This window comes from Harpia harpyja, chromosome 20 (genome assembly GCF_026419915.1).
Source record: "Harpia harpyja isolate bHarHar1 chromosome 20, bHarHar1 primary haplotype, whole genome shotgun sequence".
Classification (NCBI taxonomy): domain Eukaryota; kingdom Metazoa; phylum Chordata; class Aves; order Accipitriformes; family Accipitridae; genus Harpia; species Harpia harpyja.
This window is the reverse complement of record NC_068959.1, coordinates 23,337,450-23,406,784: the sequence shown is the minus strand read 5'-3', so window position 1 is coordinate 23,406,784 and position 69,335 is coordinate 23,337,450.

Sequence of the window (69,335 nt, the reverse complement as noted above, 5' to 3'; positions counted from 1 at the left end):
CCCTGAAAGCTCTTGCTGCTCTTCACGGTGCCTTGGCGCCCTATCTACAGGCACAACAGCAGTGGGGATCTGTGCTTTCCCAGAGACGCAAGACCTCATGGCGCTCGGCCGCGGCTGAGCCTCTTGCCAAAAAGGCAAACGTCCGGCTCCTTCTCCCACAAGGAAGGGCCCAGCCCTGAAAGCTCTTGCTGCTCTTCATGGTGCCTTTGCGCCCTACCTACAGGCACAACAGCAGTGGGGATCTGTGCTTTCCCAGAGACGCAAGATCTCATGGCGCTCGGCCGCAGCAGAGCCTCTTGCCGAAAAGGCAAACGTCCGGCTCCTTCTCCCACAAGGAAGGGCCCAGCCCTGAAAGCTCTTGCTGCTCTTCACGGTGCCTTGGCGCCCTATCTACAGGCACAACAGCAGTGGGGATCTGTGCTTTCCCAGAGACTCAAGAGCTCATGGCGCTCGGCCGCGGCAAAGCCTCTTGCCGAAAAGGCAAACGTCCGGCTCCTTCTCCCACAAGGAAGGGCCCAGCCCTGAAAGCTCTTGCTGCTCTTCACGGTGCCTTGGCGCCCTACCTACAGGCACAACAGCACTGGGGATCTGTGCTTTCCCAGAGACGCAACGTCTCATGGCGCTCGGCCGCGGCAGAGCCTCTTGCCGAAAAGGCAAACGTCCGGCTCCTTCTCCCACAAGGAAGGGCCCAGCCCTGAAAGCTCTTGCTGCTCTTCACGGTGCCTTGGCGCCCTATCTACAGGCACAACAGCAGTGGGGATCTGTGCTTTCCCAGAGACGCAACATCTCATGGCGCTCGGCCGCGGCAGAGCCTCTTGCCGAAAAGGCAAACGTCCGGCTCCTTCTCCCACAAGGAAGGGCCCAGCCCTGAAAGCTCTTGCTGCTCTTCACGGTGCCTTGGCGCCCTATCTACAGGCACAACAGCAGTGGGGATCTGTGCTTTCCCAGAGACGCAAGAGCTCATGGCGCTCGGCCACGGCAGAGCCTCTTGCCGAAAAGGCAAACGTCCGGCTCCTTCTCCCACAAGGAAGGGCCCAGCCCTGAAAGCTCTTGCTGCTCTTCACGGTGCCTTGGCGCCCTATCTACAGGCACAACAGCAGTCGGGATCTGTGCTTTCCCAGAGACGCAAGATCTCATGGTGCTCGGCCGCGGCAGAGCCTCTTGCCGAAAAGGCAAACGTCCGTCTCCTTCTCCCACAAGGAAGGGCCCAGCCCTGAAAGCTCTTGCTGCTCTTCACGGTGCCTTGGTGCCCTATCTACAGGCACAACAGCACTGGGGATCTGTGCTTTCCCAGAGACGCAAGATCTCATGGCGCTCGGCCGCGACTGAGCCTCTTGCCGAAAAGGCAAACGTCCGGCTCCTTCTCCCACAAGGAAGGGCCCAGCCCTGAAAGCTCTTGCTGCTCTTCACGGTGCCTTTGTGCCCTATCTACAGGCACAACAGCAGTGGGGATCTGTGCTTTCCCAGAGACGCAACATCTCATGGCGCTCGGCCGCGGCAAAGCCTCTTGCCGAAAAGGCAAACGTCCGGCTCCTTCTCCCACAAGGAAGGGCCCAGCCCTGAAAGCTCTTGCTGCTCCTCACGGTGCCTTGGCGCCCTACCTACAGGCACAACAGCAGTGGGGATCTGTGCTTTCCCAGAGACGCAAGATCTCATGGCGCTCGGCCGCGGCAGAGCCTCTTGCCGAAAAGGCAAACATCCGGCTCCTTCTCCCACAAGGAAGGGCCCAGCCCTGAAAGCTGTTGCTGCTCTTCACGGTGCCTTGGCGCCCTATCTACAGGCACAAAAGTACTGGGGATCTGTGCTTTCCCAGAGACGCAACATCTCATGGCGCTTGGCCGCGGCAGAGCCTCTTGCCGAAAAGGCAAACGTCCGGCTCCTTCTCCCACAAGGAAGGGCCCAGCCCTGAAAGCGCTTGCTGCTCTTCACGGTGCCTTGGTGCATTATCTACAGGCTCAACAGCACTGGGGATCTGTGCTTTCCCAGAGACGGAACATCTCATGGCGCTCGGCCGCGGCAGAGCCTCTTGCCGAAAAGGAAAACGTCCGGCTCCTTCTCCCACAAGGAAGGGCCCAGCCCTGAAAGCTGTTGCTGCTCTTCACGGTGCCTTGGCACCCTATCTAAAGGCACAACAGCACTTGGTATCTGTGCTTTCCCAGAGACGCAACATCTCATGGCGCTCGGCCGCGGCAGAGACTCTTGCCGAAAAGGCAAACGTCCGGCTCCTTCTCCCACAAGGAAGGGCCCAGCCCTGAAAGCTCTCGCTGCTCTTCACGGTGCCTTGGTGCCCTATCTACAGGCACAACAGCACTGGGGATCTGTGCTTTCCCAGAGACGCAACATCTCATGGCGCTCGGCCGCGGCTGAGCCTCTTGCCGAAAATGCAAACGTCCGGCTCCTTCTCCCACAAAGAAGGGCCCAGACCTGAAAGCTCTTGCTGCTCTTCACGGTGCCTTTGTGCCCTATCTACAGGCACAACAGCACTGGGGATCTGTGCTTTCCCAGAGACGCAAGATCTCATGGCGCTCGGCCGCGGCAAAGCCTCTTGCCGAAAAGGCAAACGTCCGGCTCCTTCTCCCACAAGGAAGGGCCCAGCCCTCAAAGCTCTTGCTGCTCTTCACGGTGCCTTGGCGCCCTATCTACAGGCACAACAGCAGTGGGGATCTGTGCTTTCCCAGAGACGCAACATCTCATGGCGCTCGGCCGCGGAAGAGCCTCTTGCCGAAAAGGCAAACGTCCGGCTCCTTCTCCCACAAGGAAGGGCCCAGCCCTGAAAGCTCTTGCTGCTCTTCACGGTGCCTTGGCGCCCTATCTACAGGCATAACAGCACTGGGGATCTGTGCTTTCCCAGAGACGCAACGTCTCATGGCGCTCGGCCGCGGCAGAGCCTCTTGCCGAAAAGGCAAACGTCCGGCTCCTTCTCCCACAAGGAAGGGCCCTGCCCTGAAAGCTCTTGCTGCTCTTCACGGTGCCTTGGCGCCCTATCTACAGGCACAACAGCAGTGGGGATCTGTGCTTTCCCAGAGACGCAAGATCTCATGGCGCTCGGCCGCGGCTGAGCCTCTTGCCGAAAAGGCAAACGTCCGGCTCCTTCTCCCACAAGGAAGGGCCCAGCCCTGAAAGCTCTTGCTGCTCTTCACGGTGCCTTGGCGCCCTATCTACAGGCACAACAGCACTGGGGATCTGTGCTTTCCCAGAGACGCAACATCTCATGGCGCTCGCCCGCAAAAGAGCCTCTTGCCGAAAAGGCAAACGTCCGGCTCCTTCTCCCACAAGGAAGGGCCCTGCCCGGAAAGCTCTTGCTGCTCTTCATGGTGCCTTGGCGCCCTACCTACAGGCACAACAGCAGTGGGGATCTGTGCTTTCCCAGAGACGCAACATCTCATGGCGCTCGGCCGCGGCAGAGCCTCTTGCCGAAAAGGCAAACGTCCGGCTCCTTCTCCCACAAGGAAGGGCCCAGCCCTGAAAGCTCTTGCTGCTCTTCACGCTGCCTTTGCGCCCTACCTACAGGCACAACAGCAGTGGGGATCTGTGCTTTCCCAGAGACGCAAGATCTCATGGCGCTCGGCCGCGGCAGAGCCTCTTGCCGAAAAGGCAAACGTCCGGCTCCTTCTCCCACAAGGAAGGGCCCAGCCCTGAAAGCTCTTGCTGCTCTTCACGGTGCCTTGGCGCCGTATCTACAGGCATAACAGCAGTGGGGATCTGTGCTTTCCCAGAGACGTAACATCTCATGGCGCTCGGCCGCGGCAAAGCCTCTTGCCGAAAAGGCAAACGTCCGGCTCCTTCTCCCACAAGGAAGGGCCCAGCCCTGAAAGCTCTTGCTGCTCTTCACGGTGCCTTGGCGCCCTACCTACAGGCACAACAGCACTGGGGATCTGTGCTTTCCCAGAGACGCAACGTCTCATGGCGCTCGGCCGCGGCAGAGCCTCTTGCCGAAAAGGCAAACGTCCGGCTCCTTCTCCCACAAGGAAGGGCCCAGCCCTGAAAGCTCTTGCTGCTCTTCACGGTGCCTTGGCGCCCTATCTACAGGCACAACAGCACTGGGGATCTGTGCTTTCCCAGAGACGCAACATCTCATGGCGCTCGGCCGCGGCAGAGCCTCTTGCCGAAAAGGCAAACGTCCGGCTCCTTCTCCCACAAGGAAGGGCCCAGCCCTGAAAGCTCTTGCTGCTCTTCACGGTGCCTTGGCGCCCTATCTACAGGCACAACAGCAGTGGGGATCTGTGCTTTCCCAGAGACGCAAGAGCTCATGGCGCTCGGCCACGGCAGAGCCTCTTGCCGAAAAGGCAAACGTCCGGCTCCTTCTCCCACAAGGAAGGGCCCAGCCCTGAAAGCTCTTGCTGCTCTTCACGGTGCCTTGGCGCCCTATCTACAGGCACAACAGCAGTCGGGATCTGTGCTTTCCCATTGACGCAATATCTCATGGCGCTCGGCCGCGGCAGAGCCTCTTGCCGAAAAGGCAAACGTCCGTCTCCTTCTCCCACAAGGAAGGGCCCAGCCCTGAAAGCTCTTGCTGCTCTTCACGGTGCCTTGGTGCCCTATCTACAGGCACAACAGCACTGGGGATCTGTGCTTTCCCAGAGACGCAAGATCTCATGGCGCTCGGCCGCGGCTGAGCCTCTTGCCGAAAAGGCAAACGTCCGGCTCCTTCTCCCACAAGGAAGGGCCCAGCCCTGAAAGCTCTTGCTGCTCTTCACGGTGCCTTGGCGCCCTATGTACAGGCACAACAGCAGTGGGGATCTGTGCTTTCCCAGAGACGCAAGATCTCATGGCGCTCGGCCGCGGCAGAGCCTCTTGCCGAAAAGGCAAACGTCCGGCTCCTTCTCCCACAAGGAAGGGCCCAGCCCTGAAAGCTGTTGCTGCTCTTCACGGTGCCTTGGCGCCCTATCTACAGGCACAACAGTACTGGGGATCTGTGCTTTCCCAGAGACGCAACATCTCATGGCGCTCGGCCGCGGCAGAGCCTCTTGCCGAAAAGGCAAACGTCCGGCTCCTTCTCCCACAAGGAAGGGCCCAGCCCTGAAAGCGCTTGCTGCTCTTCACGGTGCCTTGGTGCATAATCTACAGGCTCAACAGCACTGGGCATCTGTGCTTTCCCAGAGACGCAACATCTCATGGCGCTCGGCCGCGGCAGAGCCTCTTGCCGAAAAGGAAAACGTCCGGCTCCTTCTCCCACAAGGAAGGGCCCAGCCCTGAAAGCTGTTGCTGCTCTTCACGGTGCCTTGGCACCCTATCTAAAGGCACAACAGCACTTGGTATCTGTGCTTTCCCAGAGACGCAACATCTCATGGCGCTCGGCCGCGGCAGAGACTCTTGCCGAAAAGGCAAACGTCCGGCTCCTTCTCCCACAAGGAAGGGCCCAGCCCTGAAAGCTCTTGCTGCTCTTCATGGTGCCTTGGCGCCCTATCTACAGGCACAACAGCACTGGGGATCTGTGCTTTCCCAGAGACGCAACGTCTCATGGCGCTCGGCCGCGGCAGAGCCTCTTGCCGAAAAGGCAAACGTCCGGCTCCTTCTCCCACAAGGAAGGCCCCAGCCCTGAAAGCTCTTGCTGCTCTTCACGGTGCCTTGGTGCCCTATCTACAGGCACAACAGCACTGGGGATCTGTGCTTTCCCAGAGACGCAACATCTCATTGTGCTCGGCCGCGGCTGAGCCTCTTCCCGAAAATGCAAACGTCCGGCTCCTTCTCCCACAAAGAAGGGCCCAGACCTGAAAGCTCTTGCTGCTCTTCACGGTGCCTTGGTGCATTATCTACAGGCTCAACAGCACTGGGGATCTGTGCTTTCCCAGAGACGGAACATCTCATGGCGCTCGGCCGCGGCAGAGCCTCTTGCCGAAAAGGAAAACGTCCGGCTCCTTCTCCCACAAGGAAGGGCCCAGCCCTGAAAGCTGTTGCTGCTCTTCACGGTGCCTTGGCACCCTATCTAAAGGCACAACAGCACTTGGTATCTGTGCTTTCCCAGAGACGCAACATCTCATGGCGCTCGGCCGCGGCAGAGACTCTTGCCGAAAAGGCAAACGTCCGGCTCCTTCTCCCACAAGGAAGGGCCCAGCCCTGAAAGCTCTCGCTGCTCTTCACGGTGCCTTGGTGCCCTATCTACAGGCACAACAGCACTGGGGATCTGTGCTTTCCCAGAGACGCAACATCTCATGGTGCTCGGCCGCGGCTGAGCCTCTTGCCGAAAATGCAAACGTCCGGCTCCTTCTCCCACAAAGAAGGGCCCAGACCTGAAAGCTCTTGCTGCTCTTCACGGTGCCTTTGTGCCCTATCTACAGGCACAACAGCACTGGGGATCTGTGCTTTCCCAGAGACGCAAGATCTCATGGCGCTCGGCCGCGGCAAAGCCTCTTGCCGAAAAGGCAAACGTCCGGCTCCTTCTCCCACAAGGAAGGGCCCAGCCCTGAAAGCTCTTGCTGCTCTTCACGGTGTCTTGGCGCCCTATCTACAGGCACAACAGCAGTGGGGATCTGTGCTTTCCCAGAGACGCAACATCTCATGGCGCTCGGCCGCGGAAGAGCCTCTTGCCGAAAAGGCAAACGTCCGGCTCCTTCTCCCACAAGGAAGGGCCCAGCCCTGAAAGCTCTTGCTGCTCTTCACGGTGCCTTGGCGCCCTATCTACAGGCATAACAGCACTGGGGATCTGTGCTTTCCCAGAGACGCAACGTCTCATGGCGCTCGGCCGCGGCAGAGCCTCTTGCCGAAAAGGCAAACGTCCGGCTCCTTCTCCCACAAGGAAGGGCCCTGCCCTGAAAGCTCTTGCTGCTCTTCACGGTGCCTTGGCGCCCTATCTACAGGCACAACAGCAGTGGGGATCTGTGCTTTCCCAGAGACGCAAGATCTCATGGCGCTCGGCCGCGGCTGAGCCTCTTGCCGAAAAGGCAAACGTCCGGCTCCTTCTCCCACAAGGAAGGGCCCAGCCCTGAAAGCTCTTGCTGCTCTTCACGGTGCCTTGGCGCCCTATCTACAGGCACAACAGCACTGGGGATCTGTGCTTTCCCAGAGACGCAAGATCTCATGGCGCTCGCCCGCAAAAGAGCCTCTTGCCGAAAAGGCAAACGTCCGGCTCCTTCTCCCACAAGGAAGGGCCCAGCCCGGAAAGCTCTTGCTGCTCTTCATGGTGCCTTGGCGCACTACCTACAGGCACAACAGCAGTGGGGATCTGTGCTTTCCCAGAGACGCAACATCTCATGGCGCTCGGCCGCGGCAGAGCCTCTTGCCGAAAAGGCAAACGTCCGGCTCCTTCTCCCACAAGGAAGGGCCCAGCCCTGAAAGCTCTTGCTGCTCTTCACGCTGCCTTTGCGCCCTACCTACAGGCACAACAGCAGTGGGGATCTGTGCTTTCCCAGAGACGCAAGATCTCATGGCGCTCGGCCGCGGCAGAGCCTCTTGCCGAAAAGGCAAACGTCCGGCTCCTTCTCCCACAAGGAAGGGCCCAGCCCTGAAAGCTCTTGCTGCTCTTCACGGTGCCTTGGCGCCCTATCTACAGGCATAACAGCAGTGGGGATCTGTGCTTTCCCAGAGACGTAACATCTCATGGCGCTCGGCCGCGGCAAAGCCTCTTGCCGAAAAGGCAAACGTCCGGCTCCTTCTCCCACAAGGAAGGGCCCAGCCCTGAAAGCTCTTGCTGCTCTTCACGGTGCCTTGGCGCCCTACCTACAGGCACAACAGCACTGGGGATCTGTGCTTTCCCAGAGACGCAACGTCTCATGGCGCTCGGCCGCGGCAGAGCCTCTTGCCGAAAAGGCAAACGTCCGGCTCCTTCTCCCACAAGGAAGGGCCCAGCCCTGAAAGCTCTTGCTGCTCTTCACGGTGCCTTGGCGCCCTATCTACAGGCACAACAGCAGTGGGGATCTGTGCTTTCCCAGAGACGCAACATCTCATGGCGCTCGGCCGCGGCAGAGCCTCTTGCCGAAAAGGCAAACGTCCGGCTCCTTCTCCCACAAGGAAGGGCCCAGCCCTGAAAGCTCTTGCTGCTCTTCACGGTGCCTTGGCGCCCTATCTACAGGCACAACAGCAGTGGGGATCTGTGCTTTCCCAGAGACGCAAGAGCTCATGGCGCTCGGCCACGGCAGAGCCTCTTGCCGAAAAGGCAAACGTCCGGCTCCTTCTCCCACAAGGAAGGGCCCAGCCCTGAAAGCTCTTGCTGCTCTTCACGGTGCCTTGGCGCCCTATCTACAGGCACAACAGCAGTCGGGATCTGTGCTTTCCCATTGACGCAATATCTCATGGCGCTCGGCCGCGGCAGAGCCTCTTGCCGAAAAGGCAAACGTCCGGCTCCTTCTCCCACAAGGAAGGGCCCAGCCCTGAAAGCTCTTGCTGCTCTTCACGGTGCCTTGGTGCCCTATCTACAGGCACAACAGCACTGGGGATCTGTGCTTTCCCAGAGACGCAAGATCTCATGGCGCTCGGCCGCGGCTGAGCCTCTTGCCGAAAAGGCAAACGTCCGGCTCCTTCTCCCACAAGGAAGGGCCCAGCCCTGAAAGCTCTTGCTGCTCTTCACGGTGCCTTGGCGCCCTATGTACAGGCACAACAGCAGTGGGGATCTGTGCTTTCCCAGAGACGCAAGATCTCATGGCGCTCGGCCGCGGCAGAGCCTCTTGCCGAAAAGGCAAACGTCCGGCTCCTTCTCCCACAAGGAAGGGCCCAGCCCTGAAAGCTGTTGCTGCTCTTCACGGTGCCTTGGCGCCCTATCTACAGGCACAACAGTACTGGGGATCTGTGCTTTCCCAGAGACGCAACATCTCATGGCGCTCGGCCGCGGCAGAGCCTCTTGCCGAAAAGGCAAACGTCCGGCTCCTTCTCCCACAAGGAAGGGCCCAGCCCTGAAAGCGCTTGCTGCTCTTCACGGTGCCTTGGTGCATTATCTACAGGCTCAACAGCACTGGGGATCTGTGCTTTCCCAGAGACGCAACATCTCATGGCGCTCGGCCACGGCAAAGCCTCTTGCCGAAAAGGAAAACGTCCGGCTCCTTCTCCCACAAGGAAGGGCCCAGCCCTGAAAGCTGTTGCTGCTCTTCACGGTGCCTTGGCACCCTATCTAAAGGCACAACAGCACTTGGTATCTGTGCTTTCCCAGAGACGCAACATCTCATGGCGCTCGGCCGCGGCAGAGACTCTTGCCGAAAAGGCAAACGTCCGGCTCCTTCTCCCACAAGGAAGGGCCCAGCCCTGAAAGCTCTCGCTGCTCTTCACGGTGCCTTGGTGCCCTATCTACAGGCACAACAGCACTGGGGATCTGTGCTTTCCCAGAGACGCAACATCTCATGGCGCTAGAACGCGGCAGAGCCTCTTGCCGAAAATGCAAACGTCCGGCTCCTTCTCCCACAAAGAAGGGCCCAGACCTGAAAGCTCTTGCTGCTCTTCACGGTGCCTTTGTGCCCTATCTACAGGCACAACAGCAGTGGGGATCTGTGCTTTCCCAGAGACGCAACATCTCATGGCGCTCGGCCGCGGCAAAGCCTCTTGCCGAAAAGGCAAACGTCCGGCTCCTTCTCCCACAAGGAAGGGCCCAGCCCTGAAAGCTCTTGCTGCTCTTCACGGTGCCTTGGCGCCCTACCTACAGGCACAACAGCACTGGGGATCTGTGCTTTCCCAGAGACGCAACGTCTCATGGCGCTCGGCCGCGGCAGAGCCTCTTGCGGAAAAGGTAAACGTCCGGCTCCTTCTCCCACAAGGAAGGGCCCAGCCCTGAAAGCTCTTGCTGCTCTTCACGGTGCCTTGGCGCCCTATCTACAGGCACAACAGCACTGGGGATCTGTTCTTTCCCAGAGACGCAACATCTCATGGCGCTGGGCCGCGGCAGAGCCTCTTGCCGAAAAGGCAAACGTCCGGCTCCTTCTCCCACAAGGAAGGGCCCAGCCCTGAAAGCTCTTGCTGCTCTTCACAGTGCCTTGGCGCCCTATCTACAGGCACAACAGCAGTGGGGATCTGTGCTTTCCCAGAGACGCAACATCTCATGGCGCTCGGCCGCGGCAAAGCCTCTTGCCGAAAAGGCAAACGTCCGGCTCCTTCTCCCACAAGGAAGGGCCCAGCCCTGAAAGCTCTTGCTGCTCTTCACGGTGCCTTGGCGCCCTATCTACAGGCACAACAGCAGTGGGGATCTGTGCTTTCCCAGAGACGCAACATCTCATGGCGCTCGCCCGCAAAAGAGCCTCTTGCCGAAAAGGCAAACGTCCGGCTCCTTCTCCCACAAGGAAGGGCCCAGCCCTGAAAGCTCTTGCTGCTCTTCACGGTGCCTTGGCGCCCTATCTACAGGCACAACAGCAGTGGGGATCTGTGCTTTCCCAGAGACGCAACATCTCATGGCGCTCGGCCGCGGCAGAGCCTCTTGCCGAAAAGGCAAACGTCCGGCTCCTTCTCCCACAAGGAAGGGCCCAGCCCTGAAAGCTCTTGCTGCTCTTCACGGTGCCTTGGCGCCCTACCTACAGGCACAACAGCACTGGGGATCTGTGCTTTCCCAGAGACGCAAGATCTCATGGTGCTCGGCCGCGGCTGAGCCTCTTGCCGAAAAGGCAAACGTCCGGCTCCTTCTCCCACAAAGAAGGGCTCAGCCCTGAAAGCTCTTGCTGCTCTTCATGGTGCCTTTGTGCCCTATCTACAGGCACAACAGCAGTGGGGATCTGTGCTTTCCCAGAGACGCAAGATCTCATGGTGCTCGGCAGCGGCAGAGCTTTTGCGCAAAAGGCAAACGTCCGGCTCCTTCTCCCACAAGGAAGGGCCCTGCCCTGAAAGCTCTTGCTTCTCTTCATGGTGCCTTGGCGCCCTACCTACAGGCACAACAGCACTGGGGATCGGTGCTTTCCCAGAGACGCAACATCTCATGGCGCTCGGCCGCGGCAGAGCCTCTTGCCGAAAAGGCAAACGTCCGGCTCCTTCTCCCACAAGGAAGGGCCCAGCCCTGAAAGCTCTTGCTGCTCTTCACGGTGCCTTGGCACCCTACCTACAGGCACAACAGCACTGGGGATCTGTGCTTTCCCAGAGACGCAACGTCTCATGGCGCTCGGCCGCGGCAGAGCCTCTTGCCGAAAAGGTAAACGTCCGGCTCCTTCTCCCACAAGGAAGGGCCCAGCCCTGAAAGCTCTTGCTGCTCTTCACGGTGCCTTGGCGCCCTATCTACAGGCACAACAGCACTGGGGATCTGTTCTTTCCCAGAGACGCAACATCTCATGGCGCTGGGCCGCGGCAGAGCCTCTTGCCGAAAAGGCAAACGTCCGGCTCCTTCTCCCACAAGGAAGGGCCCAGCCCTGAAAGCTGTTGCTGCTCTTCACGGTGCCTTGGCGCCCTATCTACAGGCACAACAGCAGTGGGGATCTGTGCTTTCCCAGAGACGCAACATCTCATGGCGCTCGCCCGCAAAAGATCCTCTTGCCGAAAAGGCAAACGTCCGGCTCCTTCTCCCACAAGGAAGGGCCCAGCCCTGAAAGCTCTTGCTGCTCTTCACGGTGCCTTGGCGCCCTATCTACAGGCACAACAGCACTGGGGATCTGTGCTTTCCCATTGACGCAAGATCTCATGGCGCTCGGCCGTGGCAGAGCCTCTTGCCGAAAAGGCAAACGTCCGGCTCCTTCTCCCACAAAGAAGGGCCCAGCCCTGAAAGCTCTTGCTGCTCTTCATGGTGCCTTTGTGCCCTATCTACAGGCACAACAGCAGTGGGGATCTGTGCTTTCCCAGAGACGCAACATCTCATGGCGCTCGGCCACGGCAAAGCCTCTTGCCGAAAAGGCAAACGTCCGGCTCCTTCTCCCACAAGGAAGGGCCCAGCCCTGAAAGCTGTTGCTGCTCTTCACGGTGCCTTTGCGCCCTACCTACAGGCACAACAGCACTGGGGATCTGTGCTTTCCCAGAGACGCAAGATCTCATGGCGCTCGGCAGCGGCAGAGCCTCTTGCCGAAAAGGCAAACGTCCGGCTCCTACTCCCACATGGAAGGGCCCAGCCCTGAAAGCTCTTGCTGCTCTTCACGGTGCCTTGGCGCCCTATCTACAGGCACAACAGCACTGGGGATCTGTGCTTTCCCAGAGACGCAACATCTCATGGCGCTCGGCCGCGGCAGAGCCTCTTGCCGAAAAGGCAAACGTCCGGCTCCTTCTCCCACAAGGAAGGGCCCAGCCCTGAAAGCTCTTGCTGCTCTTCACGGTGCCTTGGCGCCCTACCTACAGGCACAACAGCACTGGGGATCTGTGCTTTCCCAGAGACGCAAGATCTCATGGTGCTCGGCGGCGGCTGAGCCTCTTGCCGAAAAGGCAAACGTCCGGCTCCTTCTCCCACAAAGAAGGGCCCAGCCCTGAAAGCTCTTGCTGCTCTTCATGGTGCCTTTGTGCCCTATCTACAGGCACAACAGCACTGGGGATCTGTGCTTTCCCAGATACGCAAGATCTCATGGTGCTCGGCGGCGGCAGAGCCTTTGCGCAAAAGGCAAACGTCCAGCTCCTTCTCCCACAAGGAAGGGCCCTGCCCTGAAAGCTCTTGCTGCTCTTCATGGTGCCTTGGCGCCCTACCTACAGGCACAACAGCACTGGGGATCGGTGCTTTCCCAGAGACGCAACATCTCATGGCGCTCGGCCGCGGCAGAGCCTCTTGCCGAAAAGGCAAACGTCCGGCTCCTTCTCCCACAAGGAAGGGCCCAGCCCTGAAAGCTGTTGCTGCTCTTCACGGTGCCTTTGCGCCCTACCTACAGGCACAACAGCACTGGGGATCTGTGCTTTCCCAGAGACGCAAGATCTCATGGCGCTCGGCAGCGGCAGAGCCTCTTGCCGAAAAGGCAAACGTCCGGCTCCTACTCCCACATGGAAGGGCCCAGCCCTGAAAGCTCTTGCTGCTCTTCACGGTGCCTTGGCGCCCTATCTACAGGCACAACAGCACTGGGGATCTGTGCTTTCCCAGATACGCAACATCACATGGCGCTCGGCCGCGGCAGAGCCTCTTGCCGAAAAGGCAAACGTCCGGCTCCTTCTCCCACAAGGAAGGGCCCAGCCCTGAAAGCTCTTGCTGCTCTTCACGGTGCCTTGGCGCCCTACCTACAGGCACAACAGCAGTGGGGATCTGTGCTTTCCCAGAGACGCAAGATCTCATGGCGCTCGGCCGCGGCAGAGCCTCTTGCCGAAAAGGCAAACGTCCGGCTCCTTCTCCCACAAGGAAGGGCCCAGCCCTGAAAGCTCTTGCTGCTCTTCACGGTGCCTTGGCGCCCTATCTACAGGCACAACAGCACTGGGGATCTGTGCTTTCCCAGAGTCGCAACATCTCATGGCGCTCGGCCGCGGCAAAGCCTCTTGCCGAAAAGGCAAACGTCCGGCTCCTTCTCCCACAAGGAAGGGCCCAGCCCTGAAAGCTCTTGCTGCTCTTCACGGTGCCTTGGCGCCCTATCTACAGGCACAACAGCACTGGGGATCTGTGCTTTCCCAGAGACGCAACGTCTCATGGCGCTCGGCCGCGGCAGAGCCTCTTGCTGAAAAGGTAAACGTCCGGCTCCTTCTCCCACAAGGAAGGGCCCAGCCCTGAAAGCTCTTGCTGCTCTTCACTGTGCCTTGGCGCCCTACCTACAGGCACAACAGCACTGGGGATCTGTGCTTTCCCAGAGACGCAACGTCTCATGGCGCTCGGCCGCGGCAAAGCCTCTTGCCGAAAAGGCAAACGTCCGGCTCCTTCTCCCACAAGGAAGGGCCCAGCCCTGAAAGCTCTTGCTGCTCTTCACGGTGCCTTGGCGCCCTATCTACAGGCACAACAGCACTGGGGATCTGTGCTTTCCCAGAGACGCAAGATCTCATGGCGCTCCGCAGCGGCATAGCCTCTTGCCCAAAAGGCAAACGTCCGGCTCATTCTCCCACAAAAAAGGGCCCTGCCCTGAAAGCTCTTGCTGCTCTTCACGGTGCCTTGGCGCCCTATCTACAGGCACAACAGCAGTGGGGATCTGTGCTTTCCCAGAGACGCAACGTCTCATCGCGCTCGGCCGCGGCAGAGCCTCTTGCCGAAAAGGCAAACGTCCGGCTCCTTCTCCCACAAGGAAGGGCCCAGCCCTGAAAGCTCTTGCTGCTCTTCACGGTGCCTTGGCGCCCTACCTACAGGCACAACAGCAGTGGGGATCTGTGCTTTCCCAGAGACGCAACATCTCATGGTGCTCGGCCGCGGCTGAGCCTCTTGCCGAAAAGGCAAACGTCCGGCTCCTTCTCCCACAAAGAAGGGCCCAGCCCTGAAAGCTCTTGCTGCTCTTCATGGTGCCTTTGTGCCCTATCTACAGGCACAACAGCAGTGGGGATCTGTGCTTTCCCAGAGACGCAAGATCTCATGGTGCTCGGCAGCGGCAGAGCCTTTGCGCAAAAGGCAAACGTCCGGCTCCTTCTCCCACAAGGAAGGGCCCAGCCCTGAAAGCTCTTGCTGCTCTTCACGGTGCCTTGGCGCCCTATCTACAGGCACAACAGCAGTGGGGATCTGTGCTTTCCCAGAGACGCAACGTCTCATGGCGCTCGGCCGCGGCAGAGCCTCTTGCCGAAAAGGTAAACGTCCGGCTCCTTCTCCCACAAGGAAGGGCCCAGCCCTGAAAGCTCTTGCTGCTCTTCACTGTGCCTTGGCGCCCTACCTACAGGCACAACAGCACTGGGGATCTGTGCTTTCCCAGAGACGCAACGTCTCATGGCGCTCGGCCTCGGCAGAGCCTCTTGCCGAAAAGGCAAACGTCCGGCTCCTTCTCCCACAAGGAAGGGCCCAGCCCTGAAAGCTCTTGCTGCTCTTCACGGTGCCTTGGCGCCCTATCTACAGGCACAACAGCAGTGGGGATCTGTGCTTTCCCAGAGACGCAACGTCTCATGGCGCTCGGCCGCGGCAGAGCCTCTTGCCGAAAAGGTAAACGTCCGGCTCCTTCTCCCACAAGGAAGGGCCCAGCCCTGAAAGCTCTTGCTGCTCTTCACTGTGCCTTGGCGCCCTACCTACAGGCACAACAGCACTGGGGATCTGTGCTTTCCCAGAGACGCAACGTCTCATGGCGCTCGGCCGCGGCAAAGCCTCTTGCCGAAAAGGCAAACGTCCGGCTCCTTCTCCCACAAGGAAGGGCCCAGCCCTGAAAGCTCTTGCTGCTCTTCATGGTGCCTTGGTGCCCTATCTACAGGCACAACAGCACTGGGGATCTGTGCTTTCCCAGAGACGCAAGATCTCATGGCGCTCCGCAGCGGCATAGCCTCTTGCCCAAAAGGCAAACGTCCGGCTCATTCTCCCACAAAAAAGGGCCCTGCCCTGAAAGCTCTTGCTGCTCTTCACGGTGCCTTGGCGCCCTATCTACAGGCACAACAGCAGTGGGGATCTGTGCTTTCCCAGAGACGCAACGTCTCATCGCGCTCGGCCGCGGCAGAGCCTCTTGCCGAAAAGGCAAACGTCCGGCTCCTTCTCCCACAAGGAAGGGCCCAGCCCTGAAAGCTCTTGCTGCTCTTCACGGTGCCTTGGCGCCCTACCTACAGGCACAACAGCAGTGGGGATCTGTGCTTTCCCAGAGACGCAACATCTCATGGTGCTCGGCCGCGGCTGAGCCTCTTGCCGAAAAGGCAAACGTCCGGCTCCTTCTCCCACAAGGAAGGGCCCAGCCCTGAAAGCTCTTGCTGCTCTTCACGGTGCCTTGGCGCCCTATCTACAGGCACAACAGCACTGGGGATCTGTGCTTTCCCAGAGACGCAAGATCTCATGGTGCTCTGCAGCGGCAGAGCCTTTGCGCAAAAGGCAAACGTCCGGCTCCTTCTCCCACAAGGAAGGGCCCAGCCCTGAAAGCTCTTGCTGCTCTTCACGGTGCCTTTGTGCCCTATCTACAGGCACAACAGCAGTGGGGATCTGTGCTTTCCCAGAGACGCAAGATCTCATGGCGCTCGGCCGCGGCAAAGCCTCTTGCCGAAAAGGCAAATGTCCGGCTCCTTCTCCCACAAGGAAGGGCCCAGCCCTGAAAGCTCTTGCTGCTCTTCACGGTGCCTTGGCGCCCTATGTACAGGCACAACAGCACTGGGGATCTGTGCTTTCCCAGAGACGCAAGATCTCATGGCGCTCGGCCGCGGCAGAGCCTCTTGCCGAAAAGGCAAACGTCCGGCTCCTTCTCCCACAAGGAAGGGCCCAGCCCTGAAAGCTCTTGCTGCTCTTCACGGTGCCTTGGTGCATTATCTACAGGCTCAACAGCACTGGGGATCTGTGCTTTCCCAGAGACGCAACATCTCATGGCGCTCGGCCGCGGCAGAGCCTCTTGCCGAAATGGCAAACGTCCGGCTCCTTCTCCCACAAGGAAGGGCCCAGGCCTGAAAGCTCTTGCTGCTCTTCACGGTGCCTTGGCACCCTACCTACAGGCACAACAGCACTGGGGATCTGTGCTTTCCCAGAGACGCAAGAGCTCATGGCGCTCGGCCGCGGCAGAGCCTCTTGCCGAAAAGGCAAACGTCCGGCTCCTTCTCCCACAAGGAAGGGCCCAGCCCTGAAAGCTCTTGCTGCTCTTCATGGTGCCTTGGCGCCCTACCTACAGGCACAACAGCAGTGGGGATATGTGCTTTCCAAGAGACGCAACGTCTCATGGCGCTCGGCCGCGGCAGAGCCTCTTGCCCAAAAGGCAAACGTCCGGCTCCTTCTCCCACAAGGAAGGGCCCAGCCCTGAAAGCTCTTGCTGCTCTTCACGGTGCCTTGGCGCCCTACCTACAGGCACAACAGCACTGGGGATCTGTGCTTTCCCAGAGACGCAACATCTCATGGTGCTCGGCCGCGGCAGAGCCTCTTGCCGAAAAGGTAAACGTCCGGCTCATTCTCCCACAAGGATGGGCCCAGCCCTGAAAGCTCTTGCTGCTCTTCACGGTGCCTTGGCGCCCTACCTACAGGCACAACAGCACTGGGGATCTGTGCTTTCCCAGAGACGCAACGTCTCATGGCGCTCGGCCGCGGCAGAGCCTCTTGCCGAAAAGGCAAACGTCCGGCTCCTTCTCCCACAAGGAAGGGCCCAGCCCTGAAAGCTCTTGCTGCTCTTCACGGTGCCTTGGCGCCCTATCTACAGGCACAACAGCAGTGGGGATCTGTGCTTTCCCAGAGACGCAAGATCTCATGGCGCTCGGCCGCGGCAGAGCCTCTTGCCGAAAAGGCAAACGTCCGGCTCCTTCTCCCACAAGGAAGGGCCCAGCCCTGAAAGCTCTTGCTGCTCTTCACGGTGTCTTGGCGCCCTATCTACAGGCACAACAGCACTGGGGATCTGTGCTTTCCCAGAGACGCAACGTCTCATGGCGCTCGGCCGCGGCAGAGCCTCTTGCCGAAAAGGCAAACGTCCGGCTCCTTCTCCCACAAGGAAGGGCCCAGCCCTGAAAGCTCTTGCTGCTCTTCACGGTGCCTTGGCGCCCTATCTACAGGCACAACAGCAGTGGGGATCTGTGCTTTCCCAGAGACGCAACATCTCATGGCGCTCGGCCGCGGCAGAGCCTCTTGCCGAAAAGGCAAACGTCCGGCTCCTTCTCCCACAAGGAAGGGCCCTGCCCTGAAAGCTCTTGCTGCTCTTCACGGTGCCTTGGCGCCCTATCTACAGGCACAACAGCAGTGGGGATCTGTGCTTTCCCAGAGACGCAACATCTCATGGCGCTCGGCCGCGGCAGAGCCTCTTGCCGAAAAGGCAAACGTCCGGCTCCTTCTCCCACAAGGAAGGGCCCAGCCCTGAAAGCTCTTGCTGCTCTTCACGGTGCCTTGGCGCCCTATCTACAGGCACAACAGCAGTGGGGATCTGTGCTTTCCCAGAGACGCAAGATCTCATGGCGCTCGGCCGCGACAGAGCCTCTTGCCGAAAAGGCAAACGTCCGGCTCCTTCTCCCACAAGGAAGGGCCCAGCCCTGAAAGCTCTTGCTGCTCTTCACGGTGCCTTGGCGCCCTATCTACAGGCACAACAGCACTGGGGATCTGTGCTTTCCCAGAGACGGAACATCTCATGGCGCTCGGCCGCGGCAGAGCCTCTTGCCGAAAAGGCAAACGTCCGGCTCCTTCTCCCACAAGGAAGGGCCCAGCCCTGAAAGCTCTTGCTGCTCTTCACGGTGCCTTGGCGCCCTATCTACAGGCACAACAGCACTGGGGATCTGTGCTTTCCCAGAGACGCAACATCTCATGGCGCTCGGCAGCGGCAGAGCCTCTTGCCGAAAAGGCAAACGTCCGGCTCCTTCTCCCACAAGGAAGGGCCCAGCCCTGAAAGCTCTTGCTGCTCTTCACGGTGCCTTGGCGCCCTATCTACAGGCACAACAGCAGTGGGGATCTGTGCTTTCCCATTAACGCAAGATCTCATGGCGCTCGGCCGCGGCAGAGCCTCTTGCCGAAAAGGCAAACGTCCGGCTCCTTCTCCCACAAGGAAGGGCCCAGCCCTGAAAGCTCTTGCTGCTCTTCACGGTGCCTTGGCGCCCTATCTACAGGCACAACAGCACTGGGGATCTGTGCTTTCCCAGAGACGCAACATCTCATGGCGCTCGGCCGCGGCAGAGCCTCTTGCCGAAAAGGCAAACGTCCGGCTCCTTCTCCCACAAGGAAGGGCCCAGCCCTGAAAGCTCTTGCTGCTCTTCACGGTGCCTTGGTGCATTATCTACAGGCTCAACAGCACTGGGGATCTGTGCTTTCCCAGAGACGCAACATCTCATGGCGCTCGGCCGCGGCAGAGCCTCTTGCCGAAAAGGCAAACGTCCGGCTCCTTCTCCCACAAGGAAGGGCCCTGCCCTGAAAGCTCTTGCTGCTCTTCACGGTGCCTTGGCGCCCTATCTAAAGGCACAACAGCACTGGGGATCTGTGCTTTCCCAGAGACGCAACGTCTCATGGCGCTCGGCCGCGGCAGAGCCTCTTGCCGAAAAGGCAAACGTCCGGCTCCTTCTCCCACAAGGAAGGGCCCAGCCCTGAAAGCTCTTGCTGCTCTTCACGGTGCCTTGGCGCCCTATCTACAGGCACAACAGCAGTGGGGATCTGTGCTTTCCCAGAGACGCAAGATCTCATGGCGCTCGGCCGCGGCAGAGCCTCTTGCCGAAAAGGCAAACGTCCGGCTCCTTCTCCCACAAGGAAGGGCCCAGCCCTGAAAGCTCTTGCTGCTCTTCACGGTGCCTTTGCGCCCTACCTACAGGCACAACAGCACTGGGGATCTGTGCTTTCCCAGAGACGCAACATCTCATGGCGCTCGGCCGCGGCAGAGCCTCTTGCCGAAAAGGCAAACGTCCGGCTCCTTCTCCCACAAGGAAGGGCCCAGCCCTGAAAGCTCTTGCTGCTCTTCACGGTGCCTTGGGGCCCTATCTAAAAACACAACAGCAGTGGGGATCTGTGCTTTCCCAGAGACGCAACATCTCATGGCGCTCGGCCGCGGCAGAGCCTCTTGCCGAAAAGGCAAACGTCCGGCTCCTTCTCCCACAAGGAAGGGCCCAGCCCTGAAAGCTCTTGCTGCTCTTCACGGTGCCTTGGGGCCCTATCTACAGGCACAACAGCAGTGGGGATCTGTGCTTTCCCAGAGACGCAACATCTCATGGCGCTCGGCCGCGGCAGAGCCTCTTGCCGAAAAGGCAAACGTCCGGCTCCTTCTCCCACAAGGAAGGGCCCAGCCCTGAAAGCTCTTGCGGCTCTTCATGGTGCCTTGGCGCCCTATCTACAGGCACAACAGCACTGGGGATCTGTGCTTTCCCAGAGACGCAAGAGCTCATGGCGCTCGGCCGCGGCAAAGCCTCTTGCCCAAAAGGCAAACGTCCGGCTCCTTCTCCCACAAGGAAGGGCCCAGCCCTGAAAGCTCTTGCTGCTCTTCACGGTGCCTTGGCGCCCTACCTACAGGCACAACAGCACTGGGGATCTGTGCTTTCCCAGAGACGCAACATCTCATGGCGCTCGGCCACGGTAAAGCCTCTTGCCGAAAAGGCAAACGTCCGGCTCCTTCTCCCACAAGGAAGGGCCCAGCCCTGAAAGCTCTTGCTGCTCTTCACGGTGCCTTGGCGCCCTATCTACAGGCACAACAGCACTGGGGATCTGTGCTTTCCCAGAGACGCAACGTCTCATGGCGCTCGGCCGCGGCAGAGCCTCTTGCCCAAAAGGCAAATGTCCGGCTCCTTCTCCCACAAGGAAGGGCCCAGCCCTGAAAGCTCTTGCTGCTCTTCACGGTGCCTTGGCGCCCTATCTACAGGCACAACAGCACTGGGGATCTGTGCTTTCCCAGAGACGCAAGATCTCATGGTGCTCGGCCGCGGCAGAGCCTCTTCCCGAAAAGGCAAACGTCCGGCTCCTTCTCCCACAAGGAAGGGCCCTGCCCTGAAAGCTCTTGCTGCTCTTCATGGTGCCTTGGCGCCCTACCTACAGGCACAACAGCACTGGGGATCTGTGCTTTCCCAGAGACGCAACATCTCATGGCGCTCGGCCGCGGCAAAGCCTCTTGCCGAAAAGGCAAACGTCCGGCTCCTTCTCCCACAAGGAAGGGCCCAGCCCTGAAAGCTCTTGCTGCTCTTCATGGTGCCTTGGCGCCCTACCTACAGGCACAACAGCACTGGGGATCTGTGCTTTCCCAGAGACGCAACATCTCATGGCGCTCGGCCGCGGCAGAGCCTCTTGCCGAAAAGGCAAATGTCCGGCTCCTTCTCCCACAAGGAAGGGCCCAGCCCTGAAAGCTCTTGCTGCTCTTCACGGTGCCTTGGCGCCCTACCTACAGGCACAACAGCCCTGGGGATCTGTGCTTTCCCAGAGACGCAACATCTCATGGCGCTCGGCCGCGGCAAAGCCTCTTGCCGAAAAGGCAAACGTCCGGCTCCTTCTCCCACAAGGAAGGGCCCAGCCCTGAAAGCTCTTTCTGCTCTTCACGGTGCCTTGGCGCCCTATCTACAGGCACAACAGCACTAGGGATCTGTGCTTTCCCAGAGACGCAACGTCTCATGGCGCTCAGCCGCGGCAGAGCCTCTTGCCGAAAAGGCAAACGTCCGGCTCCTTCTCCCACAAGGAAGGGCCCAGCCCTGAAAGCTCTTGCTGCTCTTCACGGTGCCTTGGCGCCCTATCTACAGGCACAACAGCACTGGGGATCTGTGCTTTCCCAGAGACGCAACATCTCATGGCGCTCGGCCGCGGCAGAGCCTCTTGCCGAAAAGGCAAACGTCCGGCTCCTTCTCCCACAAGGAAGGGCCCAGCCCTGAAAGCTCTTGCTGCTCTTCACGGTGCCTTGGCGCCCTATCTACAGGCACAACAGCAGTGGGGATCTGTGCTTTCCCAGAGACGCAACATCTCATGGCGCTCGGCTGCGGCAGAGCCTCTTGCCGAAAAGGCAAACGTCCGGCTCCTTCTCCCAAAAGGAAGGGCCCAGCCCTGAAAGCTCTTGCTGCTCTTCACGGTGCCTTGGCGCCCTATCTACAGGCACAACAGCACTGGGGATCTGTGCTTTCCCAGAGACGGAACATCTCATGGCGCTCGGCCGCGGCAGAGCCTCTTGCCGAAAAGGCAAACGTCCGGCTCCTTCTCCCACAAGGAAGGGCCCAGCCCTGAAAGCTCTTGCTGCTCTTCACGGTGCCTTGGCGCCCTATCTACAGGCACAACAGCACTGGGGATCTGTGCTTTCCCAGAGACGCAAGATCTCATGGCGCTCGGCCGCGGCAGAGCCTCTTGCCGAAAAGGCAAACGTCCGGCTCCTTCTCCCACAAGGAAGGGCCCAGCCCTGAAAGCTCTTGCTGCTCTTCACGGTGCCTTGGCGCCCTACCTACAGGCACAACAGCACTGGGGATCTGTGCTTTCCCAGAGACGCAAGATCTCATGGCGCTCGGCCGCGGCAAAGCCTCTTGCCGAAAAGGCAAACGTCCGGCTCCTTCTCCCACAAGGAAGGGCCCAGCCCTGAAAGCTCTTGCTGCTCTTCACGGTGCCTTGGCGCCCTATCTACAGGCACAACAGCACTGGGGATCTGTGCTTTCCCAGAGACGCAACATCTCATGGCGCTAGGCCGCGGCAAAGCCTCTTGCCGAAAAGGCAAACGTCCGGCTCCTTCTCCCACAAGGAAGGGCCCAGCCCTGAAAGCTCTTGCTGCTCTTCACGGTGCCTTGGCGCCCTATCTACAGGCACAACAGCACTGGGGATCTGTGCTTTCCCAGAGACACAAGATCTCATGGTGCTCGGCAGCGGCAGAGCCTCTTGCCGAAAAGGCAAACGTCCGGCTCCTTCTCCCACAAGGAAGGGCCCAGCCCTGAAAGCTGTTGCTGCTCTTCACGGTGCCTTGGCGCCCTACCTACAGGCACAACAGCACTGGGGATCTGTGCTTTCCCACAGACGCAACATCTCATGGCGCTCGGCCGCGGCAAAGCCTCTTGCCGAAAAGGCAAATGTCCGGCTCCTTCTCCCACAAGGAAGGGCCCAGCCCTGAAAGCTCTTGCTGCTCTTCACGGTGCCTTGGCGCCCTATCTACAGGGACAACAGCAGTGGGGATCTGTGCTTTCCCAGAGACGCAACATCTCATGGCGCTCAGCCGCGGCAAAGCCTCTTGCCGAAAAGGCAAACGTCCGGCTCCTTCTCCCACAAGGAAGGGCCCAGCCCTGAAAGCTCTTGCTGCTCTTCAGGGTGCCTTGGCGCCCTATCTACAGGCACAACAGCAGTGGGGATCTGTGCTTTCCCAGAGACGCAACATCTCATGGCGCTCGGCTGCGGCAGAGCCTCTTGCCGAAAAGGCAAACGTCCGGCTCCTTCTCCCACAAGGAAGGGCCCAGCCCTGAAAGCTCTTGCTGCTCTTCACGGTGCCTTGGCGCCCTATCTACAGGCACAACAGCACTGGGGATCTGTGCTTTCCCAGAGACGCAAGATGTATTGGTGCTCGGCCGCGGCAGAGCCTCTTGCCGAAAAGGCAAACGTCCGGCTCCTTCTCCCACAAGGAAGGGCCCAGCCCTGAAAGCTCTTGCTGCTCTTCACGGTGCCTTGGCGCCCTATCTACAGGCACAACAGCACTGGGGATCTGTGCTTTCCCAGAGACGCAAGATCTCATGGCGCTCGGCCGCGGCAGAGCCTCTTGCCGAAAAGGCAAACGTCCGGCTCCTTCTCCCACAAGGAAGGGCCCAGCCCTGAAAGCTCTTGCTGCTCTTCACGGTGCCTTGGCGCCCTACCTACAGGCACAACAGCACTGGGGATCTGTGCTTTCCCAGAGACGCAAGATCTCATGGCGCTCGGCCGCGGCAAAGCCTCTTGCCGAAAAGGCAAACGTCCGGCTCCTTCTCCCACAAGGAAGGGCCCAGCCCTGAAAGCTCTTGCTGCTCTTCACGGTGCCTTGGCGCCCTATCTACAGGCACAACAGCAGTGGGGATCTGTGCTTTCCAAGAGACGCAACATCTCATGGCGCTCGGCCGCGGCAGAGCCTCTTGCCGAAAAGGCAAACGTCCGGCTCCTTCTCCCACAAGGAAGGGCCCAGCCCTGAAAGCTCTTGCTGCTCTTCACGGTGCCTTGGCGCCCTATCTACAGGCACAACAGCACTGGGGATCTGTGCTTTCCCAGAGACGGAACATCTCATGGTGCTCGGCCGCGGCAGAGCCTCTTGCCGAAAAGGCAAACGTCCGGCTCCTTCTCCCACAAGGAAGGGCCCAGCCCTGAAATCTCTTGCTGCTCTTCACGGTGCCTTGGCGCCCTATCTACAGGCACAACAGCACTGGGGATCTGTGCTTTCCCAGAGACACAAGATCTCATGGTGCTCGGCAGCGGCAGAGCCTCTTGCCCAAAAGGCAAACGTCCGGCTCCTTCTCCCACAAGGAAGGGCCCTGCCCTGAAAGCTCTTGCTGCTCTTCATGGGGCCTTGGCGCCCTACCTACAGGCACAACAGCACTGGGGATCTGTGCTTTCCCAGAGACGCAAGATCTCATGGCGCTCGGCCGCGGCAGAGCCTCTTGCCGAAAAGGCAAACGTCCGGCTCCTTCTCCCACAAGGAAGGGCCCAGCCCTGAAAGCTCTTGCTGCTCTTCACGGTGCCTTTGCGCCCTACCTACAGGCACAACAGCACTGGGGATCTGTGCTTTCCCAGAGACGCAACATCTCATGGCTCTCGGCCGCGGCAAAGCCTCTTGCCGAAAAGGCAAATGTCCGGCTCCTTCTCCCACAAGGAAGGGCCCAGCCCTGAAAGCTCTTGCTGCTCTTCACGGTGCCTTGGCGCCCTACTTACAGGCACAACAGCACTGGGGATCTGTGCTTTCCCAGAGACGCAACATCTCATGGCGCTCAGCCGCGGCAAAGCCTCTTGCCGAAAAGGCAAACGTCCGGCTCCTTCTCCCACAAGGAAGGGCCCAGCCCTGAAAGCTCTTGCTGCTCTTCACGGTGCCTTGGCGCCCTATCTACAGGCACAACAGCACTGGGGATCTGTGCTTTCCCAGAGACGCAAGATCTCATGGCGCTCGGCCGCGGCAGAGCCTCTTGCCGAAAAGGCAAACGTCCGGCTCCTTCTCCCACAAGGAAGGGCCCTGCCCTGAAAGCTCTTGCTGCTCTTCACGGTGCCTTGGCGCCCTATCTACAGGCACAACAGCACTGGGGATCTGTGCTTTCCCAGAGACGCAAGATGTATTGGTGCTCGGAAGCGGCAGAGCCTCTTGCCGAAAAGGCAAACGTCCGGCTCCTTCTCCCACAAGGAAGGGCCCAGCCCTGAAAGCTCTTGCTGCTCTTCACGGTGCCTTGGCACCCTATCTACAGGCACAACAGCAGTGGGGATCTGTGCTTTCCCAGAGACGCAACATCTCATGGCGCTCGGCCGCGGCAGAGCCTCTTGCCCAAAAGGCAAACGTCCGGCTCCTTCTCCCACAAGGAAGGGCCCAGCCCTGAAAGCTCTTGCTGCTCTTCACGGTGCCTTGGCGCCTTATCTACAGGCACAACAGCAGTGGGGATCTGTGCTTTCCCAGAGACGCAACATGTCTTGGCGCTCGGCCGCGGCAGAGCCTCTTGCCGAAAAGGCAAACGTCCGGCTCCTTCTCCCACAAGGAAGGGCCCAGCCCTGAAAGCTCTTGCTGCTCTTCACGGTGCCTTGGGGCCCTATCTACAGGCACAACAGCAGTGGGGATCTGTGCTTTCCCAGAGACGCAACATCTCATGGCGCTCGGCTGCGGCAGAGCCTCTTGCCGAAAAGGCAAACGTCCGGCTCCTTCTCCCAAAAGGAAGGGCCCAGCCCTGAAAGCTCTTGCTGCTCTTCACGGTGCCTTGGCGCCCTATCTACAGGCACAACAGCACTGGGGATCTGTGCTTTCCCAGAGACGGAACATCTCATGGCGCTCGGCCGCGGCAGAGCCTCTTGCCGAAAAGGCAAACGTCCGGCTCCTTCTCCCACAAGGAAGGGCCCAGCCCTGAAAGCTCTTGCTGCTCTTCACGGTGCCTTGGCGCCCTATCTACAGGCACAACAGCACTGGGGATCTGTGCTTTCCCAGAGACGCAAGATCTCATGGCGCTCGGCCGCGGCAGAGCCTCTTGCCGAAAAGGCAAACGTCCGGCTCCTTCTCCCACAAGGAAGGGCCCAGCCCTGAAAGCTCTTGCTGCTGTTCACGGTGCCTTGGCGCCCTACCTACAGGCACAACAGCACTGGGGATCTGTGCTTTCCCAGAGACGCAAGATCTCATGGCGCTCGGCCGCGGCAAAGCCTCTTGCCGAAAAGGCAAACGTCCGGCTCCTTCTCCCACAAGGAAGGGCCCAGCCCTGAAAGCTCTTGCTGCTCTTCACGGTGCCTTGGCGCCCTATCTACAGGCACAACAGCACTGGGGATCTGTGCTTTCCCAGAGACGCAACATCTCATGGCGCTAGGCCGCGGCAAAGCCTCTTGCCGAAAAGGCAAACGTCCGGCTCCTTCTCCCACAAGGAAGGGCCCAGCCCTGAAAGCTCTTGCTGCTCTTCACGGTGCCTTGGCGCCCTATCTACAGGCACAACAGCACTGGGGATCTGTGCTTTCCCAGAGACACAAGATCTCATGGTGCTCGGCAGCGGCAGAGCCTCTTGCCGAAAAGGCAAACGTCCGGCTCCTTCTCCCACAAGGAAGGGCCCAGCCCTGAAAGCTCTTGCTGCTCTTCATGGGGCCTTGGCGCCCTACCTACAGGCACAACAGCACTGGGGATCTGTGCTTTCCCAGAGACGCAACATCTCATGGCGCTCGGCCGCGGCAGAGCCTCTTGCCGAAAAGGCAAACGTCCGGCTCCTTCTCCCACAAGGAAGGGCCCAGCCCTGAAAGCTCTTGCTGCTCTTCACGGTGCCTTGGCGCCCTACCTACAGGCACAACAGCACTGGGGATCTGTGCTTTCCCAGAGACGCAACATCTCATGGCGCTCGGCCGCGGCAAAGCCTCTTGCCGAAAAGGCAAACGTCCGGCTCCTTCTCCCACAAGGAAGGGCCCAGCCCTGAAAGCTCTTGCTGCTCTTCACGGTGCCTTGGCGCCCTATCTACAGGGACAACAGCAGTGGGGATCTGTGCTTTCCCAGAGATGCAACATCTCATGGCGCTCAGCCGCGGCAAAGCCTCTTGCCGAAAAGGCAAACGTCCGGCTCCTTCTCCCACAAGGAAGGGCCCAGCCCTGAAAGCTCTTGCTGCTCTTCAGGGTGCCTTGGCGCCCTATCTACAGGCACAACAGCACTGGGGATCTGTGCTTTCCCAGAGACGCAACATCTCATGGCGCTCGGCTGCGGCAGAGCCTCTTGCCGAAAAGGCAAACGTCCGGCTCCTTCTCCCACAAGGAAGGGCCCAGCCCTGAAAGCTCTTGCTGCTCTTCACGGTGCCTTGGCGCCCTATCTACAGGCACAACAGCACTGGGGATCTGTGCTTTCCCAGAGACGCAAGATGTATTGGTGCTCGGCCGCGGCAGAGCCTCTTGCCGAAAAGGCAAACGTCCGGCTCCTTCTCCCACAAGGAAGGGCCCAGCCCTGAAAGCTCTTGCTGCTCTTCACGGTGCCTTGGCGCCCTATCTACAGGCACAACAGCACTGGGGATCTGTGCTTTCCCAGAGACGCAAGATCTCATGGCGCTCGGCCGCGGCAGAGCCTCTTGCCGAAAAGGCAAACGTCCGGCTCCTTCTCCCACAAGGAAGGGCCCAGCCCTGAAAGCTCTTGCTGCTCTTCACGGTGCCTTGGCGCCCTACCTACAGGCACAACAGCACTGGGGATCTGTGCTTTCCCAGAGACGCAAGATCTCATGGCGCTCGGCCGCGGCAAAGCCTCTTGCCGAAAAGGCAAACGTCCGGCTCCTTCTCCCACAAGGAAGGGCCCAGCCCTGAAAGCTCTTGCTGCTCTTCACGGTGCCTTGGCGCCCTATCTACAGGCACAACAGCAGTGGGGATCTGTGCTTTCCAAGAGACGCAACATCTCATGGCGCTAGGCCGCGGCAAAGCCTCTTTCTGAAAAGGCAAACGTCCGGCTCCTTCTCCCACAAGGAAGGGCCCAGCCCTGAAAGCTCTTGCTGCTCTTCACGGTGCCTTGGCGCCCTATCTACAGGCACAACAGCACTGGGGATCTGTGCTTTCCCAGAGACGGAACATCTCATGGTGCTCGGCCGCGGCAGAGCCTCTTGCCGAAAAGGCAAACGTCCGGCTCCTTCTCCCACAAGGAAGGGCCCAGCCCTGAAATCTCTTGCTGCTCTTCACGGTGCCTTGGCGCCCTATCTACAGGCACAACAGCACTGGGGATCTGTGCTTTCCCAGAGACACAAGATCTCATGGTGCTCGGCAGCGGCAGAGCCTCTTGCCCAAAAGGCAAACGTCCGGCTCCTTCTCCCACAAGGAAGGGCCCTGCCCTGAAAGCTCTTGCTGCTCTTCATGGGGCCTTGGCGCCCTACCTACAGGCACAACAGCACTGGGGATCTGTGCTTTCCCAGAGACGCAAGATCTCATGGCGCTCGGCCGCGGCAGAGCCTCTTGCCGAAAAGGCAAACGTCCGGCTCCTTCTCCCACAAGGAAGGGCCCAGCCCTGAAAGCTCTTGCTGCTCTTCACGGTGCCTTTGCGCCCTACCTACAGGCACAACAGCACTGGGGATCTGTGCTTTCCCAGAGACGCAACATCTCATGGCTCTCGGCCGCGGCAAAGCCTCTTGCCGAAAAGGCAAATGTCTGGCTCCTTCTCCCACAAGGAAGGGCCCAGCCCTGAAAGCTCTTGCTGCTCTTCACGGTGCCTTGGCGCCCTATCTACAGGGACAACAGCAGTGGGGATCTGTGCTTTCCCAGAGACGCAACATCTCATGGCGCTCAGCCGCGGCAAAGCCTCTTGCCGAAAAGGCAAACGTCTGGCTCCTTCTCCCACAAGGAAGGGCCCAGCCCTGAAAGCTCTTGCTGCTCTTCACGGTGCCTTGGCGCCCTATCTACAGGCACAACAGCACTGGGGATCTGTGCTTTCCCAGAGACGCAAGATCTCATGGCGCTCGGCCGCGGCAGAGCCTCTTGCCGAAAAGGCAAACGTCCGGCTCCTTCTCCCACAAGGAAGGGCCCTGCCCTGAAAGCTCTTGCTGCTCTTCACGGTGCCTTGGCGCCCTATCTACAGGCACAACAGCACTGGGGATCTGTGCTTTCCCAGAGACGCAAGATGTATTGGTGCTCGGAAGCGGCAGAGCCTCTTGCCGAAAAGGCAAACGTCCGGCTCCTTCTCCCACAAGGAAGGGCCCAGCCCTGAAAGCTCTTGCTGCTCTTCACGGTGCCTTGGCACCCTATCTACAGGCACAACAGCAGTGGGGATCTGTGCTTTCCCAGAGACGCAACATCTCATGGCGCTCGGCCGCGGCAGAGCCTCTTGCCCAAAAGGCAAACGTCCGGCTCCTTCTCCCACAAGGAAGGGCCCAGCCCTGAAAGCTCTTGCTGCTCTTCACGGTGCCTTGGCGCCCTATCTACAGGCACAACAGCAGTGGGGATCTGTGCTTTCCCAGAGACGCAACATGTCTTGGCGCTCGGCCGCGGCAGAGCCTCTTGCCGAAAAGGCAAACGTCCGGCTCCTTCTCCCACAAGGAAGGGCCCAGCCCTGAAAGCTCTTGCTGCTCTTCACGGTGCCTTGGGGCCCTATCTACAGGCACAACAGCAGTGGGGATCTGTGCTTTCCCAGAGACGCAACATCTCATGGCGCTCGGCCGCGGCAGAGCCTCTTGCCGAAAAGGCAAACGTCCGGCTCCTTCTCCCACAAGGAAGGGCCCAGCCCTGAAAGCTCTTGCTGCTCTTCACGGTGCCTTGGCGCCCTATCTACAGGCACAACAGCACTGGGGATCTGTGCTTTCCCAGAGACGCAACATCTCATGGCGCTCGGCCGCGGTAAAGCCTCTTGCCGAAAAGGCAAACGTCCGGCTCCTTCTCCCACAAGGAAGGGCCCAGCCCTGAAAGCTCTTGCTGCTCTTCACGGTGCCTTGGCGCCCTATCTACAGGCACAACAGCACTGGGGATCTGTGCTTTCCCAGAGACGCAACGTCTCATGGCGCTCGGCCGCGGCAGAGCTTCTTGCCGAAAAGGCAAACGTCCGGCTCCTTCTCCCACAAGGAAGGGCCCAGCCCTGAAAGCTCTTGCTGCTCTTCACGGTGCCTTGGCGCCCTATCTACAGGCACAACAGCACTGGGGATCTGTGCTTTCCCAGAGACGCAACATCTCATGGTGCTCGGCCGCGGCAGAGCCTCTTCCCGAAAAGGCAAACGTCCGGCTCCTTCTCCCACAAGTAAGGGCCCTGCCCTGAAAGCTCTTGCTGCTCTTCATGGTGCCTTGGCGCCCTACCTACAGGCACAACAGCAGTGGGGATCTGTGCTTTCCCAGAGACGCAACATCTCATGGCGCTCGGCCGCGGCACAGCCTCTTGCCGAAAAGGCAAACGTCCGGCTCCTTCTCCCACAAGGAAGGGCCCAGCCCTGAAAGCTCTTGCTGCTCTTCATGGTGCCTTGGCGCCCTACCTACAGGCACAACAGCACTGGGGATCTGTGCTCTCCCAGAGACGCAAGATCTCATGGCGCTCGGCCGCGGCAGAGCCTCTTCCCGAAAAGGCAAACGTCCGGCTCCTTCTCCCACAAGGAAGGGCCCAGCCCTGAAAGCTCTTGCTGCTCTTCACGGTGCCTTGGCGCCCTATCTACAGGCACAACAGCACTGGGGATCTGTGCTTTCCCAGAGACGCAACATCTCATGGTGCTCGGCCGCGGCAGAGCCTCTTCCCGAAAAGGCAAACGTCCGGCTCCTTCTCCCACAAGTAAGGGCCCTGCCCTGAAAGCTCTTGCTGCTCTTCATGGTGCCTTGGCGCCCTACCTACAGGCACAACAGCAGTGGGGATCTGTGCTTTCCCAGAGACGCAACATCTCATGGCGCTCGGCCGCGGCACAGCCTCTTGCCGAAAAGGCAAACGTCCGGCTCCTTCTCCCACAAGGAAGGGCCCAGCCCTGAAAGCTCTTGCTGCTCTTCACGGTGCCTTGGCGCCCTATCTACAGGCACAACAGCACTGGGGATCTGTGCTTTCCCAGAGACGCAAGATGTATTGGTGCTCGGCCGCGGCAGAGCCTCTTGCCGAAAAGGCAAACGTCCGGCTCCTTCTCCCACAAGGAAGGGCCCAGCCCTGAAAGCTCTTGCTGCTCTTCACGGTGCCTTGGCGCCCTATCTACAGGCACAACAGCAGTGGGGATCTGTGCTTTCCCAGAGACGCAAGATCTCATGGCGCTCGGCCGCGGCAGAGCCTCTTGCCGAAAAGGCAAACGTCCGGCTCCTTCTCCCACAAGGAAGGGCCCAGCCCTGAAAGCTCTTGCTGCTCTTCACGGTGCCTTGGCGCCCTACCTACAGGCACAACAGCACTGGGGATCTGTGCTTTCCCAGAGACGCAAGATCTCATGGCGCTCGGCCGCGGCAAAGCCTCTTGCCGAAAAGGCAAACGTCCGGCTCCTTCTCCCACAAGGAAGGGCCCAGCCCTGAAAGCTCTTGCTGCTCTTCACGGTGCCTTGGCGCCCTATCTACAGGCACAACAGCAGTGGGGATCTCTGCTTTCCAAGAGACGCAACATCTCATGGCGCTAGGCCGCGGCAAAGCCTCTTGCTGAAAAGGCAAACGTCCGGCTCCTTCTCCCACAAGGAAGGGCCCAGCCCTGAAAGCTCTTGCTGCTCTTCACGGTGCCTTGGCGCCCTATCTACAGGCACAACAGCACTGGGGATCTGTGCTTTCCCAGAGACGGAACATCTCATGGCGCTCGGCCGCGGCAGAGCCTCTTGCCGAAAAGGCAAACGTCCGGCTCCTTCTCCCACAAGGAAGGGCCCAGCCCTGAAATCTCTTGCTGCTCTTCACGGTGCCTTGGCGCCCTATCTACAGGCACAACAGCACTGGGGATCTGTGCTTTCCCAGAGACACAAGATCTCATGGTGCTCGGCAGCGGCAGAGCCTCTTGCCCAAAAGGCAAACGTCCGGCTCCTTCTCCCACAAGGAAGGGCCCTGCCCTGAAAGCTCTTGCTGCTCTTCATGGGGCCTTGGCGCCCTACCTACAGGCACAACAGCACTGGGGATCTGTGCTTTCCCAGAGACGCAAGATCTCATGGCGCTCGGCCGCGGCAGAGCCTCTTGCCGAAAAGGCAAACGTCCGGCTCCTTCTCCCACAAGGAAGGGCCCAGCCCTGAAAGCTCTTGCTGCTCTTCACGGTGCCTTTGCGCCCTACCTACAGGCACAACAGCACTGGGGATCTGTGCTTTCCCAGAGACGCAACATCTCATGGCTCTCGGCCGCGGCAAAGCCTCTTGCCGAAAAGGCAAATGTCTGGCTCCTTCTCCCACAAGGAAGGGCCCAGCCCTGAAAGCTCTTGCTGCTCTTCACGGTGCCTTGGCGCCCTATCTACAGGGACAACAGCAGTGGGGATCTGTGCTTTCCCAGAGACGCAACATCTCATGGCGCTCAGCCGCGGCAAAGCCTCTTGCCGAAAAGGCAAACGTCCGGCTCCTTCTCCCACAAGGAAGGGTTCAGCCCTGAAAGCTCTTGCTGCTCTTCACGGTGCCTTGGCGCCCTATCTACAGGCACAACAGCACTGGGGATCTGTGCTTTCCCAGAGACGCAAGATCTCATGGCGCTCGGCCGCGGCAGAGCCTCTTGCCGAAAAGGCAAACGTCCGGCTCCTTCTCCCACAAGGAAGGGCCCTGCCCTGAAAGCTCTTGCTGCTCTTCACGGTGCCTTGGCGCCCTATCTACAGGCACAACAGCACTGGGGATCTGTGCTTTCCCAGAGACGCAAGATGTATTGGTGCTCGGAAGCGGCAGAGCCTCTTGCCGAAAAGGCAAACGTCCGGCTCCTTCTCCCACAAGGAAGGGCCCAGCCCTGAAAGCTCTTGCTGCTCTTCACGGTGCCTTGGCACCCTATCTACAGGCACAACAGCAGTGGGGATCTGTGCTTTCCCAGAGACGCAACATCTCATGGCGCTCGGCCGCGGCAGAGCCTCTTGCCCAAAAGGCAAACGTCCGGCTCCTTCTCCCACAAGGAAGGGCCCAGCCCTGAAAGCTCTTGCTGCTCTTCACGGTGCCTTGGCGCCTTATCTACAGGCACAACAGCAGTGGGGATCTGTGCTTTCCCAGAGACGCAACATGTCTTGGCGCTCGGCCGCGGCAGAGCCTCTTGCCGAAAAGGCAAACGTCCGGCTCCTTCTCCCACAAGGAAGGGCCCAGCCCTGAAAGCTCTTGCTGCTCTTCACGGTGCCTTGGGGCCCTATCTACAGGCACAACAGCAGTGGGGATCTGTGCTTTCCCAGAGACGCAACATCTCATGGCGCTCGGCCGCGGCAGAGCCTCTTGCCGAAAAGGCAAACGTCCGGCTCCTTCTCCCACAAGGAAGGGCCCAGCCCTGAAAGCTCTTGCTGCTCTTCACGGTGCCTTGGGGCCCTATCTACAGGCACAACAGCAGTGGGGATCTGTGCTTTCCCAGAGACGCAACATCTCATGGCGCTCGGCCGCGGCAGAGCCTCTTGCCGAAAAGGCAAACGTCCGGCTCCTTCTCCCACAAGGAAGGGCCCAGCCCTGAAAGCTCTTGCTGCTCTTCACGGTGCCTTGGCGCCCTATCTACAGGCACAACAGCACTGGGGATCTGTGCTTTCCCAGAGACGCAACGTCTCATGGCGCTCGGCCGCGGCAGAGCTTCTTGCCGAAAAGGCAAACGTCCGGCTCCTTCTCCCACAAGGAAGGGCCCAGCCCTGAAAGCTCTTGCTGCTCTTCACGGTGCCTTGGCGCCCTATCTACAGGCACAACAGCACTGGGGATCTGTGCTTTCCCAGAGACGCAACATCTCATGGCGCTCGGCTGTGGCAGAGCCTCTTGCCGAAAAGGCAAACGTCCGGCTCCTTCTCCCACAAGGAAGGGCCCAGCCCTGAAAGCTCTTGCTGCTCTTCACGGTGCCTTGGCGCCCTACCTACAGGCACAACAGCAGTGGGGATCTGTGCTTTCCCAGAGACGCAAGATGTATTGGCGCTCGGCCGCGGCAGAGCCTCTTGCCGAAAAGGCAAACGTCCGGCTCCTTCTCCCACAAGGAAGGGCCCAGCCCTGAAAGCTCTTGCTGCTCTTCACGGTGCCTTGGCACCCTATCTACAGGCACAACAGCACTGGGGATCTGTGCTTTCCCAGAGACGCAAGATCTCATGGCGCTCGGCCGCGGCAGAGCCTCTTGCCGAAAAGGCAAACGTCCGGCTCCTTCTCCCACAAGGAAGGGCCCAGCCCTGAAAGCTCTTGCTGCTCTTCACGGTGCCTTGGCGCCCTATCTACAGGGACAACAGCAGTGGGGATCTGTGCTTTCCCAGAGACGCAACATCTCATGGCGCTCAGCCGCGGCAAAGCCTCTTGCCGAAAAGGCAAACGTCCGGCTCCTTCTCCCACAAGGAAGGGCCCAGCCCTGAAAGCTCTTGCTGCTCTTCACGGTGCCTTGGCGCCCTATCTACAGGCACAACAGCACTGGGGATCTGTGCTTTCCCAGAGACGCAAGATCTCATGGCGCTCGGCCGCGGCAGAGCCTCTTGCCGAAAAGGCAAACGTCCGGCTCCTTCTCCCACAAGGAAGGGCCCTGCCCTGAAAGCTCTTGCTGCTCTTCACGGTGCCTTGGCGCCCTATCTACAGGCACAACAGCACTGGGGATCTGTGCTTTCCCAGAGACGCAAGATGTATTGGTGCTCGGAAGCGGCAGAGCCTCTTGCCGAAAAGGCAAACGTCCGGCTCCTTCTCCCACAAGGAAGGGCCCAGCCCTGAAAGCTCTTGCTGCTCTTCACGGTGCCTTGGGGCCCTATCTACAGGCACAACAGCAGTGGGGATCTGTGCTTTCCCAGAGACGCAACATCTCATGGCGCTCGGCCGCGGCAGAGCCTCTTGCCGAAAAGGCAAACGTCCGGCTCCTTCTCCCACAAGGAAGGGCCCAGCCCTGAAAGCTCTTGCTGCTCTTCACGGTGCCTTGGGGCCCTATCTACAGGCACAACAGCAGTGGGGATCTGTGCTTTCCCAGAGACGCAACATCTCATGGCGCTCGGCCGCGGCAGAGCCTCTTGCCGAAAAGGCAAACGTCCGGCTCCTTCTCCCACAAGGAAGGGCCCAGCCCTGAAAGCTCTTGCTGCTCTTCACGGTGCCTTGGCGCCCTATCTACAGGCACAACAGCACTGGGGATCTGTGCTTTCCCAGAGACGCAACGTCTCATGGCGCTCGGCCGCGGCAGAGCTTCTTGCCGAAAAGGCAAACGTCCGGCTCCTTCTCCCACAAGGAAGGGCCCAGCCCTGAAAGCTCTTGCTGCTCTTCACGGTGCCTTGGCGCCCTATCTACAGGCACAACAGCACTGGGGATCTGTGCTTTCCCAGAGACGCAACATCTCATGGCGCTCGGCTGTGGCAGAGCCTCTTGCCGAAAAGGCAAACGTCCGGCTCCTTCTCCCACAAGGAAGGGCCCAGCCCTGAAAGCTCTTGCTGCTCTTCACGGTGCCTTGGCGCCCTATCTACAGGCACAACAGCAGTGGGGATCTGTGCTTTCCCAGAGACGCAAGATGTATTGGCGCTCGGCCGCGGCAGAGCCTCTTGCCGAAAAGGCAAACGTCCGGCTCCTTCTCCCACAAGGAAGGGCCCAGCCCTGAAAGCTCTTGCTGCTCTTCACGGTGCCTTGGCACCCTATCTACAGGCACAACAGCACTGGGGATCTGTGCTTTCCCAGAGACGCAAGATCTCATGGCGCTCGGCCGCGGCAGAGCCTCTTGCCGAAAAGGCAAACGTCCGGCTCCTTCTCCCACAAGGAAGGCCCAGCCCTGAAAGCTCTTGCTGCTCTTCACGGTGCCTTGGCGGCCCTATCTACAGGGACAACAGCAGTGGGGATGTGTGCTTTCCCAGAGACGCAACATCTCATGGCGCTCAGCCGCGGCAAAGGCCTCTTGCCGAAAAGGCAAACGTCCCGGCTCCTTCTCCCACAAGGAAGGGCCCAGCCCTGAAAGCTCTTGCTGCTCTTCACGGTGCCTTGGCGCCCTATCTACAGGCACAACAGCACTGGGGATCTGTGCTTTCCCAGAGACGCAAGATCTCATGGCGCTCGGCCGCGGCAGAGCCTCTTGCCGAAAAGGCAAACGTCCGGCTCCTTCTCCCACAAGGGAAGGGCCCTGCCCTGAAAGCTCTTGCTGCTCTTCACGGTGCCTTGGCGCCCTATCTACAGGCACAACAGCACTGGGGATCTGTGCTTTCCCAGAGACGCAAGATGTATTGGTGCTCGGAAGCGGCAGAGCCTCTTGCCGAAAAGGCAAACGTCCGGCTCCTTCTCCCACCAGGAAGGGCCCAGCCCTGAAAGCTCTTGCTGCTCTTCACCGGTTGCCTTGGCACCCTATCTACAGGCACAACAGCAGTGGGGGATCTGTGCTTTCCCCAGAGACGCAACATCTCATGGCGCTCGGCCGCGGCAGAGCCTCTTGCCCAAAAGGCAAACGTCCGGCTCCTTCTCCCACAAGGAAGGGCCCAGCCCTGAAAGCTCTTGCTGCTCTTCACGGTGCCTTGCGCCTTATCATACAGGCACAACAGCAGTGGGGATCTGTGCTTTCCCAGAGACGCAACATGTCTTGGCGCTCGGCCGCGGCAGAGCCTCTTGCCGAAAAGGCAAACGTCCGCCTCCTTCTCCCACAAGGAAGGGCCCAGCCCTGAAAGCTCTTGCTGCTCTTCACGGTGCCTTGGCGCCCTATCTACAGGCACAACAGCAGTGGGGATCTGTGCTTTTCCCCAGAGACGCAACATCTCATGGCGCTCGGCCGCGGCAGAGCCTCTTGCCGAAAAGGCAAACGTCCGGCTCCTTCTCCCACAAGGAAGGGCCCAGCCCTGAAAGCTCTTGCTGCTCTTCACGGTGCCTTGGCGCCCTATCTACAGGCACAACAGCACTGGGGATCTGTGCTTTCCCAGAGACGCAACATCTCATGGCGCTCGGCCACGGTAAAGCCTCTTGCCGAAAAGGCAAACGTCCGGGCTCCTTCTCCCACAAGGAAGGGCCCTGCCCTGAAAGCTCTTGCTGCTCTTCATGGTGCCTTGGCGCCCTACCTACAGGCACAACAGCAGTGGGGATCTGTGCTTTCCCAGAGACGCAACATCTCATGGCGCTCGGCCGCGGCACAGCCTCTTGCCGAAAAGGCAAACGTCCGGCTCCTTCTCCCACAAGGAAGGGCCCAGCCCTGAAAGCTCTTGCTGCTCTTCATGGTGCCTTGGCGCCCTACCTACAGGCACAACAGCACTGGGGATCTGTGCTTTCCCAGAGACGCAAGATCTCATGGCGCTCGGCCGCGGCAGAGCCTCTTGCCGAAAAGGCAAATGTCCGGCTTCTTCTCCCACAAGGAAGGGCCCAGCCCTGAAAGCTCTTGCTGCTCTTCACGGTGCCTTTGGCGCCCTATCTACAGGCACAACAGCACTGGGGATCTGTGCTTTCCCAGAGACGCAACATCTCATGGCGCTCGGCCGCGGCAAAGCCTCTTGCCGAAAAGGCAAACGTCCGGCTCCTTCTCCCACATGGAAGGGCCCAGCCCTGAAAGCTCTTGCTGCTCTTCATGGTGCCTTGGCGCCCTACCTACAGGCACAACAGCACTGGGGATCTGTGCTTTCCCAGAGACGCAAGATCTCATGGCGCTCGGCCGCGGCAAAGCCTCTTGCCGAAAAGGCAAACGTCCCGGCTCCTTCTCCGCACAAGGAAGGGCCAGCCCTGAAAGCTCTTGCTGCTCTTCACGGTGCCTTGGCGCCCTATCTACAGGCACAACAGCACTGGGGATCTGTGCTTTCCCAGAGACGCAACATCTCATGGCGCTCAGCCGCGGCAGAGCCTCTTGCCGAAAAGGCAAACGTCCGGCTCCTTCTCCCACAAGGAAGGGCCCAGCCCTGAAAGCTCTTGCTGCTCTTCACGGTGCCTTGGCGCCCTATCTACAGGCACAACAGCAGTGGGGATCTGTGCTTTCCCAGAGACGCAACATCTCATGGCGCTCGGCCGCGGCAGAGCCTCCTGCCCAAAAGGCAAACGTCCGGCTCCTTCTCCCACAAGGAAGGGCCCAGCCCTGAAAGCTCTTGCTGCTCTTCACGGTGCCTTGGCGCCCTACCTACAGGCACACAGCACTGGGGATCTGTGCTTTCCCAGAGACGCAACATCTCATGGCGCTCGGCCGCGGCAAAGCCTCTTGCCGAAAAGGCAAAATGTCCGGCTCCTTCTCCCACAAGGAAGGGCCCAGCCCTGAAAGCTCTTGCTGCTCTTCACGGTGCCTTGGCGCCCTATCTACAGGGACAACAGCAGTGGGGATCTGTGCTTTCCCAGAGACGCAACATCTCATGGCGCTCAGCCGCGGCAAAGCCTCTTGCCGAAAAGGCAAACGTCCGGCTCCTACTCCCACAAGGAAGGGCCCAGCCCTGAAAGCTCTTGCTGCTCTTCACGGTGCCTTGGCGCCCTATCTACAGGCACAACAGCACTGGGGATCTGTGCTTTCCCAGAGACGCAACATCTCATGGCGCTCGGCCGCGGCAGAGCCTCTTGCCCAAAAGGCAAACGTCCGGCTCCTTCTCCCACAAGGAAGACCCAGCCCTGAAAGCTCTTGCTGCTCTTCACGGTGCCTTGGCGCCCTATCTACAGGCACAACAGCACTGGGGATCTGTGCTTTCCCAGAGACGCAAGATGTATTGGTGCTCGGCCGCGGCAGAGCCTCTTGCCGAAAAGGCAAACGTCCGGCTCCTTCTCCCACAAGGAAGGGCCCAGCCCTGAAAGCTCTTGCTGCTCTTCACGGTGCCTTGGCGCCCTATCTACAGGCACAACAGCACTGGGGATCTGTTCTTTCCCAGAGACGCAAGATCTCATGGCGCTCTGCCGCGGCAGAGCCTCTTGCCGAAAAGGCAAACGTCCGGCTCCTTCTCCACAAGGAAGGGCCCAGCCCTTGAAAGCTCTTGCTGCTCTTCACGGTGCCTTGGCGCCCTATCTACAGGGACAACAGCAGTGGGGATCTGTGCTTTCCCCAGAGACGCAACATCTCATGGCGCTCAGCCGCGGCAAAGCCTCTTGCCGAAAAAGGCAAACGTCCGGCTCCTTCTCCCACAAGGAAGGGCCCTGCCCTGAAAGCTCTTGCTGCTCTTCACGGTGCCTTGGCACCCTATCTACAGGCACAACAGCACTGGGGATCTGTGCTTTCCCAGAGACGCAAGATGTATTGGTGCTCGGAAGCGGCAGAGCCTCTTGCCGAAAAGGCAAACGTCCGGCTCCTTCTCCCACAAGGAAGGGCCCAGCCCCTGAAAGCTCTTGCTGCTCTTCACGGTTGCCTTGGCGCCCTATCTACAGGCACAACAGCACTGGGGATCTGTGCTTTCCCAGAGACGCAACATCTCATGGCGCTCGGCCCGCGGCAGAGCCTCTTGCCCAAAAGGCAAACGTCCGGCTCCTTCTCCACAAGGAAGGGCCCAGCCCTGAAAGCTCTTGCTGCTCTTCACGGTGCCTTGGCGCCTTATCTACAGGCACAACAGCAGTGGGGATCTGTGCTTTCCCAGAGACGCAACATGTCTTGGCGCTCGGCCGCGGCAGAGCCTCTTGCCGAAAAGGCAAACGTCCGCCTCCTTCTCCCACAAGGAAGGGCCCAGCCCTGAAAGCTCTTGCTGCTCTTCACGGTGCCTTGGCGCCCTATCTACAGGCACAACAGCAGTGGGGATCTGTGCTTTCCCAGAGACGCAACATCTCATGGCGCTCGGCCGCGGCAGAGCCTCTTGCCGAAAAGGCAAACGTCCGGCTCCTTCTCCCACAAGGAAGGGCCCAGCCCTGAAAGCTCTTGCTGCTCTTCACGGTGCCTTGGCGCCCTATCTACAGGCACAACAGCACTGGGGATCTGTGCTTTCCCAGAGACGCAACATCTCATGGCGCTCGGCCACGGTAAAGCCTCTTGCCGAAAAGGCAAACGTCCGGCTCCTTCTCCCACAAGGAAGGGCCCAGCCCTGAAAGCTCTTGCTGCTCTTCACGGTGCCTTGGCGCCCTATCTACAGGCACAACAGCACTGGGGATCTGTGCTTTCCCAGAGACGCAACGTCTCATGGCGCTCGGCCGCGGCAGAGCCTCTTGCCGAAAAGGCAAACGTCCGGCTCCTTCTCCCACAAGGAAGGGCCCAGCCCTGAAAGCTCTTGCTGCTCTTCACGGTGCCTTGGCGCCCTATCTACAGGCACAACAGCACTGGGGATCTGTGCTTTCCCAGAGACGCAAGATCTCATGGCGCTCGGCCGCGGCAGAGCCTCTTGCCGAAAAGGCAAATGTCCGGCTCCTTCTCCCACAAGGAAGGGCCCAGCCCTGAAAGCTCTTGCTGCTCTTCACGGTGCCTTGGCGCCCTATCTACAGGCACAACAGCACTGGGGATCTGTGCTTTCCCAGAGACGCAACATCTCATGGCGCTCGGGCCGCGGCAAAGCCTCTTGCCGAAAAGGCAAACGTCCGGCTCCTTCTCCCACAAGGAAGGGCCCAGCCCTGAAAGCTCTTGCTGCTCTTCACGGTGCCTTGGCGCCCTACCTACAGGCACAACAGCACTGGGGATCTGTGCTTTCCCAGAGACGCAACATCTCATGGCGCTCAGCCGCGGCAGAGCCTCTTGCCGAAAAGGCAAACGTCCGGCTCCTTCTCCCACAAGGAAGGGCCCAGCCCTGAAAGCTCTTGCTGCTCTTCACGGTGCCTTGGCGCCCTATCTACAGGCACAACAGCAGTGGGGATCTGTGCTTTCCCAGAGACGCAACATCTCATGGCGCTCGGCCGCGGCAGAGCCTCCTGCCCAAAAGGCAAACGTCCGGCTCCTTCTCCCACAAGGAAGGGCCCAGCCCTGAAAGCTCTTGCTGCTCTTCACGGTGCCTTGGCGCCCTACCTACAGGCACAACAGCAGTGGGGATCTGTGCTTTCCCAGAGACGCAACATCTCATGGCGCTCGGCCGCGGCAAAGCCTCTTGCCGAAAAGGCAAATGTCCGGCTCCTTCTCCCACAAGGAAGGGCCCAGCCCTGAAAGCTCTTGCTGCTCTTCACGGTGCCTTGGCGCCCTATCTACAGGGACAACAGCAGTGGGGATCTGTGCTTTCCCAGAGACGCAACATCTCATGGCGCTCAGCCGCGGCAAAGCCTCTTGCCGAAAAGGCAAACGTCCGGCTCCTTCTCCCACAAGGAAGGGCCCAGCCCTGAAAGCTCTTGCTGCTCTTCACGGTGCCTTGGCGCCCTATCTACAGGCACAACAGCACTGGGGATCTGTGCTTTCCCAGAGACGCAAGATGTATTGGTGCTCGGCCGCGGCAGAGCCTCTTGCCGAAAAGGCAAACGTCCGGCTCCTTCTCCCACAAGGAAGGGCCCAGCCCTCAAAGCTCTTGCTGCTCTTCACGGTGCCTTGGCGCCCTATCTACAGGCACAACAGCACTGGGGATCTGTGCTTTCCCAGAGACGCAAGATGTATTGGTGCTCGGCCGCGGCAGAGCCTCTTGCCGAAAAGGCAAACGTCCGGCTCCTTCTCCCACAAGGAAGGGCCCAGCCCTGAAAGCTCTTGCTGCTCTTCACGGTGCCTTGGCGCCCTATCTACAGGCACAACAGCACTGGGGATCTGTGCTTTCCCAGAGACGCAAGATCTCATGGCGCTCGGCCGCGGCAGAGCCTCTTGCCGAAAAGGCAAACGTCCGGCTCCTTCTCCCACAAGGAAGGGCCCAGCCCTGAAAGCTCTTGCTGCTCTTCACGGTGCCTTGGCGCCCTATCTACAGGCACAACAGCACTGGGGATCTGTGCTTTCCCAGAGACGCAACATCTCATGGCGCTCGGCCGCGGCAGAGCCTCTTGCCGAAAAGGCAAACGTCCGGCTCCTTCTCCCACAAGGAAGGGCCCAGCCCTGAAATCTCTTGCTGCTCTTCACGGTGCCTTGGCGCCCTACCTACAGGCACAACAGCACTGGGGATCTGTGCTTTCCCAGAGACACAAGATCTCATGGTGCTCGGCAGCGGCAGAGCCTCTTGCCCAAAAGGCAAACGTCCGGCTCCTTCTCCCACAAGGAAGGGCCCTGCCCTGAAAGCTCTTGCTGCTCTTCATGGGGGCCTTGGCGCCCTACCTACAGGCACAACAGCAGTGGGGATCTGTGCTTTCCCAGAGACGCAACATCTCATGGCGCTCGGCCGCGGCAGAGCCTCTTGCCGAAAAGGCAAACGTCCGGCTCCTTCTCCCACAAGGAAGGGCCCAGCCCTGAAAGCTGTTGCTGCTCTTCACGGTGCCTTTGCGCCCTACCTACAGGCACAACAGCACTGGGGATCTGTGCTTTCCCAGAGACACAAGATCTCATGGTGCTCGGCAGCGGCAGAGCCCTCTTGCCCAAAAGGCAAACGTCCGGCTCCTTCTCCCACAAGGAAGGGGCCCTGCCCTGAAAGCTCTTGCTGCTCTTCATGGGGCCTTGGCGCCCTACCTACAGGCACAACAGCACTGGGGATCTGTGCTTTCCCAGAGACGCAAGATCTCATGGCGCTCGGCCGCGGCAGAGCCTCTTGCCGAAAAGGCAAACGTCCGGCTCCTTCTCCCACAAGGAAGGCCCAGCCCTGAAAGCTCTTGCTGCTCTTCACGGTGCCTTTGCGCCCTACCTACAGGCACAACAGCACTGGGGATCTGTGCTTTCCCAGAGACGCAACATCTCATGGCTCTCGGCCGCGGCAAAGCCTCTTGCCGAAAAGGCAAATGTCTGGCTCCTTCTCCCACAAGGAAGGGCCCAGCCCTGAAAGCTCTTGCTGCTCTTCACGGTGCCTTGGCGCCCTATCTACAGGGACAACAGCAGTGGGGATCTGTGCTTTCCCAGAGACGCAAACATCTCATGGCGCTCAGCCGCGGCAAAGCCTCTTGCCGAAAAGGCAAACGTCCGGCTCCTTCTCCCACAAGGAAGAGGGCCCAGCCCTGAAAGCTCTTGCTGCTCTTCACGGTGCCTTGGCGCCCTATCTACAGGCACAACAGCAGTGGGGATCTGTGCTTTCCCAGAGACGCAACATCTCATGGCGCTCGGCCGCGGCAGAGCCTCTTGCCGAAAAGGCAAACGTCCGGCTCCTTCTCCCACAAGGAAGGGCCCAGCCCTGAAAGCTCTTGCTGCTCTTCACGGTGCCTTGGCGCCCTATCTACAGGCACAACAGCACTGGGGATCTGTGCTTTCCCAGAGACGCAAGATCTCATGGCGCTCGGCTGCGGCAGAGCCTCTTGCCGAAAAGGCAAACGTCCGGCTCCTTCTCCCACAAGGAAGGGCCCAGCCCTGAAAGCTCTTGCTGCTCTTCACGGTGCCTTGGCGCCCTACCTACAGGCACAACAGCACTGGGGATCTGTGCTTTCCCAGAGACGCAACATCTCATGGCGCTCGGGCCGCGGCAAAGCCTCTTGCCGAAAAGGCAAACGTCCGGCTCCTTCTCCCACAAGGAAGGGCCCAGCCCTGAAAGCTCTTGCTGCTCTTCACGGTGCCTTGGCGCCCTATCTACAGGCACAACAGCAGTGGGGATCTGTGCTTTCCCAGAGACGCAACATCTCATGGCGCTAGGCCGCGGCAAAGCCTCTTGCTGAAAAGGCAAACGTCCGGCTCCTTCTCCCACAAGGAAGGGCCAGCCCTGAAAGCTCTTGCTGCCTCTTCACGGTGCCTTGGCGCCCTATCTACAGGCACAACAGCACTGGGGATCTGTGCTTTCCCAGAGACGGAACATCTCATGGCGCTCGGGCCCGCGGCAGAGCCTCTTGCCGAAAAGGCAAACGTCCGGCTCCTTCTCCCACAAGGAAGGGCCCAGCCCTGAAAGCTCTTGCTGCTCTTCACGGTGCCTTGGCGCCCTATCTACAGGCACAACAGCACTGGGGATCTGTGCTTTCCCAGAGACACAAGATCTCATGGTGCTCGGCAGCGGCAGAGCCTCTTGCCCAAAAGGCAAACGTCCGGCTCCTTCTCCCACAAGGAAGGGCCCAGCCCTCAAAGCTCTTGCTGCTCTTCATGGGGCCTTGGCGCCCTAACTACAGGCACAACAGCAGTGGGGATCTGTGCTTTCCCAGAGACGCAACATCTCATGGCGCTCGGCCGCGGCAGAGCCTCTTGCCGAAAAGGCAAACGTCCGGCTCCTTCTCCCACAAGGAAGGGCCCAGCCCTGAAAGCTGTTGCTGCTCTTCACGGTGCCTTTGCGCCCTATCTACAGGCACAACAGCACTGGGGATCTGTGCTTTCCCAGAGACGCAACATCTCATGGCGCTCGGCCGCGGCAAAGCCTCTTGCCGAAAAGGCAAACGTCCGGCTCCTTCTCCCACAAGGAAGGGCCCAGCCCTGAAAGCTCTTGCTGCTCTTCACGGTGCCTTGGCGCCCTATCTACAGGCACAACAGCACTGGGGATCTGTGCTTTCCCAGAGACGCAAGATCTCGTGGCGCTCGGCCGCGGCATAGCCTCTTGCCGAAAAGGCAAACGTCCGGCTCCTTCTCCCACAAGGAAGGGCCCAGCCCTGAAAGCTCTTGCTGCTCTTCACGGTGCCTTGGCGCCCTACCTACAGGCACAACAGCAGTGGGGATCTGTGCTTTCCCAGAGACGCAACATCTCATGGCGCTCGGCCGCGGCAGAGCCTCTTGCCGAAAAGGCAAACGTCCGGCTCCTTCTCCCACAAGGAAGGGGCCAGCCGTGAAAGCTCTTGCTGCTCTTCACGGTGCCTTGGCGCCCTATCTACAGGCACAACAGCAGTGGGGATCTGTGCTTTCCCAGAGACGCAACATCTCATGGCGCTCGGCCGCGGCAGAGCTTCTTGCCGAAAAGGCAAACGTCCGGCGCCTTCTCCCACAAGGAAGGGCCCAGCCCTGAAAGCTCTTGCTGCTCTTCACGGTGCCTTGGGGCCCTATCTACAGGCACAACAGCAGTGGGGATCTGTGCATTCCCAGAGACGCAACATCTCATGGCGCTCGGCCACGGCAGAGCCTCTTGCCGAAAAGGCAAACGTCCGGCTCCTTATCCCACAAGGAAGGGCCCAGCCCTGAAAGCTCTTGCTGCTCTTCACGGTGCCTTTGCGCCCTACCTACAGGCACAACAGCACTGGGGATCTGTGCTTTCCCAGAGACGCAACATCTCATGGCGCTCGGCCGCGGCAAAGCCTCTTGCCGAAAAGGCAAATGTCCGGCTCCTTCTCCCACAAGGAAGGGCCCAGCCCTGAAAGCTCTTGCTGCTCTTCACGGTGCCTTGGCGTCCTATCTACAGGCACAACAGCACTGGGGATCTGTGCTTTCCCAGAGACGCAAGATGTATTGGTGCTCGGCCGCTGCAGAGCCTCTTGCCGAAAAGGCAAACGTCCGGCTCCTTCTCCCACAAGGAAGGGCCCAGCCCTGAAAGCTCTTGCTGCTCTTCACGGTGCCTTGGTGCCCTATCTACAGGCACAACAGCAGTGGGGATCTGTGCTTTCCCAGAGACGCAACATCTCATGGCGCTCGGCCGCGGCAGAGCCTCTTGCCGAAAAGGCAAACGTCCGGCTCCTTCTCCCACAAGGAAGGGCCCAGCCCTGAAAGCTCTTGCTGATCTTCATGGTGCCTTGGCGCCCTATCTACAGGCACAACAGCAGTGGGGATCTGTGCTTTCCCAGAGACGCAAGATCTCATGGCGCTCGGCCGCGGCAAAGCCTCTTGCCGAAAAGGCAAACGTCCGGCTCCTTCTCCCACAAGGAAGGGCCCAGCCCTCAAAGCTCTTGCTGCTCTTCACGGTGCCTTGGCGCCCTATCTACAGGCACAACAGCACTGGGGATCTGTGCTTTCCCAGAGACGCAACATCTCATGGCGCTCGGCCGCGGCAGAGCCTCTTGCCGAAAAGGCAAACGTCCGGCTCCTTCTCCCACAAGGAAGGGCCCAGCCCTGAAAGCTCTTGCTGCTCTTCACAGTGCCTTGGCGCCCTATCTACAGGCACAACAGCAGTGGGGATCTGTGCTTTCCCAGAGACGCAACATCTCATGGCGCTCGGCCGCGGCAGAGCCTCTTGCCGAAAAGGCAAACGTCCGGCTCCTTCTCCCACAAGGAAGGGCCCAGCCCTGAAAGCTGTTGCTGCTCTTCACGGTGCCTTGGCGCCCTATCTAAAGGCACAACAGCAGTGGGGATCTGTGCTTTCCCAGAGACGCAACATCTCATGGCGCTCGGCCGCGGCAGAGCCTCTTGCCCAAAAGGCAAACGTCCGGCTCCTTCTCCCACAAGGAAGGGCCCAGCCGTGAAAGCTCTTGCTGCTCTTCACGGTGCCTTGGTGCCCTATCTACAGGCACAACAGCACTGGGGATCTGTGCTTTCCCAGAGACGCAAGATCTCATGGCGCTCGGCCCGCGGCAGAGCCTCTTGCCGAAAAGGCAAACGTCCGGCTCCTTCTCCCACAAGGAAGGGCCCAGCCCAGAAAGCTCTTGCTGCTCTTCACGGTGCCTTGGCGCCCTATCTACAGGCACAACAGCACTGGGGATCCGTGCTTTCCCAGAGACGCAACATCTCATGGCGCTCGGCCGTGGCAGAGCCTCTTGCCGAAAAGGCAAATGTCCGGCTCCTTCTCCCACAAGGAAGGGCCCAGCCCTGAAAGCTCTTGCTGCTCTTCACGGTGCCTTGGCGCCCTATCTACAGGCACAACAGCACTGGGGATCTGAGCTTTCCCAGATACGAAAGATCTCATGGTGCTCGGTAGCGGCAAAGCCTCTTGCCGAAAAGGCAAACATCCGGCTCCTTCTCCCACAAGGAAGGGCCCAGCCCTGAAAGCTCTTGCTGCTCTTCACGGTGCCTTGGCGCCCTATCTACAGGCACAACAGCAGTGGGGATCTGTGCTTTCCCAGAGACGGAACATCTCATGGCGCTCGGCCGCGGCAGAGCCTCTTGCCGAAAAGGCAAACGTCCGGCTCCTTCTCCCACAAGGAAGGGCCCAGCCCTGAAAGCTGTTGCTGCTCTTCACGGTGCCTTGGCGCCCTATCTACAGGCACAACAGCACTGGGGTTCTGTGCTTTCCCAGAGACGCAAGATGTCATGGCGCTCGGCCGTGGCAGAGCCTCTTGCCGAAAAGGCAAACGTCCGGCTCCTTCTCCCACAAGGAAGGGCCCAGCCCTGAAAGCTCTTGCTGCTCTTCACGGTGCCTTGGCGCCCTATCTACAGGCACAACAGCACTGGGGATCTGTGCTTTCCCAGATACGCAACATCACATGGCGCTCGGCCGCGGCAGAGCCTCTTGCCGAAAAGGCAAACGTCCGGCTCCTTCTCCCACAAGGAAGGGCCCAGCCCTGAAAGCTCTTGCTGCTCTTCACGGTGCCTTGGCGCCCTATCTACAGGCACAACAGCAGTGGGGATCTGTGCTTTCCCAGAGACGCAAGATCTCATGGCGCTCGGCCGCGGCAGAGCCTCTTGCCGAAAAGGCAAACGTCCGGCTCCTTCTCCCACAAGGAAGGGCCCAGCCCTGAAAGCTCTTGCTGCTCTTCACGGTGCCTTGGCGCCCTACCTACAGGCACAACAGCACTGGGGATCTGTGCTTTCCCAGAGACACAAGATCTCATGGTGCTCCGGCAGCGGCAGAGCCTCTTGACCAAAAGGCAAACGTCCGGCTCCTTCTCCCACAAGGAAGGGCCCAGCCCTGAAAGCTCTTGCTGCTCTTCATGGGGCCTTGGCGCCCTACCTACAGGCACAACAGCAGTGGGGATCTGTGCTTTCCCAGAGACGCAACATCTCATGGCGCTCGGCCGCGGCAGAGCCTCTTGCCGAAAAGGCAAACGTCCGGCTCCTTCTCCCACAAGGAAGGGCCCAGCCCTGAAAGCTGTTGCTGCTCTTCACGGTGCCTTTGCGCCCTACCTACAGGCACAACAGCACTGGGGATCTGTGCTTTCCCAGAGACGCAACATCTCATGGCGCTCGGCCGCGGCAGAGCCTCTTGCCGAAAAGGCAAACGTCCGGCTCCTTCTCCCACAAGGAAGGGCCCTGCCCTGAAAGCTCTTGCTGCTCTTCACGGTGCCTTGGCGCCCTATCTGCAGGCACAACAGCACTGGGGATCTGTGCTTTCCCAGAGACGCAAGATGTATTGGTGCTCGTCCGCGGCAGAGCCTCTTGCCGAAAAGGCAAACGTCCGGCTCCTTCTCCCACAAGGAAGGGCCCAGCCCTGAAAGCTCTTGCTGCTCTTCACGGTGCCTTGGCACCCTATCTACAGGCACAACAGCAGTGGGGATCTGTGCTTTCCCAGAGACGCAACATCTCATGGCGCTCGGCCGCGGCAGAGCCTCTTGCCGAAAAGGCAAACGTCCGGCTCCTTCTCCCACAAGGAAGGGCCCAGCCCTGAAAGCTGTTGCTGCTCTTCACGGTGCCTTGGCGCCCTATCTAAAGGCACAACAGCAGTGGGGATCTGTGCTTTCCCAGAGACGCAACATCTCATGGCGCTCGGCCGCGGCAGAGCCTCTTGCCGAAAAGGCAAACGTCCGGCTCCTTCTCCCACAAGGAAGGGCCCAGCCGTGAAAGCTCTTGCTGCTCTTCACGGTGCCTTGGTGCCCTATCTACAGGCACAACAGCACTGGGGATCTGTGCTTTCCCAGAGACGCAAGATCTCATGGCGCTCGGCCGCGGCAGAGCCTCTTGCCGAAAAGGCAAACGTCCGGCTCCTTCTCCCACAAGGAAGGGCCCAGCCCAGAAAGCTCTTGCTGCTCTTCACGGTGCCTTGGCGCCCTATCTACAGGCACAACAGCACTGGGGATCCGTGCTTTCCCAGAGACGCAACATCTCATGGCGCTCGGCCGTGGCAGAGCCTCTTGCCGAAAAGGCAAATGTCCGGCTCCTTCTCCCACAAGGAAGGGCCCAGCCCTGAAAGCTCTTGCTGCTCTTCACGGTGCCTTGGCGCCCTATCTACAGGCACAACAGCACTGGGGATCTGAGCTTTCCCAGATACGAAAGATCTCATGGTGCTCGGTAGCGGCAAAGCCTCTTGCCGAAAAGGCAAACATCCGGCTCCTTCTCCCACAAGGAAGGGCCGCCCCTGAAAGCTCTTGCTGCTCTTCACGGTGCCTTGGCGCCCTATCTACAGGCACAACAGCAGTGGGGATCTGTGCTTTCCCAGAGACGGAACATCTCATGGCGCTCGGCCGCGGCAGAGCCTCTTGCCGAAAAGGCAAACGTCCGGCTCCTTCTCCCACAAGGAAGGGCCCAGCCCTGAAAGCTGTTGCTGCTCTTCACGGTGCCTTGGCGCCCTATCTACAGGCACAACCAGCACTGGGGTTCTGTGCTTTCCCAGAGACGCAAGATGTCATGGCGCTCGGCCGTGGCAGAGCCTCTTGCCGAAAAGGCAAACGTCCGGCTCCTTCTCCCACAAGGAAGGGCCCAGCCCTGAAAGCTCTTGCTGCTCTTCACGGTGCCTTGGCGCCCTATCTACAGGCACAACAGCACTGGGGATCTGTGCTTTCCCAGATACGCAACATCACATGGCGCTCGGCCGCGGCAGAGCCTCTTGCCGAAAAGGCAAACGTCCGGCTCCTTCTCCCACAAGAAGGGCCCAGCCCTGAAAGCTCTTGCTGCTCTTCACGGTGCCTTGGCGCCCTATCTACAGGCACAACAGCAGTGGGGATCTGTGCTTTCCCAGAGACGCAAGATCTCATGGCGCTCGCCGCGGCAGAGCCTCTTGCCGAAAAGGCAAACGTCCGGCTCCTTCTCCCACAAGGAAGGGCCCAGCCCTGAAAAGCTCTTGCTGCTCTTCACGGTGCCTTGGGCGCCCTACCTACAGGCACAACAGCACTGGGGATCTGTGCTTTCCCAGAGACACAAGATCTCATGGTGCTCGGCAGCGGCAGAGCCTCTTGACCAAAAGGCAAACGTCGGCTCCTTCTCCCACAAGGAAGGGCCCAGCCCTGAAAGCTCTTGCTGCTCTTCATGGGGCCTTGGCGCCCTACCTACAGGCACAACAGCAGTGGGGATCTGTGCTTTCCCAGAGACGCAACATCTCATGGCGCTCGGCCGCGGCAGAGCCTCTTGCCGAAAAGGCAAACGTCCGGCTCCTTCTCCCACAAGGAAGGGCCCAGCCCTGAAAGCTGTTGCTGCTCTCTTCACGGTGCCTTTGCGCCCTACCTACAGGCACAACAGCACTGGGGATCTGTGCTTTCCCAGAGACGCAACATCTCATGGCGCTCGGCCGCGGCAAAGCCTCTTGCCGAAAAGGCAAACGTCCGGCTCCTTCTCCCACAAGGAAGGGCCCAGCCCTGAAAGCTCTTGCTGCTCTTCACGGTGCCTTGGCGCCCTATCTACAGGCACAACAGCACTGGGGTTCTGTGCTTTCCAGAGACGCAAGATCTCATGGCGCTCGGCCGCGGCAGAGCCTCTTGCCGAAAAGGCAAACGTCCGGCTCCTTCTCCCACAAGGAAGGGCCCTGCCCTGAAAGCTCTTGCTGCTCTTCACGGTGCCTTGGCGCCCTATCTGCAGGCACAACAGCACTGGGGATCTGTGCTTTCCCAGAGACGCAAGATGTATTGGTGCTCGTCCGCGGCAGAGCCTCTTGCCGAAAAGGCAAACGTCCGGCTCCTTCTCCCACAAGGAAGGGCCCAGCCCTGAAAGCTCTTGCTGCTCTTCACGGTGCCTTGGCACCCTATCTACAGGCACAACAGCAGTGGGGTCTGTGCTTTCCCAGAGACGCAACATCTCATGGCGCTCGGCCGCGGCAGAGCCTCTTGCCGAAAAGGCAAACGTCGGCTCCTTCTCCCACAAGGAAGGGCCCAGCCCTGAAAGCTCTTGCTGCTCTTCACGGTGCCTTGGCGCCCTATCTACAGGCACAACAGCACTGGGGATCTGTGCTTTCCCAGAGACGCAAGATCTCATGGCGCTCGGCCGCGGCATAGCCTCTTGCCGAAAAGGCAAACGTCCGGCTCCTTCTCCACAAGGAAGGGCCCAGCCCTGAAAGCTCTTGCTGCTCTTCACGGTGCCTTGGCGCCCTACCTACAGGCACAACAGCAGTGGGGATCTGTGCTTTCCCAGAGACGCAACATCTCATGGCGCTCTAGCCGCGGCAGAGCCTCTTGCCGAAAAGGCAAACGTCCGGCTCCTTCTCCACAAGGAAGGGCCCAGCCCTGAAAGCTCTTGCTGCTCTTCACGGTGCCTTGGCGCCCTATCTGCAGGCACAACAGCACTGGGGATCTGTGCTTTCCCAGAGACGCAAGATGTATTGGTGCTCGTCCGCGGCAGAGCCTCTTGCCGAAAAGGCAAACGTCCGGCTCCTTCTCCCACAAGGAAGGGCCCAGCCCTGAAAGCTCTTGCTGCTCTTCACGGTGCCTTGGCACCTATCTACAGGCACAACAGCAGTGGGGATCTGTGCTTTCCCAGAGACGCAACATCTCATGGCGCTCGGCCGCGGCAGAGCCTCTTGCGAAAAGGCAAACGTCCGGCTCCTTCTCCCACAAGGAAGGGCCCAGCCCTGAAAGCTCTTGCTGCTCTTCACGGTGCCTTGGCGCCCTATCTACAGGCACAACAGCACTGGGGATCTGTGCTTTCCCAGAGACGCAAGATCTCATGGCGCTCGGCCGCGGCATAGCCTCTTGCCGAAAAGGCAAACGTCCGGCTCCTTCTCCCACAAGGAAGGGCCCAGCCCTGAAAGCTCTTGCTGCTCTTCACGGTGCCTTGGCGCCCTACCTACAGGCACAACAGCAGTGGGGATCTGTGCTTTCCCAGAGACGCAAACATCTCATGGCGCTCTAGCCGCGGCAGAGCCTCTTGCCGAAAAGGCAAACGTCCGGCTCCTTCTCCCACAAGGAAGGGCCCAGCCTGAAAGCTCTTGCTGCTCTTCACGGTGCCTTGGCGCCCTATCTACAGGCACAACAGCAGTGGGGATCTGTGCTTTCCCAGAGACGCAAGATCTCATGGCGCTCGCCCGCAAAAGAGCCTCTTGCCGAAAAGGCAAACGTCTGGCTCCTTCTCCCACAAGGAAGGGCCCAGCCCTGAAAGCTCTTGCTGCTCTTTCACGGTGCCTTGGCGCCCTATCTACAGGCACAACAGCACTGGGGATCTGTGCTTTCCCAGAAACGCAAGATGTATTGGTGCTCGGCCGCGGCAGAGCCTCTAGCCGAAAAGGCAAACGTCCGGCTCCTTCTCCCACAAGGAAGGGCCCAGCCCTGAAAGCTCTTGCTGCTCTTCACGGTGCCTTGGCGCCCTATCTACAGGCACAACAGCACTGGGGATCTGTGCTTTCCCAGAGACGCAAGATCTCATGGCGCTCGGCCGCGGCAGAGCCTCTTGCCGAAAAGGCAAACGTCCGGCTCCTTCTCCCACAAGGAAGGGCCCAGCCCTGAAAGCTCTTGCTGCTCTTCACGGTGCCTTGGCGCCCTACCTACAGGCACAACAGCACTGGGGATCTGTGCTTTCCCAGAGACGCAAGATCTCATGGCGCTCGGCCGCGGCAAAGCCTCTTGCCGAAAAGGCAAACGTCCGGCTCCTTCTCCCACAAGGAAGGGCCCAGCCCTGAAAGCTCTTGCTGCTCTTCACGGTGCCTTGGCGCCCTATCTACAGGCACAACAGCACTGGGGATCTGTGCTTTCCCAGAGACGCAACATCTCATGGCGCTAGGCCGCGGCAAAGCCTCTTGCTGAAAAGGCAAACGTCCGGCTCCTTCTCCCACAAGGAAGGGCCCAGCCCTGAAAGCTCTTGCTGCTCTTCACGGTGCCTTGGCGCCCTATCTACAGGCACAACAGCACTGGGATCTGTGCTTTCCCAGAGACGGAACATCTCATGGCGCTCGGCCGCGGCAGAGCCTCTTGCCGAAAAGTCAAAACGTCCGGCTCCTTCTCCCACAAGGAAGGGCCCAGCCCTGAAATCTCTTGCTGCTCTTCACGGTGCCTTGGCGCCCTATCTACAGGCACAACAGCACTGGGGATCTGTGCTTTCCCAGAGACACAAGATCTCATGGTGCTCGGCAGCGGCAGAGCCTCTTGCCGAAAAGGCAAACGTCCGGCTCCTTCTCCCACAAGGAAGGGCCCTGCCCAGAAAGCTCTTGCTGCTCTTCATGGGGCCTTGGCGCCCTACCTACAGGCACAACAGCACTGGGGGATCTGTGCTTTCCCAGAGACGGAACATCTCATGGCGCTCGGCCGCGGCAAAGCCTCTTGCCGAAAAGGCAAATGTCCGGCTCCTTCTCCCACAAGGAAGGGCCTAGCCCTGAAAGCTCTTGCTGCTCTTCACGGTGCCTTGGCGCCCTATCTACAGGCACAACAGCACTGGGGTTCTCTGCTTTCCCAGAGACGCAAGATCTCATGGCGCTCGGCCGCGGCAGAGCCTCTTGCCGAAAAGGCAAACGTCCGGCTCCTTCTCCCACAAGGAAGGGCCCTGCCCTGAAAGCTCTTGCTGCTCTTCACGGTGCCTTGGCGCCCTATCTACAGGCACAACAGCACTGGGGATCTGTGCTTTCCCAGAGACGCAAGATGTATTGGTGCTCGTCCGCGGCAGAGCCTCTTGCCGAAAAGGCAAACGTCCGGCTCCTTCTCCCACAAGGAAGGGCCCAGCCCTGAAAGCTCTTGCTGCTCTTCACGGTGCCTTGGCACCCTATCTACAGGCACAACAGCAGTGGGGATCTGTGCTTTCCCAGAGACGCAACATCTCATGGCGCTCGGCCGCGGCAGAGCCTCTTGCCAAAAAGGCAAATGTCCGGCTCCTTCTCCCACAAGGAAGGGCCCAGCCCTGAAAGCTCTTGCTGCTCTTCATGGTGCCTTGGCGCCCTATCTACAGGCACAACAGCACTGGGGATCTGTGCTTTCCCAGAGACGCAAGATCTCATGGCGCTCGGCCGCGGCAAAGCCTCTTGCCGAAAAGGCAAACGTCCGGCTCCTTCTCCCACAAGGAAGGGCCCAGCCCTGAAAGCTCTTGCTGCTCTTCACGGTGCCTTGGCGCCCTATCTACAGGCACAACAGCACTGGGGATCTGTGCTTTCCCAGAGACGCAACATCTCATGGCGCTAGGCCGCGGCAAAGCCTCTTGCTGAAAAGGCAAACGTCCGGCTCCTTCTCCCACAAGGAAGGGCCCAGCCCTGAAAGCTCTTGCTGCTCTTCACGGTGCCTTGGCGCCCTATCTACAGGCACAACAGCAGTGGGGATCTGTGCTTTCCCAGAGACGGAACATCTCATGGCGCTCGGCCGCGGCAGAGCCTCTTGCCGAAAAGTCAAACGTCCGGCTCCTTCTCCCACAAGGAAGGGCCCAGCCCTGAAATCTCTTGCTGCTCTTCACGGTGCCTTGGCGCCCTATCTACAGGCACAACAGCAGTGGGGATCTGTGCTTTCCCAGAGACGCAACATCTCATGGCGCTCGGCCGCGGCAGAGCCTCTTGCCGAAAAGGCAAACGTCCGGCTCCTTCTCCCACAAGGAAGGGCCCAGCCCTGAAAGCTGTTGCTGCTCTTCACGGTGCCTTTGCGCCCTACCTACAGGCACAACAGCACTGGGGATCTGTGCTTTCCCAGAGACGCAACATCTCATGGCGCTCGGCCGCGGCAAAGCCTCTTGCCGAAAAGGCAAATGTCCGGCTCCTTCTCCCACAAGGAAGGGCCCAGCCCTGAAAGCTCTTGCTGCTCTTCACGGTGCCTTGGCGCCCTATCTACAGGCACAACAGCACTGGGGTTCTGTGCTTTCCCAGAGACGCAAGATCTCATGGCGCTCGGCCGCGGCAGAGCCTCTTGCCGAAAAGGCAAACGTCCGGCTCCTTCTCCCACAAGGAAGGGCCCTGCCCTGAAAGCTCTTGCTGCTCTTCACGGTGCCTTGGCGCCCTATCTACAGGCACAACAGCACTGGGGATCTGTGCTTTCCCAGAGACGCAAGATGTATTGGTGCTCGTCCGCGGCAGAGCCTCTTGCCGAAAAGGCAAACGTCCGGCTCCTTCTCCCACAAGGAAGGGCCCAGCCCTGAAAGCTCTTGCTGCTCTTCACGGTGCCTTGGCACCCTATCTACAGGCACAACAGCAGTGGGGATCTGTGCTTTCCCAGAGACGCAACATCTCATGGCGCTCAGGCCGCGGCAGAGCCTCTTGCCAAAAAGGCAAATGTCCGGCTCCTTCTCCCACAAGGAAGGGCCCAGCCCTGAAAGCTCTTGCTGCTCTTCATGGTGCCTTGGCGCCCTATCTACAGGCACAACAGCACTGGGGATCTGTGCTTTCCCAGAGACGCAAGATCTCATGGCGCTCGGCCGCGGCAAAGCCTCTTGCCGAAAAGGCAAACGTCCGGCTCCTTCTCCCACAAGGAAGGGCCCAGCCCTGAAAGCTCTTGCTGCTCTTCACGGTGCCTTGGCGCCCTATCTACAGGCACAACAGCACTGGGGATCTGTGCTTTCCCAGAGACGCAAGATCTCGTGGCGCTCGGCCGCGGCATAGCCTCTTGCCGAAAAGGCAAACGTCCGGCTCCTTCTCCCACAAGGAAGGGCCCAGCCCTGAAAGCTCTTGCTGCTCTTCACGGTGCCTTGGCGCCCTACCTACAGGCACAACAGCAGTGGGGATCTGTGCTTTCCCAGAGACGCAACATCTCATGGCGCTCTAGCCGCGGCAGAGCCTCTTGCCGAAAAGGCAAACGTCCGGCTCCTTCTCCCACAAGGAAGGGCCCAGCCCTGAAAGCTCTTGCTGCTCTTCACGGTGCCTTGGCGCCCTATCTACAGGCACAACAGCACTGGGGATCTGTGCTTTCCCAGAGACGCAACATCTCATGGCGCTCGGCCGCGGCAGAGCCTCTTGCCGAAAAGGCAAACGTCCGGCTCCTTCTCCCACAAGGAAGGGCCCAGCCCTGAAAGCTCTTGCTGCTCTTCACGGTGCCTTGGCGCACTATCTACAGGCACAACAGCACTGGGGATCCGTGCTTTCCCAGAGACGCAACATCTCATGGCGCTCGGCCGTGGCAGAGCCTCTTGCCGAAAAGGCAAACGTCCGGCTCCTTCTCCCACAAGGAAGGGCCCAGCCCTGAAAGCTCTTGCTGCTCTTCACGGTGCCTTGGCGCCCTATCTACAGGCACAACAGCGCTGGGGATCTGAGCTTTCCCAGATACGAAAGATCTCATGGTGCTCGGTAGCGGCAGAGCCTCTTGCCGAAAAGGCAAACGTCCGGCTCCTTCTCCCACAAGGAAGGGCCCAGCCCTGAAAGCTCTTGCTGCTCTTCATGGAGCCTTGGCGCCCTACCTACAGGCACAACAGCACTGGGGATCTGTGCTTTCCCAGAGACGCAACATCTCATGGCGCTCGGCCGCGGCAAAGCCTCTTGCCGAAAAGGCAAACGTCCGGCTCCTTCTCCCACAAGGAAGGGCCCAGCCCTGAAAGCTCTTGCTGCTCTTCACGGTGCCTTGGCGCCCTATCTACAGGCACAACAGCAGTGGGGATTTGTGCTTTCCCAGAGACGCAACATCTCATGGCGCTCGGCCGCGGCAAAGCCTCTTGCCGAAAAGGCAAATGTCCGGCTCCTTCTCCCACAAGGAAGGGCCCAGCCCTGAAAGCTCTTGCTGCTCTTCACGGTGCCTTGGCGCCCTATCTACAGGCACAACAGCAGTGGGGATCTGTGCTTTCCCAGAGACGGAACATCTCATGGCGCTCGGCCGCGGCAGAGCCTCTTGCCGAAAAGGCAAACGTCCGGCTCCTTCTCCCACAAGGAAGGGCCCAGCCCTGAAAGCTCTTGCTGCTCTTCACGGTGCCTTGGCGCCCTATCTACAGGCACAACAGCACTGGGGATCTGTGCTTTCCCAGAGACGCAAGATGTATTGGTGCTCGGCCGGGCAGAGCCTCTTGCCGAAAAGGCAAACGTCCGGCTCCTTCTCCCACAAGGAAGGGCCCAGCCCTGAAAGCTCATGCTGCTCTTCACGGTGCCTTGGCACCCTATCTACAGGCACAACAGCAGTGGGGATCTGTGCTTTCCCAGAGACGCAACATCTCATGGCGCTCGCCCGCAAAAGAGCCTCTTGCCGAAAAGGCAAACGTCTGGCTCCTTCTCCCACAAGGAAGGGCCCAGCCCTGAAAGCTCTTGCTGCTCTTCACGGTGCCTTGGTGCCCTATCTACAGGCACAACAGCACTGGGGATCTGTGCTTTCCCAGAGACGGAACATCTCATGGCGCTCGGCCGCGGCAAAGCCTCTTGCCGAAAAGGCAAACGTCCGGCTCCTTCTCCCACAAGGAAGGGCCCAGCCCTGAAATCTCTTGCTGCTCTTCACGGTGCCTTGGCGCCCTATCTACAGGCACAACAGCAGTGGGGATCTGTGCTTTCCCAGAGACGCAACATCTCATGGCGCTCGGCCGCGGCAGAGCCTCTTGCCGAAAAGGCAAACGTCCGGCTCCTTCTCCCACAAGGAAGGGCCCAGCCCTGAAAGCTGTTGCTGCTCTTCACGGTGCCTTTGCGCCCTACCTACAGGCACAACAGCACTGGGGATCTGTGCTTTCCCAGAGACGCAACATCTCATGGCGCTCGGCCGCGGCAAAGCCTCTTGCCGAAAAGGCAAATGTCCGGCTCCTTCTCCCACAAGGAAGGGCCCAGCCCTGAAAGCTCTTGCTGCTCTTCACGGTGCCTTGGCGCCCTATCTACAGGCACAACAGCACTGGGGTTCTGTGCTTTCCCAGAGACGCAAGATCTCATGGCGCTCGGCCGCGGCAGAGCCTCTTGCCGAAAAGGCAAACGTCCGGCTCCTTCTCCCACAAGGAAGGGCCCTGCCCTGAAAGCTCTTGCTGCTCTTCACGGTGCCTTGGCGCCCTATCTACAGGCACAACAGCACTGGGGATCTGTGCTTTCCCAGAGACGCAAGATGTATTGGTGCTCGTCCGCGGCAGAGCCTCTTGCCGAAAAGGCAAACGTCCGGCTCCTTCTCCCACAAGGAAGGGCCCAGCCCTGAAAGCTCTTGCTGCTCTTCACGGTGCCTTGGCACCCTATCTACAGGCACAACAGCAGTGGGGATCTGTGCTTTCCCAGAGACGCAACATCTCATGGCGCTCGGCCGCGGCAGAGCCTCTTGCCAAAAAGGCAAATGTCCGGCTCCTTCTCCCACAAGGAAGGGCCCAGCCCTGAAAGCTCTTGCTGCTCTTCATGGTGCCTTGGCGCCCTATCTACAGGCACAACAGCACTGGGGATCTGTGCTTTCCCAGAGACGCAAGATCTCATGGCGCTCGGCCGCGGCAAAGCCTCTTGCCGAAAAGGCAAACGTCCGGCTCCTTCTCCCACAAGGAAGGGCCCAGCCCTGAAAGCTCTTGCTGCTCTTCACGGTGCCTTGGCGCCCTATCTACAGGCACAACAGCACTGGGGATCTGTGCTTTCCCAGAGACGCAAGATCTCGTGGCGCTCGGCCGCGGCATAGCCTCTTGCCGAAAAGGCAAACGTCCGGCTCCTTCTCCCACAAGGAAGGGCCCAGCCCTGAAAGCTCTTGCTGCTCTTCACGGTGCCTTGGCGCCCTACCTACAGGCACAACAGCAGTGGGGATCTGTGCTTTCCCAGAGACGCAACATCTCATGGCGCTCTAGCCGCGGCAGAGCCTCTTGCCGAAAAGGCAAACGTCCGGCTCCTTCTCCCACAAGGAAGGGCCCAGCCCTGAAAGCTCTTGCTGCTCTTCACGGTGCCTTGGCGCCCTATCTACAGGCACAACAGCACTGGGGATCTGTGCTTTCCCAGAGACGCAACATCTCATGGCGCTCGGCCGCGGCAGAGCCTCTTGCCGAAAAGGCAAACGTCCGGCTCCTTCTCCCACAAGGAAGGGCCCAGCCCTGAAAGCTCTTGCTGCTCTTCACGGTGCCTTGGCGCACTATCTACAGGCACAACAGCACTGGGGATCCGTGCTTTCCCAGAGACGCAACATCTCATGGCGCTCGGCCGTGGCAGAGCCTCTTGCCGAAAAGGCAAACGTCCGGCTCCTTCTCCCACAAGGAAGGGCCCAGCCCTGAAAGCTCTTGCTGCTCTTCACGGTGCCTTGGCGCCCTATCTACAGGCACAACAGCGCTGGGGATCTGAGCTTTCCCAGATACGAAAGATCTCATGGTGCTCGGTAGCGGCAGAGCCTCTTGCCGAAAAGGCAAACGTCCGGCTCCTTCTCCCACAAGGAAGGGCCCAGCCCTGAAAGCTCTTGCTGCTCTTCATGGAGCCTTGGCGCCCTACCTACAGGCACAACAGCACTGGGGATCTGTGCTTTCCCAGAGACGCAACATCTCATGGCGCTCGGCCGCGGCAAAGCCTCTTGCCGAAAAGGCAAACGTCCGGCTCCTTCTCCCACAAGGAAGGGCCCAGCCCTGAAAGCTCTTGCTGCTCTTCACGGTGCCTTGGCGCCCTATCTACAGGCACAACAGCAGTGGGGATTTGTGCTTTCCCAGAGACGCAACATCTCATGGCGCTCGGCCGCGGCAAAGCCTCTTGCCGAAAAGGCAAATGTCCGGCTCCTTCTCCCACAAGGAAGGGCCCAGCCCTGAAAGCTCTTGCTGCTCTTCACGGTGCCTTGGCGCCCTATCTACAGGCACAACAGCAGTGGGGATCTGTGCTTTCCCAGAGACGGAACATCTCATGGCGCTCGGCCGCGGCAGAGCCTCTTGCCGAAAAGGCAAACGTCCGGCTCCTTCTCCCACAAGGAAGGGCCCAGCCCTGAAAGCTCTTGCTGCTCTTCACGGTGCCTTGGCGCCCTATCTACAGGCACAACAGCACTGGGGATCTGTGCTTTCCCAGAGACGCAAGATGTATTGGTGCTCGGCCGGGCAGAGCCTCTTGCCGAAAAGGCAAACGTCCGGCTCCTTCTCCCACAAGGAAGGGCCCAGCCCTGAAAGCTCATGCTGCTCTTCACGGTGCCTTGGCACCCTATCTACAGGCACAACAGCAGTGGGGATCTGTGCTTTCCCAGAGACGCAACATCTCATGGCGCTCGCCCGCAAAAGAGCCTCTTGCCGAAAAGGCAAACGTCTGGCTCCTTCTCCCACAAGGAAGGGCCCAGCCCTGAAAGCTCTTGCTGCTCTTCACGGTGCCTTGGTGCCCTATCTACAGGCACAACAGCACTGGGGATCTGTGCTTTCCCAGAGACGGAACATCTCATGGCGCTCGGCCGCGGCAAAGCCTCTTGCCGAAAAGGCAAACGTCCGGCTCCTTCTCCCACAAGGAAGGGCCCAGCCCTGAAAGCTCTTGCTGCTCTTCACGGTGCCTTGGCGCCCTATCTACAGGCACAACAGCACTGGGGTTCTGTGCTTTCCCAGAGAGGCAAGATCTCATGGCGCTCGGCCGCGGCAGAGCCTCTTGCCGAAAAGGCAAACGTCCGGCTCCTTCTCCCACAAGGAAGGGCCCAGCCCTGAAAGCTCTTGCTGCTCTTCACGGTGCCTTGGCGCCCTATCTACAGGCACAACAGCAGTGGGGATCTGTGCTTTCCCAGAGACGCAACATCTCATGGCGCTCGGCCGCGGCAGAGCCTCTTGCCGAAAAGGCAAACGTCCGGCTCCTTCTCCCACAAGGAAGGGCCCAGCCCTGAAAGCTCTTGCTGCTCTTCACGGTGCCTTGGCGCCCTATCTACAGGCACAACAGCAGTGGGGATCTGTGCTTTCCCAGAGACGGAACATCTCATGGCGCTCGGCCGCGGCAGAGCCTCTTGCCGAAAAGGCAAACGTCCGGCTCCTTCTCCCACAAGGAAGGGCCCAGCCCTGAAAGCTCTTGCTGCTCTTCACGGTGCCTTGGCGCCCTATCTACAGGCACAACAGCACTGGGGATCTGTGCTTTCCCAGAGACGGAACATCTCATGGCGGTCGGCCGCGGCAGAGCCTCTTGCCGAAAAGGCAAACGTCCGGCTCCTTCTCCCACAAGGAAGGGCCCAGCCCTGAAAGCTCTTGCTGCTCTTCACGGTGCCTTGGCGCCCTATCTACAGGCACAACAGCAGTGGGGATCTGTGCTTCCCAGAGACGCAACATCTCATGGCGCTCGCCCGCAAAAGGGCCTCTTGCCGAAAAGGAAAACGTCCGGCTCCTTCTCCCACAAGGAAGGGCCCAGCCCTGAAAGCTCTTGCTGCTCTTCACGGTGCCTTGGCGCCCTATCTACAGGCACAACAGCACTGGGGATCTGTGCTTTCCCAGAGACGCAACATCTCATGGCGCTCGGCCGCGGCAAAGCCTCTTGCCGAAAAGGCAAACGTCCGGCTCCTTCTCCCACAAGGAAGGGCCCAGCCCTGAAAGCTCTTGCTGCTCTTCACGGTGCCTTGGCGCCCTATCTACAGGCACAACAGCACTGGGGATCTGTGCTTTCCCAGAGACGGAACATCTCATGGCGCTCGGCCGCGGCAGAGCCTCTTGCCGAAAAGGCAAACGTCTGGCTCCTTCTCCCACAAGGAAGGGCCCAGCCCTGAAAGCTCTTGCTGCTCTTCATGGTGCCTTGGCGCCCTACCTACAGGCACAACAGCAGTGGGGATCTGTGCTTCCCAGAGACGCAACATCTCATGGCGCTCGGCCGCGGCAGAGCCTCTTGCCGAAAAGGCAAACGTCCGGCTCCTTCTCCCACAAGGAAGGGCCCAGCCCTGAAAGCTCTTGCTGCTCTTCACGGTGCCTTGGCGCCCTATCTACAGGCACAACAGCAGTGGGGATCTGTGCTTTCCCAGAGACGCAACATCTCATGGCGCTCGGCCGCGGCAAAGCCTCTTGCCGAAAAGGCAAACGTCCGGCTCCTTCTCCCACAAGGAAGGGCCCAGCCCTGAAAGCTCTTGCTGCTCTTCACGGTGCCTTTGCGCCCTACCTACAGGCAGAACAGCACTGGGCATCTGTGCTTTCCCAGAGACGCAACATCTCATGGCGCTCGGCCGCGGCAGAGCCTCTTGCCGAAAAGGCAAACGTCCGGCTCCTTCTCCCACAAGGAAGGGCCCAGCCCTGAAAGCTCTTGCTGCTCTTCACGGTGCCTTGGCGCTCTATCTACAGGCACAACAGCAGTGGGGATCTGTGCTTTCCCAGAGACGCAACATCTCATGGCGCTTGGCCGCAGCAAAGCCTCTTGCCGAAAAGGCAAACGTCCGGCTCCTTCTCCCACAAGGAAGGGCCCAGCCCTGAAAGCTCTTGCTGCTCTTCACGGTGCCTTGGCACCCTATCTACAGGCACAACAGCACTGGGGATCTGTGCTTTCCCAGAGACGCAACGTCTCATGGCGCTCGGCCGCGTCAGAGCCTCTTGCCGAAAAGGCAAACGTCCGGCTCCTTCTCCCACAAGGAAGGGCCCAGCCCTGAAAGCTCTTGCTGCTCTTCACGGTGCCTTGGTGCCCTATGTACAGGCACAACAGCACTGGGGATCTGTGCTTTCCCAGGAGACGGAACATCTCATGGCGCTCGGCCGCGGCAGAGCCTCTTGCCGAAAAGGCAAACGTCCGGCTCCTTCTCCCACAAGGAAGGGCCCAGCCCTGAAAGCTCTTGCTGCTCTTCACGGTGCCTTTGCACCCTGCCTACAGGCACAACAGCACTGGGGATCCGTGCTTTCCCAGAGACCCAACATCTCATGATGCTCGGCCGCGGCAGAGCCTCTTGCCGAAAAGGCAAACGTCCGGCTCCTTCTCCCACAAGGAAGGGCCCAGCCCTGAAAGCTCTTGCTGCTCTTCACGGTGCCTTGGCGCCCTATCTACAGGCACAACAGCACTGGGGATATGTGCTTTCCCAGAGACGCAAGATGTATTGGTTCTCGGCCGCGGCACAGCCTCTTGCCGAAAAGGCAAACGTCCGGCTCCTTCTCCCACAAGGAAGGGCCCAGCCCTGAAAGCTCTTGCTGCTCTTCACGGTGCCTTGGCGCCCTATCTACAGGCACAACAGCAGTGGGGATCTGTGCTTTCCCAGAGACGCAACATCTCATGGCGCTCGGCAGCGGCAAAGCCTCTTGCCGAAAAGGCAAAAGTCCGGCTCCTTCTCCCACAAGGAAGGGCCCAGCCCTGAAAGCTCTTGCTGCTCTTCACGGTGCCTTGGCGCCCTACCTACAGGCACAACAGCAGTGGGGATCTGTGCTTTCCCAGAGACGCAAGATCTCATGGCGCTCGGCCGCGGCAGAGCGTCTTGCTGAAAAGGCAAACGTCCGGCTCCGTCTCCCACAAGGAAGGGCCCAGCCCTGAAAGCTCTTGCTGCTCTTCACGGTTGCCTTGGCGCCCTACCTACAGGCACAACAGCAGTGGGGATCTGTGCTTTCCCAGAGACACAAGATCTCATGGCGCTCGGCCGCGGCAGAGCCTCTTGCCGAAAAGGCAAACGTCCGGCTCCTTCTCCCACAAGGAAGGGCCCAGCCCTGAAAGCTCTTGCTGCTCTTCACGGTGCCTTGGCGCCCTCTCTACAGGCACAACAGCAGTGGGGATCTGTGCTTTCCCAGAGACGCAACATCTCATGGCGCTCGGCCGCGGCAGAGCCTCTTGCCGAAAAGGCAAACGTCCGGCTCCTTCTCCCACAAGGAAGGGCCCAGCCCTGAAAGCTCTTGCTGCTCTTCACGGTGCCTTGGCGCCCTATCTACAGGCACAACAGCAGTGGGGATCTGTGCTTTCCCAGAGACGCAACATCTCATGGCGCTCGGCCACGGCAGAGCCTCTTGCCGAAAAGGCAAACGTCCGCCTCCTTCTCCCACAAGGAAGGGCCCAGCCCTGAAAGCTGTTGCTGCTCTTCACGGTGCCTTGGCGCCCTATCTACAGGCACAACAGCACTGGGGATCTCTGCTTTCCCAGAGACGCAACATCTCATGGCGCTCGGCCCGGTAAAGCCTCTTGCCGAAAAGGCAAACGTCTGGCTCCTTCTCCCACAAGGAAGGGCCCAGCCCTGAAAGCTCTTTCTGCTCTTCACGGTGCCTTGGCGCCCTATCTACAGGCACAACAGCAGTGGGGTCTGTGCTTTCCCAGAGACGCAAGATCTCATGGCGCTCGGCCGCGGCAAAGCCTCTTGCCGAAAAGGCAAACGTCCGGCTCCTTCTCCCACAAGGAAGGGCCCAGCCCTGAAAGCTCTTGCTGCTCTTCACGGTGCCTTGGCGCCCTATCTACAGGCACAACAGCACTGGAGATCTGTGCTTTCCCAGAGACGCAACATCTTCATGGCGCTCGGCCGCGGCAGAGCCTCTTGCCGAAAAGGCAAACGTCCGGCTCCTTCTCCCACAAGGAAGGGGCCCAGCCCTGAAAGCTCTTGCTGCTCTTCACGGTGCCTTGGCGCCCTATCTACAGGCACAACAGCACTGGGGATCTGTGCTTTCCCAGAGACGCAAAATCTCATGGCGCTCGGCCGCGGCAGAGCCTCTTGCCGAAAAGGCAAACGTCCGGCTCCTTCTCCCACAAGGAAGGGCCCAGCCCTGAAAGCTCTTGCTGCACTTCACGGTGCCTTGGCGCCCTATCTACAGGCACAACAGCACTGGGGATCTGTGCTTTCCAGAGACGCAAGATCTCATGGCGCTCGGCAGCGGCAGAGCTTCTTGCCGAAAAGGCAAACGTCCGGCTCCTTCTCCCACAAGGAAGGGCCCAGCCCTGAAAGCTCTTGCTGCTCTTCACGGTGCCTTGGCGCCCTAACCTACAGGCACAACAGCACTGGAGATCCGTGCTTTCCCAGAGACGCAACATCTCATGACGCCTCGGCCGCGGCAGAGCCTCTTGCCGAAAAGGCAAACGTCCGGCTCCTTCTCCCACAAGGAAGGGCCCAGCCCTGAAAGCTCTTGCTGCTCTTCACGGTGCCTTGGCGCCCTATGTACAGGCACAACAGCAGTGGGGATCTGTGCTTTCCCAGAGACGCAAGATGAATTGGTTCTCGGCCGCGGCAAAGCCTCTTGCCGAAAAGGCAAACGTCCAGCTCCTTCTCCCACAAGGAAGGGCCCAGCCCTGAAAGCTCTTGCTGCTCTTCATGGTGCCTTGGCGCCCTACCTACAGGCACAACAGCAGTGGGGATCTGTGCTCCCAGAGACGCAAGATGTATTGGTGCTCGGCCGCGGCAAAGCCTCTTGCCGAAAAGGCAAACGTCCGGCTCCTTCTCCCACAAGGAAGGGCCCAGCCCTGAAAGCTGTTGCTGCTCTTCACGGTGCCTTGGTGCCCTATCTACAGGCACAACAGCACTGGAGATCTGTGCTTTCCCAGAGACGCAACATCTCATGGCGCTCGGCCGCGGCAAAGCCTCTTGCCGAAAAGGCAAACGTCCGGCTCCTTCTCCCACAAGGAAGGGCCCAGCCCTGAAAGCTCTTGCTGCTCTTCACGGTGCCTTGGCGCCCTACCTACAGGCACAACAGCAGTGGGGATCTGTGCTTTCCCAGAGACGCAACATCTCATGGCGCTCGGCCACGGCAGAGCCTCTTGCCGAAAAGGCAAACGTCCGGCTCCTTCTCCCACAAGGAAGGGCCCAGCCCTGAAAGCTGTTGCTGCTCTTCACGGTGCCTTGGTGCCCTATCTACAGGCACAACAGCACTGGAGATCTGTGCTTTCCCAGAGACGCAACATCTCATGGCGCTCGGCCGCGGCAAAGCCTCTTGCCGAAAAGGCAAACGTCCGGCTCCTTCTCCCACAAGGAAGGGCCCAGCCCTGAAAGCTCTTGCTGCTCTTCACGGTGCCTTGGCGCCCTACCTACAGGCACAACAGCAGTGGGGATCTGTGCTTTCCCAGAGACGCAACATCTCATGGCGCTCGGCCACGGCAGAGCCTCTTGCCGAAAAGGCAAACGTCCGGCTCCTTCTCCCACAAGGAAGGGCCCAGCCCTGAAAGCTGTTGCTGCTCTTCACGGTGCCTTGGCGCCCTATCTACAGGCACAACAGCACTGGGGATTTCTGCTTTCCCAGAGACGCAACATCTCATGGCGCTCGGCCGCGGCAGAGCCTCTTGCCGAAAAGGCAAACGTCCGGCTCCTTCTCCCACAAGGAAGGGCCCAGCCCTGAAAGCTCTTGCTGCTCTTCACGGTGCCTTGGCGCCCTACCTACAGGCACAACAGCAGTGGGGATCTGTGCTTTCCCAGAGACGCAAGATCTCATGGCGCTCGGCAGCGGCAGAGCCTCTTGCCCAAAAGGCAAACGTCCGGCTCCTTCTCCCACAAGGAAGGGCCCAGCCCTGAAAGCTCTTGCTGCTCTTCACGGTGCCTTGGCGCCCTATCTACAGGCAAAACAGCAGTGGGAATCTGTGCTTTCCCAGAGACGCAACATCTCATGGCGCTCGGCCGCGGCAAAGCCTCTTGCCGAAAAGGCAAACGTCCGGCTCCTTCTCCCACAAGGAAGGGCCCAGCCCTGAAAGCTCTTGCTGCTCTTCACGGTGCCTTGGCGCCCTATCTACAGGCACAACAGCACTGGGGATCTGTGCTTTCCCAGAGACGCAACATCTCATGGCGCTCGGCCGCGGCAGAGCCTCTTGCCCAAAAGGCAAACGTCCGGCTCCTTCTCCCACAAGGAAGGGCCCAGCCCTGAAAGCTCTTGCTGCTCTTCACGGTGCCTTGGCGCCCTATCTACAGGCACAACAGCAGTGGGGATCTGTGCTTTCCCAGAGACGCAACATCTCATGGCGCTCGGCCGCGGCAGAGCCTCTTGCCGAAAAGGCAAACGTCCGGCTCCTTCTCCCACAAGGAAGGGCCCAGCCCTGAAAGCTCTTGCTGCTCTTCACGGTGCCTTGGCGCCCTATCTACAGGCACAACAGCAGTGGGGATCTGTGCTTTCCCAGAGACGCAACATCTCATGGCGCTCGGCCGCGGCAGAGCCTCTTGCCGAAAAGGCAAACGTCCGGCTCCTTCTCCCACAAGGAAGGGCCCAGCCCTGAAAGCTCTTGCTGCTCTTCACGGTGCCTTGGCGCCCTATCTAAAGGCACAACAGCACTGGGGATTTGTGCTTTCCCAGAGACGCAACATCTCATGGCGCTCGGCCACGGCAAAGCCTCTTGCCGAAAAGGCAAACGTCCGGCTCCTTCTCCCACAAGGAAGGGCCCAGCCCTGAAAGCTCTTGCTGCTCTTCACGGTGCCTTGGCGCCCTATCTAAAGGCACAACAGCACTGGGGATCTGTGCTTTCCCAGAGACGCAACATCTCATGGCGCTCGGCCGCGGCAGAGCCTCTTGCCGAAAAGGCAAACGTCCGGCTCCTTCTCCCACAAGGAAGGGCCCAGCCCTGAAAGCTCTTGCTGCTCTTCACGGTGCCTTGGCGCCCTACCTACAGGCACAACAGCACTGGGGATCTGTGCTTTCCCAGAGACGCAAGATCTCATGGCGCTCGGCCGCGGCAGAGACACTTGCCGAAAAGGCAAACGTCCGGCTCCTTCTCCCACAAGGAAGGGCCCAGCCCTGAAAGCTCTTGCTGCTCTTCACTGTGCCTTGGCGCCCTACCTACAGGCACAACAGCACTGGGGATCTGTGCTTTCCCAGAGACGCAACATCTCATGGCGCTCGGCCGCGGCAGAGCCTCTTGCCGAAAAGGCAAACGTCCGGCTCCTTCTCCCACAAGGAAGGGCCCAGCCCTGAAAGCTCTTGCTGCTCTTCACGGTGCCTTGGCGCCCTATCTACAGGCACAACAGCAGTGGGGTCTGTGCTTTCCCAGAGACGCAAGATCTCATGGCGCTCGTCCGCGGCAAAGCCTCTTGCCGAAAAGGCAAACGTCCGGCTCCTTCTCCCACAAGGAAGGGCCCAGCCCTCAAAGCTCTTGCTGCTCTTCACGGTGCCTTGGCGCCCTATCTACAGGCACAACAGCAGTGGGGATCTGTGCTTTCCCAGAGACGCAACATCTCATGGCGCTCGCCCGCAAAAGAGCCTCTTGCCGAAAAGGCAAACGTCCGGCTCCTTCTCCCACAAGGAAGGGCCCAGCCCTGAAAGCTCTTGCTGCTCTTCACGGTGCCTTGGCGCCCTATCTACAGGCACAACAGCACTGGGGATCTGTGCTTTCCCAGAGACGCAACATCTCATGGCGCTCGGCCGTGGCAGAGCCTCTTGCCGAAAAGGCAAACGTCCGGCTCCTTCTCCCACAAGGAAGGGCCCAGCCCTGAAAGCTCTTGCTGCTCTTCACGGTGCCTTGGCGCCCTATCTACAGGCACAACAGCACTGGGGATCTGTGCTTTCCCAGAGACGCAAAATCTCATGGCGCTCGGCCGCGGCAGAGCCTCTTGCCGAAAAGGCAAACGTCCGGCTCCTTCTCCCACAAGGAAGGGCCCAGCCCTGAAAGCTCTTGCTGCTCTTCACGGTGCCTTGGCGCCCTATCTACAGGCACAACAGCACTGGGGATCTGTGCTTTCCCAGAGACGCAAGATCTCATGGCGCTCGGCAGCGGCAGAGCCTCTTGCCGAAAAGGCAAACGTCCGGCTCCTTCTCCCACAAGGAAGGGCCCAGCCCTGAAAGCTGTTGCTGCTCTTCACGGTGCCTTTGCGCCCTACCTACAGGCACAACAACACTGGGGATCCGTGCTTTCCCAGAGACGCAACATCTCATGGCGCTCGGCAGAGGCAGAGCCTCTTGCCGAAAAGGCAAACGTCCGGCTCCTTCTCCCACAAGGAAGGGCCCAGCCCTGAAAGCTCTTGCTGCTCTTCACGGTGCCTTGGCGCCCTATCTACAGGCACAACAGCACTGGGGATCTGTGCTTTCCCAGAGACGCAAGATGTATTGGTTCTCGGCCGCGGCAAAGCCTCTTGCCGAAAAGGCAAACGTCCGGCTCCTTCTCCCACAAGGAAGGGCCCAGCCCTGAAAGCTCTTGCTGCTCTTCACGGTGCCTTGGCGCCCTATCTACAGGCACAACAGCAGTGGGGATCTCTGCTTTCCCAGAGACGCAACATCTCATGGCGCTCGGCCGCGGCAGAGCCTCTTGCCGAAAAGGCAAACGTCCGGCTCCTTCTCCCACAAGGAAGGGCCCAGCCCTGAAAGCTCTTGCTGCTCTTCACGGTGCCTTGGTGCCCTATCTACAGGCACAACAGCAGTGGGGATCTGTGCTTTCCCAGAGACGCAACATCTCATGGCGCTCGGCCGCGGCAGAGCCTCTTGCTGAAAAGGCAAACGTCCGGCTCCTTCTCCCACAAGGAAGGGCCCAGCCCTGAAAGCTCTTGCTGCTCTTCACGGTGCCTTGGCGCCCTATCTACAGGCACAACAGCAGTGGGGATCTGTGCTTTCCCAGAGACGCAACATCTCATGGAGCTCGGCCGCGGCAGAGCCTCTTGCCGAAAAGGCAAACGTCCGGCTCCTTCTCCCACAAGGAAGGGCCCAGCCCTGAAAGCTCTTGCTGCTCTTCACGGTGCCTTGGCGCCCTATCTACAGGCACAACAGCACTGGGGATCTGTGCTTTCCCAGAGACGCAACATCTCATGGCGCTCGGCCGCGGCAAAGCCTCTTGCCGAAAAGGCAAACGTCCGGCTCCTTCTCCCACAAGGAAGGGCCCAGCCCTGAAAGCTCTTGCTGCTCTTCACGGTGCCTTGGCGCCCTACCTACAGGCACAACAGCAGTGGGGATCTGTGCTTTCCCAGAGACGCAACATCTCATGGCGCTCGGCCACGGCAGAGCCTCTTGCCGAAAAGGCAAACGTCCGCCTCCTTCTCCCACAAGGAAGGGCCCAGCCCTGAAAGCTGTTGCTGCTCTTCACGGTGCCTTGGCGCCCTATCTACAGGCACAACAGCACTGGGGATTTCTGCTTTCCCAGAGACGCAACATCTCATGGCGCTCGGCCGCGGCAGAGCCTCTTGCCGAAAAGGCAAACGTCCGGCTCCTTCTCCCACAAGGAAGGGCCCAGCCCTGAAAGCTCTTGCTGCTCTTCACGGTGCCTTGGCGCCCTACCTACAGGCACAACAGCAGTGGGGATCTGTGCTTTCCCAGAGACGCAAGATCTCATGGCGCTCGGCAGCGGCAGAGCCTCTTGCCCAAAAGGCAAACGTCCGGCTCCTTCTCCCACAAGGAAGGGCCCAGCCCTGAAAGCTCTTGCTGCTCTTCACGGTGCCTTGGCGCCCTATCTACAGGCAAAACAGCAGTGGGAATCTGTGCTTTCCCAGAGACGCAACATCTCATGGCGCTCGGCCGCGGCAAAGCCTCTTGCCGAAAAGGCAAACGTCCGGCTCCTTCTCCCACAAGGAAGGGCCCAGCCCTGAAAGCTCTTGCTGCTCTTCACGGTGCCTTGGCGCCCTATCTACAGGCACAACAGCACTGGGGATCTGTGCTTTCCCAGAGACGCAACATCTCATGGCGCTCGGCAGCGGCA